The 61511-nt window shown below is 37.5% G+C and overlaps 3 protein-coding genes, 1 non-coding gene and 1 pseudogene across 7 annotated transcripts; 2 read left to right on the top strand and 3 right to left on the bottom strand.

Moving 5' to 3' along the window:
• Nucleotides 1-5962: 5962 nt before the first annotated feature.
• On the top strand, nt 5963-6066 carry LOC127745886 (small nucleolar RNA R71). The gene has a single exon (XR_008007510.1). It is a non-coding gene; the product is annotated as a small nucleolar RNA R71 (small nucleolar RNA).
• A 25144-nt stretch (nt 6067-31210) lies between these two features.
• On the bottom strand, nt 31211-31897 carry LOC107474585 (uncharacterized). Its single transcript, XM_016094212.1, has one exon. It carries the CDS (start codon nt 31895-31897, stop codon nt 31211-31213), a length of 687 nt encoding a protein of 228 aa, XP_015949698.1.
• A 3392-nt stretch (nt 31898-35289) lies between these two features.
• On the bottom strand, nt 35290-43779 carry LOC107474578 (DNA-(apurinic or apyrimidinic site) endonuclease, chloroplastic). 4 transcript variants are annotated; one of them, XM_016094203.3, is made up of 13 exons: nt 43610-43779; nt 43273-43456; nt 42761-42861; nt 42574-42656; nt 42283-42404; nt 42162-42249; nt 41704-42017; nt 39996-40106; nt 39121-39258; nt 38987-39034; nt 38317-38397; nt 37212-37371; nt 35290-35473 (listed from the first exon to the last, which is right to left on the bottom strand). In XM_016094203.3, exons 1-13 carry the CDS (start codon nt 43657-43659, stop codon nt 35352-35354), a joined length of 1602 nt encoding a protein of 533 aa, XP_015949689.1. In that variant the 5' UTR covers nt 43660-43779; the 3' UTR covers nt 35290-35351. The 4 variants fall into 4 exon arrangements, with proteins under 4 accessions (XP_015949689.1, XP_020991098.1, XP_015949690.1 ...); XM_021135439.2 differs by having other exon boundaries at nt 42162-42404; XM_016094204.3 differs by having other exon boundaries at nt 42162-42404; nt 43273-43448; nt 43610-43771.
• Nucleotides 43780-44349: 570 nt separating this feature from the next.
• LOC110277833 (luminal-binding protein 2-like) lies at nt 44350-45267 on the bottom strand (annotated as a pseudogene).
• A 7712-nt stretch (nt 45268-52979) lies between these two features.
• LOC107474577 (uncharacterized) lies at nt 52980-56840 on the top strand. Its single transcript, XM_016094202.3, has 11 exons — nt 52980-53551; nt 54286-54373; nt 54491-54582; nt 54677-54795; nt 54887-55002; nt 55068-55195; nt 55298-55384; nt 55758-55818; nt 55910-55950; nt 56038-56158; nt 56753-56840. The coding sequence occupies exons 1-11, from the start codon at nt 53148-53150 to the stop codon at nt 56810-56812; spliced, it is 1317 nt and encodes a 438-aa protein (XP_015949688.1). The 5' UTR covers nt 52980-53147; the 3' UTR covers nt 56813-56840.
• The last annotated feature ends 4671 nt before the right edge of the window (nt 56841-61511 follow it).

Raw genomic sequence — 61511 nt, 5'->3', positions numbered from 1 at the left:
AGGAGCAACAAAGGCAAGGAAGGGACATAGAAGAGCTTAAGGACATTGTTGGTCCTTCAAGAAGAAGACGCCACTAAGGTGGATTCATTCCTTGTTCTTATTTCTTTCTGCTTTTTCGGTTTTTATGTTGTGTTCATTTATGTTTTGTGTCTCTCCTTCATGATCATTAGTGTTTAGTAACTATGTCTTAAAGTTATGAATAATTCCATTAATCCTTCACCTATCTTAAATGAAAAAATGTTTTTAATTCAAAAGAACAAGAAGTACATGAATTTCGAATTTATCCTTGAATTTAGTTCAATTATATTGATGTGGTGACAATACTTTTTGTTTTCTGAATGAATGCTTAAACAATGCATATTTTTTATCTTGTTGTTTATGAATGTTAAAACTGTTGGCTCTTGAAAGAATGATGAACAAAGAGAAATGTTATTGATGATCTGAAAAAATCATAAAATTGATTCTTGAAGCAAGAAAAAGCAGTGAAAAAGCAATGGCTTGCGAAAAAAAATTGGTGAAAAAATAGAAAGAAAAAGAAAAAAGCAAGCAGAAAAAGCCAATAGCCCTTAAAACCAAAAGGCAAGGGTAAAAAGGATCCAAGGTTTTGAGCATCAATGGATAGGAGGGCCCAAGGAAATAAAATCCAGGCCTAAGCGGCTAAATCTAGCTGTCCTTAACCATGTGCTTGTGGCATGCAGGTCCAAGTGAAAAGCTTGAGACTGAGTGCTTAAAGTCGTGATCCAAAGCAAAAAAGTGTGCTTAAGAGCTCTGGACACCACTAACTGGGGACTCTAGCAAAGCTGAGTCACAATCTGAAAAGGTTCACCCAGTTATGTGTCTGTGGCATTTATGTATCCGGTGGTAATACTGGAAAACAAAGTGCTTAGGGCCACGGCCGAGACTCATAAAAGTAGCTGTGTTCAAGAACCAACATACTTAACTAGGAAAGTCAATAACACTATCCGAAATTCTAAGTTCCTAGAGAAGCCAATCATTCTGAACTTCAAAGGAAAAAGTGAGATGCCAAAACTGTTCAGAAGCAAAAAGCTACAAGTCCCGCTCATCCAATTAGAATTAATATTCATTGATATTTTTGGGATTTATAATATATTCTCTTCTTTTTTATCCTAATTAATTTTCAGTTGCTTGGGGACAAGCAACAATTTAAGTTTGGTGTTGTGATGAGCGGATAATTTACACGCTTTTTGGCATTGTTTTTAGGTAGTTTTTAGTAAGTTCAAACTAATTTTAGGGATGTTTTCATTTGTTTTTATGTTAAATTCACATTTCTGGACTTTACTATGAGTTTGGGATGTTTTCATTAGTTTTTATGTTAAATTCACATTTCTGGACTTTACTATGAGTTTGTGTGTTTTTCTATGATTTCAGGTAAAGTCTGACTGAAATTGAGGGACCTGAGCAAAACTCTGAAAGCAAGGCTGACAAAGGACTGCTGATGCTGTTGGAATCTGACCTCCCTGCACTCGAAATGGCTTTTCTGGAGCTACAGAACTCCAAATGGCGCGCTCTCAACGGCGTTGGAAAGTAGACATCTAGAGCTTTCTAGCAATATATAATAGTTCATACTTTATTCGGGAATTGACGACGTAAACTGGCGCTCAACGCCAGTTCCATGTTGCTGTCTGGAGTCAAACTCCAGAAACACGTCACAACCCGGAGTTGAACGCCCAAAACACGTTACAACTTGGCGTTCAACTCCAAGAGAAGCCTCAGCTCGTGGATAGATCAAGCTCAGCCCAAACATACACCAAGTGGGCCCCGGAAGTGGATTTATGCATCAATTACTTACTTCTGTAAACCCTAGTAGCTAGTTTATTATAAATAGGACTTTTTACTAGTGTATTAGACATCTCTGGACGCCTAGTCCTTAGACCATGGAAGCTGGCCATTCGGCCATGCCTGAACCTTTCACTTATATATTTTCAACGGTGGAGTTTCTACACACCATAGATTAAGGGTGTAGAGCTCTGCTGTACCTCAAGTTTTAATGCAATTACTATTATTTTCTATTCAATTCTCTTTATTCCTATTCTAAGATACTCGTTGCACTTCAACTTGATGAATGTGATGATCCGTGACACTCATCATCATTCTCACCTATGAACGCGCGTGACTGACAACTACTTCCGTTCTACCTTAGACCGGGCGCATATCTCTTGGATTCCTTAATCAGAATCTTCGTGGTATAAGCTAGAATTGATGGCGGCATTCATGGGAATCCGGAAAGTCTAACCTTGTCTGTGGTATTCCGAGTAGGATTCCGGGATTGAATGATTGTGACGAGCTTCAAACTCCTGAAGGCTGGGCGTTAGTGACAGACGCAAAAGAATCAAGGGATTCTATTCCAACCTGATTGAGAACCGACAGATGATTAGCCGTGCTGTGACAGAGCATTTGGACCATTTTCACTGAGAGGATGGGATGTAGCCATTGACAATGGTGATTCCCTACATACAGCTTGCCATGGAAAGGAATGATGTAAGAAAATTGTAATGAGAGCAGTAGGAAAGCAGAGATTCAGAAGGAACACAGCATCTCCATACACCTATCTGAAATTCCCACCATGGAAATACATGAGTAACTTTATCTTTATTTTATGTTTATTATTTACTATTAATTTTCGAAATTCATAATCAATTACTATCCGCCTGACTGAGATTTACAAGATGACCATAGCTTGCTTCATACCAACAATCTCTGTGGGATCGACCCTTACTCATGTAAGGTATTACTTGGATGACCCAGTACACTTGCTGGTTAAGTTGAACGGAGTTGTGTCCACACATAGCAAAGAGCCATTAAATAAATCTCATCCAAATACAAAGAGAACGAATCACAATTTCGTCCACCAGCCATCCACCCAAATTGTAGTGCATGGTAAAAGGTTCTAAATTTCTTTTCATCAAATGGAGGCTGCTCTATAGGTTCCTTCCCCTTTCGCCTTTTAGAGCTAGACGATGCCATGGGTGATGGTTGATATGTTTGTTGCTCACAAGATGTGACTATGGGGGTGTATGAAAACCCTTGGTGGAGAATGGAGTGTACAATGTATGTTTCGAAGGTGAAGAATTGAAATAGAAGGATGTTGTGTGAATGAGTTTATATAGGGGATGGTAAATGATTGAAGGGTGTGGATTGATGGTGTTGCTTAATGATGGACGGTTAGGGCTTGGCATTGGATGAGCACAAGAATCACCTCTTTTATGAGGGTCTTGGTTCGGTCTCCAAGGCTATCCAACTCCCAATATTGCATGGCAGCACTTCCCAAGACACTCCCCTTGAAGACAGGTGTGAGGTTTCCTTAGTATAGTGGTCGAACCTCCTTTCTTTAGTTGTCCTATCAAGTACCACCAATCCCCTTTTTGATTTCCTATACAAGACAAAAGAAATGCAAAAAGTCAATTAAATTTTTGGTGGGGCAAATTAAAATGTATGATAGCTACTGTTAAAATCTTTTTTCTTTTGTTTTTAGAATAACTAAATAACTAAATGCTTTTCATGGATACAAATCAATCCACCACTCATTTTCTCATGCATGCAACGTTGGTACACCAAACTTGTTTGTGATCATATGGTGCAACAAGATTCGAAAAGAATCTCATATCATGAAGTGTGTTCAAGCCCTTCTTGGTGTGCCTTGAACACCAAACTTATCATGTACTATATGTTGCATGTAAGGATTCTTATATTGTTTGTCGAAGTTGATTTAGAATCCATGAACTTTGCTTTATTACTACTATTAGAGATTAGAAAAAGAGGGTATAAAACATGGGTTGCCTCCCATGAAGCGCTTCTTTAGTGTCATTAGCTTGACGTTCGGCCTCTGTTAGGGTGGTTGGTAGTGCCTCAAATCTTCTCCTCTTGCAATGAACCTGTTTCCATTGGTTTTGTTAAGAAGCTCCACATGTTCTAAGGACAAGATTTTGTTGATGGTGTATACTGGAGGCAGCTGAGATGGAATGGTGGGGAGATGGGGTGGTATAGATGGAAAGTAGGTGGAGACCACTTCATCTCCTGGAGAGAAATCTTCTGTAGGGATCTTCTTATTTTTCCATCCCCTTGGGACTTTTTTTCTTGTGTCCCTTGATGTCACTTTGCTACTTGTGGTTTTCTCTTTGAGAAAAGTTTTGTTGCTTGTCTCATATGACTCGGGTGAATCTGGTTCCTTTTGGATTACACTTGGGTGTTGCTCCTTTTGATCACATTGGTTGTCACCAATGGGGATTTCTAGGTGTGGTACTTGTGTTCTCATGCTTGCCTCTTCCATCAGCTCTTTCTTGTGCTCTTCTATTGACTTTTTGTTATCATGATCTGCTTCTTGTGAGGGTTTGAAAACATTAAAGGTGAGCTGCTCATCATGTATTCTCAATACTAGCTCTCCTCACTCCACATCTATAAGTGCTCTGGCTGTGGCTAAGAATGGTCTTCCCAGAATGATGGGGTGATTGGGATTCTCTTCCATTTCCAGGATAACAAAGTCTGTGGGTAGGAAGTAGTTCCCAACCTTCACTAATACGTTTTCAACCACTCCTATTGCCTGTTTTTGGGTTTTGTCAGCCAGTTTGATGATTACGTCTGTGGGTGTTAGCTTATTGATTTGGAGCTTTTTCATGAGGAACAGAGGCATTAAGTTGATGCTTGCTCCTAGGTCACAGAGCATTTTATCAAACATTGTCTCTCCTATAGCACAAGGAATGTGGAAACTCCCTGGGTCCTTCTTCTTTGTAGGTGGCCCTGTTTGGATAAGAGCACTACACTCCCTGTTCATCTTTGTTGTTTGTCCACCCTTCAATAAACTCTTTTTGGCTAGTAGATCCTTTATATACTTGATGTAGGAGGGCATTTGCTAGAGGGCCTTAATGAATGGTATATTTACATCAAGAGATGCAAACATGTCGAGGAACCTTGAATACATTCTCCCTGCTGCACCACCCTTGAGCCTTTGGGGAAAGGGTGCATATGGGTTCAGGACCTCCCTTTTCTTTATCTCTTTCCTGAGTGTGGATTGGGGTGCATGGTTTCTTTTTTCATGATTTTCCTTTGGACTGTCTTGGAGGTGTTCTGTTTGTGTGTCTACTTCCTCCACACTTCTCTCATCACTTGTGGTGATCATCTTGCATTCTTCCTACCTGACCTTCCTTGTTTCTCCTCTTGGATTCTTCTTTGTGTCACTGGGAAATCCATCAGTGGGTTTGGGAAACTGTTGAGATAGATACCCTACTTGGGATTCTAGTCTCTTGATGGTTTCCCCTTGGTTTTTGATATTAGCTCACACTTCATCCTTAAATACCTTGTTGTCTTGGACTTCTTTGCATATGTCTTCAAGTAGAGTCTCAATTTTGGAAAGTCTATCCTTGGTTAATGATGTGGGTTGAGATTATGTGGTTGAGAAGGGTGGTGATAGGATTTCTGTGAGGTATGTTGGTGGGTTACATTATTGTTGGGATTGTGGTTGTAGCGTCTCTGATCTTGGCCTTGGTCTTGTTGATTTCCCCATCCAAAGTTAGGGTGATTTCTCCATCCAGAATTGTAAGTTTTTTAGTATGGATCATGGATTTATCTAGGTGAGTTCCCAACATAATTGGCTTGTTCCCAGTCACCTTCTTCTACTACATTCACTCCTTTTTGAGCTGGTGATAAAGTGATGGCTGCTGCAACTTGGTTTTCTTCCACCTTCTTGGTAAGATCTGCTAGCTGCTTGGTGATCATCTTATTTTGAGCCAGCAATGCATCCATGTGATTCAGCTCTATTACTCCTTGAGTGTTGCTTCTTTCAGAAGCATAGAAGTAGTCATTCTCAGCTACCGTTTCAATGACATCTATGGCTTCTTCAATGGTTTTTTTCTTGTTTAGAGAGCCCCTCGATGAATGGTCTACAGCTTTCTTTGACTCATAAGAAAGACCTTCATAGAAAATGTGAAGTTGAACCCATTCATTGAATATGTCTGGTGGGCATCTTCTTGTTAAGTCCTTGAACTTCTCACATGCCTCATAGAGAGTTTCACCATTTTGTTGCCTGAAAGTTTGCAACTCAGCTCTCAGCCTGTTAATTCTTTGAGGAGGGTAGAATCTTGCCAAAAATTTGTTCACCACATCTTCTCAATTTGTTAAGCTCTCCTTTGGGAAAGACTCCAGCCACTTGGATGCTTTGTCCCTGAGTGAAAAAGGGAACTAAAGCAGCCTATAGACATCCGGGTAGACTTTATTAGACTTCACAGTGTCACATATTCTCATGAAAGTGGTTAGATGTTGATTGGGGTCTTCTTGGGCACTTCCTCCAAATGAGCATTTATTCTGAACAAGGGTGATGAGCTGGGGTTTTAGTTCAAAGTTGTTGGCATGTATGGTGGGCTTTTGGATGCTACTTCCACAGTTTCCTGAGTTTGGATTGATGTACGAGCCTAAAACTCTCCTCTCTTGCCCAGCATGATTTGCAGGACCTTCTCTGGCATGGTTGTGAGCTTCTCCTTCATGATTGTTTTCCAGATTCTCCTCCATGTTTGTTTCAAAATACTCTTCCTCTTCCTTAGCACCAACTACTCCTTTACCTCTTGCTTCCCTCCTTAGTCTCCAGAGGGTCCTCTCAGGTTCTGAATCGAAGGAAGTTGAAGCTCTGCCTCTTCTCCATGTCATACAACTAACAAAGCACACAGCAAGAGATAAAATGAAGAGATTATTCTTGTTAGAGTGATTGTTAGTGTGAGTGGTACAAATTATCAAATAGTTAGTGGGTTAGTGAGCAGAATTGTAAGTAAATTCAAAGAAAAATAAGATAACGAGGGGATTGAGGGTGAGGAAGAAAATAAATAAACTGAAGGTAAATGACTAGATAAAATAAACAAACCAAAAAAAATGCTCAATCTAGTGAACTTCCAACTTAATCATTGTTGATACAAAATCAATCCCCGGCAACGGCGCCATAAACTTGATGCATGAAAACTTGTCTCTCAATAAATTTTCCTTCAGCAAGTATACCGAATTGTCGTCAAGTAAAAACTCACAATAGAGTGAGGTTGAATCCCATAGGGATTGATTGGTCAAGCAACTTTAGTTGGAAGAATATGCTAGTTGAGCTAAACAAAGTGTAATTGATGTTGCAAGAAATTAAATGGCAGGAAAGTAAATTGCAGGAAATAAATTGCAGAATCTTAAATGGGGAAATGGGGAGATGAACATGGAAATAAATGGCAGAAAGTAAAGAGAATGGGTGAGATCAGAAATGGGGAATTCATTGGGCTCAGAAGATGTTGTATTCTCCGGATCAAATTCATTTTCATCTCTTCCTCAATCAAAGCATCTATTGATCTCCTTGGCAATCTTAAGTGATTGGGTTCCAATTCCTTGGCAACCCAATCTCTCTAAGCTTGAATAATTGCCCAATTCCTTGATTTAATTGCTCATGGGAAGAGATGAAGTGTGGTCATTGATTATACCACATGTATTTCCAAATCAAAGTGTTGGGAGGATTACATGTCACTATATCCGCCCAGACCCCAATTTGGTCCAACCTGAGAAAGCATTTCTAGCATGATCTCCTCATCCCTTTTCCAAGGCTCAGAGGAGATCAATTATGGAGAGTTTCTTTTCCAAGACAACTAACCAATTGAATTAAGATCGAAAGCTTTCTAGTAAATCAAAAGAGAGGAAAGAAGAAGAAGAATGAAAACTATAATTGATCCATCAAATTACAACAGCGCTCCCTAACCCAATGAAAGGGGTTTAGTTGTTCATAGCTCTAGAAATGGAAAATGGCAGAAAGGAATACATGCTTAGCTAGAAAATGCAGAAAAGTAAATATACAGAGGGTAGTTCTCCAAAGTGCCCAGCTTCTCTATAGTTCAAAAACTACTCCTATATATACTACTCTTCTTGATCTTCTAGTGAGTTCTTCAAGTCTTGGATGTAGGCCTGAGATCTTGAGCTGAAGCAGTTACAATCTTTAGTGGGCTCAGCTTGCAGAAGTGTAAGTTAGGCATGAGCGTTAGTGATTTTAACGTTAAGTGAGGATGTGGGTTCGAGAATGTTAGTGGCAATCACCTTTTTCACTAACGTTCCAACCCCAAAATAGTCCACGTTAACTTCAATGTTAGTGGCACTAACGTGACCACAAACGTTGCCTTATGAACATTCTCAAGCGTTATTGGGAATCACCTTTTCCATTAACGTTGCCTTGTGCCCCTTGTCCCTACGTTAGATTTCACGTTAGTATAACTAACGTGACTCTTAACATGGGCATTCTTATCTTCGAGAGCGTTAGTGACACTTACCTTTGTCACTAATGCTTTAAACGCCCCTACTCTCCACGTTAGAGTTCACGTTAACTAAGTTAACGTGGCCACTAACGTGGTAGTGAATGCCATCTCCAACGTTAGTGACAAAGGTGAGTGTCACTAATGTTGGCTCATCAATCTTAGCTCCACGTTAACTTTCACGTTAGTGGTCTTAGCGTAACCACTAACGTGGGCAATGCTAGCTTAATCCAATGTTAGTGACAAAGGTGAGTGTCACTAACGTTGGCATTGTTCCTCCCTTCCACGTTAGAGTTCACGTTAACTAAGTTAACGTGACTCTTAACGTGGCTAATTGCCAACTTTTGGAGCGTTAGTGGTGTTCACGTTTACCACTAACGCTGGAGCTCTCTTTATCTCCACGTTAACTACCATGTTAACCTAGTTAACGTGGCAATTAACGTGGGCTTATGATGGCTTCGCAGGCGTTATTGGTGATCACTTTTTCATTAACGTTGCAAGCTCATTCCCATTCCACATTAGTGGTCACGTTAACTATATTAGCGTGGTTCTTCTGTGCTTCCTTTGTCCTGAAATCAAGCAAATAAAGTGCATCAATGCTCTAGCCCAAGTCATGAGATTATGCATCATCAATGTGTCATTCAACCCTTGCAAAATCCTCATGAAATCATGTAAAATTCACAATAGTTGCTTAAATCAAGGTGTAAGTGTATTTTTATCCAAAACTTGCCTTATTCACTAAGAAAATGAATAAAACTACCTTAAAACAGTAAAGAAAAGGTCAGTGAAACTGGCCTAGATGCCCTAGCATCAGGGAACCCCTCTGAACACAATGAGGACATTATGCCATCATCACTGGATCCAGATGATCCAGTGCTCAGTCAGGAGCAGAAATTGGAATTAAAACCCCTTCCACCCCACCTCAAGTATGCTTACCTGTAGGATACTCAAAAGCTCACAGTTATCATTACAAGGGAACTCACAGCCCAACAGGAGGAGCAGTTGCTTAGTGTGCTGAGAAGACACAGGAAAGCAATTGGGTGGAGCCTGGCGGATATAGTAGGCATCAGCCCTCAAGTTTGTGAGCACAGAATATTTTTAGAATAGGGAATAAGGCCTGTTCGTCAACCCCAAAGAAGATTGAACCCCACCATCTTGGAGGTTGTAAAGAAGGAAGTGACCAGACTGCTGGAAGCAGATATCATCTACCCTATCTCAGATAGAGAATGGGTCAGTCTAGTGCAAGTGGTGCCCAAGAAGTCTGGAGTCACAACAGTAAAGAATGAGCATGGAGAGCTCATAGCAACTAGAGTGCAGAACTCCTGGAGGGTATGCATTGACTACAGGCGCCTCAATCAGGCCACTCGTAAGGATCACTACCCCCTTCTATTCATTGATCAAATGCTAAATCGCCTGTCAGGTAAATCGCATTACTGCTTTCTAGATGGTTACACAGGCTATTTTCATATTCATATAGCTCTTGAAGATCAGGAAAAGACTACTTTTACATGTCCCTTTGGAACATATGCTTATAAGAGGATGCCTTTCGGCTTATGCAATGCACCAGCTACTTTCCAAAGGTGCATGATGAGTCTTTTCTCTAATCTTATTGAGAATTGTATAGAAGTTTTCATGGATGATTTTAGCGTATACGGTGATTCCTTTAGCCTTTGCTTGGATAGTTTATCTAGAGTATTAGATAGGTGCATTAGATCAAACCTTGTTTTGAATTTTGAAAAGTGTCATTTTATGGTCAAACAAGGTATTGTTCCAGGACATGTTGTCTCTAATACTGGTATTTCTGTAGATGCAGCAAAGGTAAATGTCATTTCTAGTCTGCTTTACCCCTCCTCCGTGAGGGAAGTCCGTTCGTTCCTTGGCCATGCAGGTTTTGATCGAAGATTTATCAAGGACTTCAGTAAGATAGCTTTACCTCTATCTAGACTGCTATAGAAGGATGTTGAATTTGAGTTGAGTGAGGACTGTATGGAAGCATTTGATAAGGTGAAGATCGCCTTAACGCAAGCTCCAATAGTGAGAGGACCATACTGGAGCCAGCCCTTCGAGATTATGTGTGATGCCTCCAACCATGCTATAGGAGCGGTGCTGGCCTAACGCACAGGTAAGGATCCTTTTATAATTGCATATGCTTCCAAGACCTTAGATGCTGCTCAGTCTAATTACACTACCACTGAAAAGGAGATTTTAGCTATTGTTTTTGCTGTGGATAAATTCCGAGCCTATTTACTTGGTACCAAAGTGGTAGTGTACTCAAACCATGTAGCTCTCAAATATTTGTTAGCCAAAAAGAGTCCAAACCAAGGCTGATACGTTGGATACTGCTACTGCAAGAATTTGATTTAGAAAGTAAAGATAGGAGTGGTTCTCAGAATTTAGTGGCAGATCACTTGAGTCGCCTTGAGCACATCAAGCATGACTCCACTCCTATCAATGATGCTTTTCCGTTTGATAGCTTGCATGCAGTATCTGAAGTAGTTCCTTCGTATGCACCTGTAGCTAATTATCTAGTTAGTCATACCTTCCCACCAAATTTGACTAAGCATCAGAGGGATAAGCTGAAAAGCGAGTCCAAATATTATATTTGGGATGATCCATATTTATGGAGGTATGGTGCTGACCAGATAATTAGAAGATGTGTGTCCCAGTCAAAATTCCAGTCCATTTTAGAGGCCTTCCACTCCTCTGAGAGTGACGGATATTTTGGCCCTCAAAGAACAGCTAGAAAAATTTTAAACTATGGATTCCGGTGACCTACTCTTTTTAAAGATGCTACTGCTTCCTGTAAATCTTGTTCTCCATGCCAGAGATTTGGTAATATATCTAAGAGGGATGAGATGCCCCAACAAATTATGCTGTTCTGTGAGATTTTTTATGTTTGGGGTATTGACTTCATGGGTCCATTTCCCAACTCTAGTGGTTTCTTATATATATTGTTAGCTGTAGATTATGTTTCCAAATGGGTGGAAGCGATTCCAACCCGTACTGATGATGCTAACACTGTTATCTCCTTTGTTAGAAACCATATTATCTGTCGCTTTGGATCACCACGAGGAATCGTGAGTGATCAAGGCACCTATTTTTGTAATAGGAGACTGACCGCTCTACTGAAGAAGCATGGCATTATTCACAAGGTAGCAACTGCTTATCACCCGCAGACTAACAGATAGGCAAAGGTGTCTAACAGAGAGATAAAGTGTATCCTGGAGAAAATAGTCAAACCTCATAGGAAGGACTGGAGCACCAGGCTACAAGATGCACTTTGGGCATACCGGACAGCGTACAAGACACCTATAGGGATGAGCCCTATCCGCTTAGTTTATGGAAAGGCCTGTCACCTCCCAGTCGAGATAGAGCACAAGACATTTTGGGTAGTAAGAGAAATCAACATGGGATTAGAGAGGACCGGAGCTGAAAGGAAGATGCAGCTACAAGAATTAGAGAACCTTCTCCTAGAAGCGTATGATAACTCCAGGCTATACAAAGAGAAGATGAAGGCTGTGCATGACAAGCACATTAAAAGGAGAGAGTTCAGACCTGGAGAATTAGTTCTCCTCTACAACTCCAGACTAAGGCTCATGCCAGGCAAGCTGAGATCAAGATGGGAAGGTCCCTATAGAGTAGAAAAGGCAGAGCCATACGGAGTCTTTCACCTAAGTCATCCTTCATGCTCTAAATTCATAAAGGTCAATGGACATCGCTTAAAGCTGTATCATGGCGAGAAGATGAAGAAAAGCAAGGAGCTGGAGATCTTCCTCTTGGAGGACCCACCCACAGCAGACGATGGAGCTAGTGGACCGTCCAACTTAAGGACGTTAAAGAAAAGTCCTAGGTGGGAGACAACCCACCATGGTATAATCGTTCCCTTCTCTCTTTTTAGCTTTATTTAGTGACTCTTCTCATTATTCTGCATATAGTCTGCATTTATATCTGCATATTTGCATTAAAAAAATGGCAGAAAGTTGCGTGGGAACAGTGCAAAAAGTGTGCCAATTGCACAAGCTTTACCACGCGTACGCGTAGCCCATGCGTAGGCGTCATCTGAAAATTTGGCACCTCACGCGTACGCGTCAATGATGTGCACGCCTGACCTTGCGAAGTCAACGTAAAAGGTGTATTGGCTGAAAGTTGGGATAGTTTGGTGCTGGCACTGTTCCCAAGGCATAAATTGCATCACGCGTATGCGTCCCTGACGCGTGCGCGTTGTTTTCAGACTATATGCTTCCACACGTGCGCATGCCTGACGCGTACGCGTCACATGGCATTTTGGCACACATCCCAATTCAAACAGAGGATTGTGCGAGAGCCACGTTGCCCTTGCGCTAGTAGCACAACATGGTCACGCGTACGCGTGACCAACGCCTACGTGTCGACCCCCTCAGTGTGCGACCCACGCGTACGTGTGGAGTACGCATACGCGTCATTCGCAATTCCACACCTGAACCCTACGCAGCCCTGTTTTTTCTTTTCTCATCTTTTCCAATCCTAATTTCTTTCTTCTTCTTTCTTTTTCTTTCTTTTCTTCCTCTTTTTTTCTTCTTCTTCCTTTACTATTTTCTTCTTCTTTTCTCTTCCCTCATATTATTTTACTCTCACATTCTCAATCATCTCTCTTTATCACCGCCTTCTCAAGGTTCTTTCTTTCTATTTCCCCTCTCTTCTTCTTCTTAACTATTTATTTCTTTTTACATCCTTTTAATTGGTGTTAGAATCTTATTTGGGTGATTATTTTCTATATTTTGCTTGTGGATTATTAAGGAGTTATTAACAATTATCACTAATTATTTTTGGGTTGCTTGTAGGTTCAAATTTAATACTTTCAATAACATATTTACCATGCATGCTAAGTGTTTGTGAAAAAGCCCGTATGGCATTGTCCAATTTTAAATTATTCTATTCCTCTACTCTAATGTCTATTTTTTACAAAACCCCTTTCAATTTTTTATTGATTGAATATAATTCCCAATACAAACAGATTGTTAGCTTGAAACATTTGATAATCAAATTGGGCATTTAATGCTTGATCTATGCTACTCATGCCTTTGCCGGCGTGCTAATAAACATCTTGCATTTACTTGCCATACCAGGCACTTGCTATATTTCCATTGATGAACTGATCACATGTAGTCGTGACCATGTGTTCACGACATCTTCATTACCTTGGCATTGATTATCACTTGTACTATGTTCTTCCTTGCTTTAATCCTTAGCTTTAAATGTAACTTTTCTTTTCCCTTTTCAGGATGGCCACCAAGAAGGGTAAAGAAAATGCTATTCCCAAACCACCGGCAAAAAAAAGGGGACAAAAAGAGCGCTAACTGCAGAACCATCCTCAACAGCAGTCAAACCAACAACAAAGAGGGCCAAGAGGATCATTAAGGTCAATGAAATAGAAAAAGCCTTTCCAGCAAGGGACACTGCGCGGTTTACTAACCGCTACTGTGAGCAAATGTTTCCCATCCTAGCTGAGTGAAACTATAACAATGAGCACCTACTCATCCTCCCGACACACATTGTTGACTTTGTAGAGCTTCGGATTGAGCGTAGACAATAGGGATTCTTACGGAGACAGCCACGGCAGGTTAATCTCTCATGGATAGTTGAATTCTACTCCAATTTTCACATGCCAACCCTGCAGTCTGTCTATGTCCGTCAGAAGCAAGTCTCCATAACTGAAGAGGCCATTCAGCGAGCTTTAGATCTCCCCCTTACTTCAGAAAGATTGGACGCATTCCAAGAAGCCTCATCCAAACGCCAGACATACCAATTTGACTGGGACGCCGTTCTCAGAGTTATAGCACAACCTGGCAGCAGATGGATCTATGGATACCATCGATCCCGACCTAAGGGAATATTGGCTTCAGCACTTACCTTGGAGGCTCGAGTGTGGGCACAAATCATGTCCCACTATGTCTTTCTGAGCACTCACGAGTCTTTCTTCACTGCAGACATGGCCGTTCTCCTCTGGTGTATCCTTACAGACCAGTCTCTCAACTTACCAAGACACATCTGGCATGCCATGGGACACGTACAAATTGTAGACAACTTACCTTTTCCCGCCTTGGTTTCAGATCTAGTTTCAGCAGCCGGAGTCTCTTACAGAGCTGGAGACACCAGAGTAATACTTCCACGGGATGATCAGTATGTCCCCAATAGAAAGTACATCAGACTCTCAACAGCCACTACCAACCAGACTACAGACCCGGCTAGAGATATTCCTTCTCCTTCCACACCACAACCACCTTCCATAAATCAACTGCTCCATCAGATACTTGAGAGGTTGGACCGGCAAGACCGGAAGGCAAAGCTAAGGGAGCGCCGTAACCAGCGCCGATTCACATACCTCAAGAAGCTGCTTGTTGGTAACCACCCACCTAAAAAAGACCCAGACACCCCGGACTCCACTTCATTTACTAGCACAGGGAACCATGACGGTCCCAATTGTGGAGACACTGCTACCAGCCCCCTTTGTTCCTGACCGATGGCACCGAGGACAGTGTCAAGCCTTAAGTGTGGGGAGGTCGGTCAGCACCAGACTTTCGGAGGTAATTTTTTTTCTTAACACCAATAAGTTATTTTTTCTTTTGTTAGGATAGGATAGATTGCATAGTAATAAGTATTTTCATGCATGTTCTATTTGGTTGAAAAAAAAACAATAAGTTTCTTTTTAAGACCATATTTTTTAAAAATTTCACTAATTTAAATCAAAACCTTTGTGTTAAAACTTGTTTGAAGATTGTAAATTAGAACATGGTTTTAAGCTAGAACACACAACATGTGAGACTTGAGCTTAATTATATGATTACATTATTTAACCATAACATTTTATTCTTGTGTGTTTTCTTCTCTATGATTGTAATCTATATTTTGTTCCAGTCTATATGTCCAATGTTTAATAGTATTTAAATGCATGTATATGATTGAGGTCATTATTTGATTATTAGCTCACTTATCCCAAATAACATACCCTTCCATTTACCTTTGTTAGCCACTTTGAGCCTTTTAATCCCCATTTGTTCTATATTTTACCACATCACTAGCCTTAAGCGGAAAAATAATTAAATACCCCCAATTGAATCTTTGGTTAGCTTAAGATAGAGATTGTGTATCAACTAAGTGTGGGGAAAAAGTGGGAACATGTGTTAATAAAGGAATGTGTTATGTTTTTACTTTGATAAAATAATGGGAATTTGGGTACCTACTTATATATATATAATGGTTTATCAGTGGCTAAGAGAGTGGGGTTGAATCTTAGCCCCTTTTTCACTTAATAACACTTACTGGTCTTTGAAACAACTTCTGGAGACTTTTTGATTTTTGTCTCGTACCCAGCCACAAGACTTTTTCTTTTTATCTTGTGAACTGACACGAGATTTTTTTCAGTTTTATCTCCTATGCAGTAGAAACAGAAACGGAATAGAAGAGAGAGAAAATTATACCCAGATATATCCTGGTTCAGCTGCTAAGTGCAGTGCAGCCTACATCTAGTCTCCATCACAACAATGATGGAATTTCACTATAATCTTCTTGATTACAGACACCAATTCTCCCTAGGAACTATCCTTCCTATCCAGGACAAGTCCAGAATCTAAATCCAAAACTGAACTTGACTTTGTCACTGCCAAGCTTCAACTGTAAAGTGCTAACCCAACTTACAAGAGGATTCCCACAGAATCATGAAACACAACACAGATGTACAAAAGAACTCTAAGGACATCTATGGCTTTTTCTTTTAATTTTGCACTCTCTACCTTTTTTCGCTCTATGGATTTTTCATACAAACCTCACTGTTTGCCTTTTTCCATGAGACTCAAGACATGACAAAATTAAACAAAAAATAGAAAACAGAATACATTAAAGGAGAAGAACATATGTTAGCTTAGTTAGCTCTGAGAACTCTGTGCCTTGCACTCTCACTCCTTGCTCCTTGCTTCAAGCCCTGGTTGTTCACCCTATTTATAGAGGGAGAAGCCTCCACAGTTGAAACCAAAAGAACCAAGCTAAACTTCTTTTTCTTCATGCAAAACCGGTTCGGCTACAGAGAGAGGAGACGTAACCGAATGTAATAACCAACATGCAATTACCTCTGGTTCTTCCTTGGTCATCAATCATCACCAATTAGAGCCATCCATCTTGCCTTGCACTCCAAGATAAACTCCTAGCCCTTGATTCTTCATGATGCATGATAACTCCTCCTGGTCTACTTTTGATTCCTCCTTCACGTAGCCACCCTAGCTACCTTCTGTGATGGGTGAACTCAAAAGCAGAGATGAGCCATCCCTGAGATCTTCCTCTAACCAAAATCTTCATCATCCATTTTTGGTATGGAGAAGCCAAGATCTCTTCACCAAATCTTACCATTCATGGTTGAAGATCTTAGCCACTACATACTTTATGTTTTCTTTTTCTTGCCATCATTGTGATGGTCTTGTAGCATGCTTCTTCTTCTCTTCAGTTGCTAGCTTTAGCTTCCATGGTTGCTGCTGTGATATGACCGAAAGTGAGAAGCAAATAGAGAGAGAAGAGAGAGTAGGAAGAAAAGCAATTAAAGGTGTTTGAATAAACTAATTAAAATGAGTTGCTTTTATTTCCCTTTGCTGAGTAGCGTGTAGCATTGATGATTCTCATCAAATCAATTTCTCTCTCATTGTTCCAAGGTATGCATTAACTTCACTTTAATGAAATTTGAATTCCACCATATGGTAAAAGATGAGATCCGTTGGAGGCAATGAAATTTTGCTTTCTTTGCTTAATGGTTTCGGATCATGCAAGCTTGCCTCCAGCAAGCAATTCAATTTTGGGCTTAGTTTAACATGGTTCTGGCCCAATTAAACACAAATTGTTTCAACCACTTAATATAGCACATTTTGAACAAGGCTGAGTGATTATAAGCATATTAGGCTTGCAATAATTCAGACTGGCCCAAATCAATTCAGCCACAATGATTAAAACCATTTGTATGAATGCTGAATATTTTTAATCAAACTGGGCTTATTGTAGATTTCCTTTATTTTCGGCCTAATTAAAATCCTGCATAGCAAAATTATTTAAATCAACATTTGTAAATTAAAAACAACTAATAATTTTGCAATTAATCACATTAATAATGTTTGATCATCACTAATTTAAATTAGAGTTTTCCAAACTCATTAATCTCCTCCTTGATGACAAACATTATTAAAAATTAAAATGGAAAGAGATTAAAGATTAGAGTATTGAGTACTCCCTTTGAAGATTAGTATTTCTCCCCCTTTCTAATTGTCACATGGCTCCCCCTAAAGGTATGCTACTTTACCAAGGGAAGTTTTATACCTGTAACAATTTTTATCAAGCCTAAGGCAACAATGTTATTCAACATATATAATTTTGTAATGTTGAATGGCTTGATTTATGAGCAAAATTGAATGATAATCAAAACTCATTTATTATCAATAATTTGATTTTCTGCTCAAACTCATGCAAAGCAATTGAGTTCATATCAACCAAACATATTTTTTATGTTTCAAGAGATTGTTGTTCAAGCTATTTTGAGAATATTTTTCAATTAACAAATCAGAGCGAATTAATCATAGCAAGGAAAATATTTCTGATCAAGCTTGATCATTTCAAACTATAGCAACTATCAAGCTTTATTTTTATATTATAGCTTAAAGGAACTAGCAAAAATAAGTCCAAAACAGCAAACATTTTTATCAAGGTAAATCAAATGAATCAAGTGCATCACAAACACAGTAATATTTTACCAAGATAAATCAAACAGGTCACAAACATCAAGCAGCAGCAATCAAGATAGAACTGATGCATTATCAACATCAACTATATCATCACAACAAGATAATGAAACAAGGGTGATCATGAATCCATAAAAGGATTTAATCCCCTGTTTTGTTAATTTCAATTTTCCAGCATTTTATCCCCCTTTTGGCACCAAGGGACACCTGCAAAAGATGACATAGCAAATAGAATATCCAAAATATACCCAAAGTATCCAGAGTGTATCACAGAGTTATAGGTTTAAAGTACCAAAATAACTACTACAGTATCAGATTGAGCCGAAACAAGCCAAATATCAACGAAAAATAAAAGAAACAGAGATTAATCATCGGATAAGTGGAACTCGGATTCATCAGCCTCTTCTTCACTAGCAGCACCCAACTCCTCCTCAAAGCTCTCCAACATCAGACTCACCCTATCCTTGCACCTCGCCTAAGCCCTCTCATGTTCAAAGGCTAGCTTGCGGGCTGCCTTATAGGATTGTACCATTAGCTCCGACATGTTGGTGAATTTAATGAGAATTTCTTTGATTGATTCTGTGGTTTTGAAAGACTCAGGCCGACTCTCAAAGTCACTATCCGAGGCTCCTGATTTCTTCCCCTTGGTTCCCTTCATAGTTCCTCCTCCTTTGATCATAGATACCTTATTTTCTATAGCTTCATTTAGGAGATCAACTTTAAAATATTCAAAAATACTCGTTAAAAGCATGCCATAAGGCGAATTCGCCTTTTTGGTGCTTTTAACTGATTCCCACATGTGTCTGATCATAAGGTAACCAAATGATATAGGAATAGATGTAACAAGAGCAAAAAGTATGAGAGAGTCAGAGAAGGTTACTCTGTTATGGGAACCACTTTGAGGGGTCAGAATGTGAGTGATGATCCTGTGGAGCAGAGAGTTTGTAGGGCCGAGGGCTTTGTGGGTCGGAGTTGTGCCATCCAAGCCGGATAGGTTTTCACAAATGTGTTGCAGAACAATCTTGTAGGTGACTCCAACCTGGCCCCTCCTCTTTATAGCCTAGGGTCGTCCCAATAGTCTCAGTGTTCAGAGTTATGTGAACCCTCTTGACATAGAAGTGGATGGTGCCATCGATCAACCGCATATTTGCATAGAATTCATGTACCAAACCGGGGTAGACTGGTTTCTGAATGTGGAGTAGTGGTGTCCATTGAAGAAGTTCAAACAGAGAAGCAATGTTGATCCCTTTGTCTGTGAGTGAGTCGAGATTGACTAAATAGGTGGCACAAAGGTGGCGTTTTTCCAAGACCTCCTTATGGAACTCATAGGAGGCGCATGAGTTGAACCTAGCCGGATCAAAGTGGGAGTGTAATTTGTGGAACTTGTTTTTGAAATCCAATGACTCCAAGTTTGTTGGCTCCTTGGTGTTATTTAAGGAAAACCCTTTAGTCTTCTGAGTACTGCGTCCGGGTATGGTTTTCTTTGGTGGTGATGGCGGTGGTGATGGGATAGGTAAAGTGTGTGATTCTTCTTCTTCAGGCACGGGAACCTTCTCCTTCTTCTTCCTTGAAGATGTCTTCGTTGCAATTACTTTCGTCCTTATTGTGTCAGTGTGTTTGGATGGTGGTGATGGAGAGGATGAAGAGGTGGAATGGATATGTATGTGGGTGTGAGTTTGAGGTGCGGAAGGTTTTTAAGAGAGGATGACTCTTTCACTTTTTCTATGGGCGATTTTCTTTTTCATGATAAAGAAAATGAAGAAGTGGAAGATGGAGAGTTGAAGATAACCGAATTGAGTGAGGGAGGAGGGAGGTTAGGGACGCAATAAATGTGGAGTGGAGAGAGAATTGGGGGGAGTTTAATGACCATTAATAAGTGGTTATTAACCAACGAAGTTTCCTTTTATTTGAAATAAAACTGAAAAGTGGTTTCCTAGAATCAAGGGATTAGAGGAAGGAAAAGATTTAATTTGACAATATCCTCTTCCAACAAGATTTGATGACACAATAAGAAGAGATTGTGACTCACACAGAAAGGAACTAACAAAATGGTCAGAGTAGGGTCAAAGAACTTTGGTGGGGCCCAAAAGAATTAATTTCTGCCCAATCTCCCCCTTGTATCATGGCCCTCTCAACACAGATTGAAATTTGTCTCCTGCTTTCCTACAAGACAAAACCAGACAGAATCAAAAAATTCACAAATTATCAATAGAGCTTAAATCTATCATTCCCAAGCTTTTTCTCAAAGAACAGAATCTATCTTCACATAGGGGTTTTGTAAAAATGTCAGCAAGTTGGCCTTCAAATTTTACAAATTAAATATCAATAGTACCCTTTTGCACATATTCTCTAATAAAATGATATTTGATTTCAATGTGCTTGGTTCTTGAGTGCAGAACATGATTTTTAGAAATGTTTATAGCACTCATATTATCACAAAATAAGGGTATACTATTGATCTTTAATTTGTAATCTTCCAACTGCATTTTTTAACCAAATTAGTTGTGAACAACATGCAGATACAGAAATATATTCAGCTTCAACTGTGGATAGAGCCACTGTGGATTGCTTTTTGCTTGACCACATATTGAGTGAGCTTCCAAGGAAGCAACACATGCCGGATGTACTCCTTCTATCCACTCTATCTCCCGCATAATCTGCATCACAAAACCTTACTGCACAAAAATCATCAGATTTTGGATACCATAAGCCATAATCACTAGTTCCTTTAATGTATATAATGATGCACTTAATGGCTGAAAGATGGGATTCTTTCGGGTGAGATTGAAATCTTGAGCATACACCCACACTTTGAATAATATCCGGTCTAGAGGAGGTAAGGTACATGAGTGATTCTATCATTCCTCTATACCTTGTTTCATCCACATCTTTTCCATTATCATCTTTTTCAAGTTTAGTGTTTGGATGCATTGGAGTTCCCATTGGTTTGGAATTTTTTAGGCCAAATTTCTTTATTAACTCTTTAGCATACTTTCCTTGGTGAATAAAAGTACCACTAGGAGTTTGTTTAATTTGGAGGCCAAGAAAGAAAGTTAGCTCTCCCATTAAACTCATATCAAACTCACTAGTCATGAGTTTTCCAAACTCTTCACACAAGGACTCATTGGCCGATCCAAAACACAATGTCATCCACATAAACTTGAACTAAGAGAATATCATCATTAGATGCTTTAATAAATAGAGTAGTATCCGTGGTACCCTTTTGAAATTGATTTTCCAACAAGAAGGCACTAAACCTTTCATACCAAGCTCTTGGAGCTTGTTTAAGGCCATAAAGAGCCTTAGAGAGTTTGAAAACATGGTTTGGAAATTCTTTATCTTCAAAACCGGGGGTTGAGCCACAAACACTTCTCTATCAATAAGGCCATTAAGGAAAGCACATTTAACATCCATTTGAAATATTTTGAAACCCTTATGGGCAGCATAGGCAAGAAGCAATCTAATTGCTTCTATTTTCGCTACCGGAGCAAAAGACTCATCAAAATCTATACCCTCTTCTTGATCGTAACCTTGAATCACTAATCTAGCCTTGTTACGAACAACTTTTCCATCCTCACCTAATTTATTTTTGAAAACCCACTTAGTACCCGTTACCTTCTTACCATCCGGATGAGGTACTAGTTTTCAAACCTCATTCTTGTCAAATTGAGCAAGCTCTTCTTGCATGGTTTTGACCCATGATGGATCTTCAAGAGCTTGTTTTACATTGTTGGGCTCTATTTGTGACAAGAGAGCAAAATTGTTTGGTTCGGATTGCTTTTTGGTTGAGGATCTTGTTGTTACACTTTGAGAGGGATCACCAATGATAAAGTCATGAGGATAACCCTTCATAGACTTCTATTCTCTTGGCTTCCGGAGTGATGTTGAGCTTTGATAAGCTTCAGTGGGTCTTACTGTTTCAGATTCTCTTGCTGGCTCAAGAGATAAAATAGAAATGTCTCCTCCAATCTGACGAGACAAAACTGGACTGGCAGATTCTTCATTTTGATCAGTCTTGGGATTTTCTTCACTGGTTTTCTTGTTGACAACATCTTCACAATTTGTATCATCTTCTATCACAGCACTGGGAATTAAATTAGAATCACAAAAAACGACATGTATGGATTCTTCTATGGTCATATGTTCCTTGAGGTAAATTCTATAGGCCTTGCTAGTGGTGGAGTATCCAACAAACATCCCTTCATAGGATTTTGGATCAAATTTACCAAGGTTTTCTTTATTGTTAAGTACAAAGCATTTGCATGCAAAAACATGAAAATACTTAAGATTTGGAGGGGTTCCTTTCCAAAGCTCATAAGGAGTTTTCTTCAACCCTTTTCTAATAATGGTCCTATTCAAAATATAACAAGCTGTATTTACAGCTTCTGCCCATAGAAATTTTGGAATCTCATTCTCACACAACATGGCCTTAGTCATCTCTTGAAGGCTTCTATTCCTTCTCTCAACCATCCCATTTTGTTGAGGGGTTCTAGGGCATGAAAAATTATGAGCAATTCCAAAATCATCACAGAATTTTTCAAAGTCTTGGTTTTCAAATTCTTTTCCGTGATCACTTCTCAAATGGGCAACCTTTAAATCTTTTTCATTTTGAATTCTTTTGCATAGGGTTGAGAAAGCATGAAAAGCATCATTTTTATGAGCAAGAAAAAGTACCCAACCAAATCTAGAGTAATCATCTACCACCACTAGACCATAGTGTTTACCTCCTAAACTTTGAGTTCTTGTTGGACCAAAAAGATCAATGTGTAACATCTCTAATGGCCTCTTGGTTGAAATTCCATATTTTGTTTTAAAAGAGGATTTTACTTGTTTGCCTAATTGACAAGCATCATGGTGGATGAAACTGTGATCATCAACAATGGCTCCAAAGACTTGGTGCTCTCAAACATAAATCACACTTTGTCACAACTCCGCACAACTAACCAGCAAGTGTACTGGGTCATCCAAGTAATACCTTACGTGAGTAATGGTCGATCCCACAGAGATTGTTGGTATGAAGCAAGCTATGGTCATCTTGTAAATCCCAATCAGGCGGACTTAACTATATTAAGAGATTATTGGATTTTCGAATAATAATAATAAATTAAACAGAAAATAAAGATAAAGTTACTCATGTAGTTCAATGGTGGGAATTTCAGATAGGTGTATGGAGGTGCTGTGTTCCTTCTGAATCTCTGCGTTCTTACTGCTTTTATCCAATTTTTGTCACTCCTTTCTATGGCAAGCTGTATATAGGGTATCACCGTTGTCAATGGCTACATCCCATCCTCTCAGTGAAAATGGTCCAAATGCTCTGCCACAGGACGGCTAATCATCTGTCGGTTCTCGATCATGTTGGAATAGAATCCCTTGATTCTTTTGCGTTTGTCATCACGCCCAGCAATCACGAGTTTGAAGCTCGTCACAGTCATTCAATTCCGGAATCCTACTCGAAATACCACAGACAAGGTTAGACTTTCCGGATTCCCATGAATGCCGCCATCAATTCTAGCTTATACCACGAAGATTCTGATTAAGGAATCCAAGAGATATGCGCCCGGTCTAAGGTAGAACGAAAGTGGTTGTCAGTCACGCACGTTCATAGGTGAGAATGATGATGAGAAACTTGAGGTACAGCAGAGCTCCACACCCTTAATCTATGGTGTGTAGAAACTCCACCGTTGAAAATACATAAGTGATGAAGGTCCAGGCATGGCCAAATGGCCAGCCTCCATGAAAGACCGAATGGTCAAAAGAACTAGATAGTCCAATACATCTAATAAACTAGTAAAAAGTTCTATTTATACTAAACTAGCTACTAGGGTTTACAGAAGTAAATAATTGATGTATAAATTCACTTCCGGGGCCCACTTGGTGTGTGCTTGGGCTGAGCTTGATCTATCCACGAGCTGAGACTTCTCTTGGAGTTGAACGCCAAGTTGTAACATGTTTTGGGCGTTCAACTCTGGTTCGTGACGTGTTTCTGGCGTTTGACTCCAGAATGCAGCATGGAACTGTCGTTGAGCGCCAGTTTACGTCGTCTAATTACGAATAAAGTATGAACTATTATATATTGTTGGAAAGCTCTGGATGTCTACTTTCCAACGCCGTTGAGAGAGCGCCATTTGATGTTCTGTAGCTCCAGAAAATCCATTTTGAGTGCAGGGAGGTCAGATTCCAACAGCATCAGCAGTCCTTTGTCAGCCTCCTATCAGAGTTTTGCTCAGATCCCTCAATTTCAGCCAGAAAATACCTGAAATCATAGAAAAATACACAAACTCATAGTAAAGTCCAGAAATGTGAATTTAGCATAAAAACTAATGAAAACATCCCTAAAAGTAACTAGATCATACTAAAAACTACCTAAAAATAATGTCAAAAAACGTATAAATTATTCGCTCATCATATCACAAGTAAGATCCTTATCAAATTTAATATTTGGAATTCCTCTTACCAAGTTTTTCTTAACTAGCTTAAAAATTTGGTACATGCTAGCATGACCCAATTTCTTATGCCATAGCCATTTTTCAGATTCAAGAGAGGTAAAACATGTTACTTTTTTATCCTTCAAGTCCTCAAGAGTTAATCCATACACGTTATTACACCTTTTAGCCTCAAACAAAATATCCCCATATTTTTCACATACAACCAAACACACAAACTTTCTAAAAACAACTTCAAAGCCAAGATCACACAATTGGCTAACACTAAGTAAATTATGTTTCAAACTATCAACAAGAAGAACATCATTTATACAAGAAGAGAAACTTTTACCAACTTTTCTAATGGCCACTATTTTTCCTTTACCATCATCACCAAAAGTGACAAACCCTCCATCATATTCATCAAGCTTTATGAAGAAAGTTGCCTTTCTGGTCATATGCCTAGAACATCCGTTGTCCATATACCACATATTGTCTTTCCGTTTGGATGCTAGGCAAACCTACAAAATGAGCTCAAGTGACCTTAGGTATCCAAATCTTCTTGGATCCTTTCACGTTAAACCATCTCCTATGTCCCAAGCCATTGTAGTGAAAAACAACTTTGTAAATTTTGTCACCAATCATTCTTTCACCAAAAAAGCATTGAATGGGAAAGTGGCCATTTCGGTTGCATAGTCTACAAAACCTTGGAGTTGCTGTTTTGTTAAAGCTTGTTGGGTTTTGAAACCTTGTATCATTTGAAGATGAAGCTATGTTTTCTAAATAAGGTTTTTCAACAGATTTGAAATTCTTGTGAAACCCCAAGCCAGCTTTATCATACAATGGTTTTTGACTAGCCAAGATTTGATTTAAATTTTTAGAACTTTGAGTAAACTTGGCTAAGTCATTTTCAAGATTTTTAATCTTTTTCAGCAACTCTTCATTTTCTTTAAAGCAGTTTACATATGCAACAACAGAATGATCACTTTCGCAGCTTCTAAGTTGGGCTTTTAACTGCTTATTTTCTTCAACAAGATCACAAGCAGTTTTGGCCTCCCTTAGCTTGTCTTTGAGAAAACCATTTTCTGCCTTAAGAATGGTGATTTGTTGTTCAAGATCTTGGTTGTCAAGTAAGAAACATCTAATTTTTTCAAAAAGGTGGTCTATCATAAGATGGAGATTTCAGTGTTAGGGTTGTGAAAGACTACCTTTTCAATGTGATCTGCCATGAGACATGGTTGAGACTTGGTTTCAGATTCTTCATCATCTTCCGAGTCATTTTCTAAGTCCTCCCAAGAAGCCATCAGTCCCTTTTTATTTCCTTTCTTTGGCTTCTCTTTCTTCTTCAACTTGGGACAATCAGACTTGAAATGTCCAGTCTCTTTACAGTTGTAACATGTCACCTTACTGAAATCTTTCTTTTGTTTTCTTGAGCTGCTTCCCTTGCCTCTTTCCTTGAACTTCACCATTTTCCTGAATTTTTTGGCAAACAACACAAATTCATTTTCAGAGGAGTTATCACTGGATTCATCATCCATGGGGTTAGTAATAGATGTAAAACCAATTCCTTTCTTTTTTGAATCTTTTTTCAAATAAATGTTTTCAAAAGTAAGAAGGTTTCCTCTCAAGTCATCATATGTCATGGAATCTAAACTACTGCTCTCAGAAATGATTAATGCTTAAGTTTTCCACTCTTTAGTAAGACATCTCAATACTCTTCTCACAAGCACAGAATCAGGATACGTAATTCCCATAGCATCCAAGCCAACAATGATGATGTTGAATCTTTCGAGCAGCTCATCAATAGATTCTCCTTCCTTCATTGCAAACATTTCATACTCTCTGTTTAACATATCTATCCGGGTCTTCTTTACTATGGTGGTTCCTTCATGGGTGATTTTGAAGTTTGTCCCAGATTTCCTTTGCCATTGTGCATCGTGATACCCGCCGATATTCCTCAAAGCTGATAGCATAGTTGAGCAGATTGATAGCCTTGGCATTGAGCTCCACCTTCTTTCTGTCTTCTTCGGTCGAGGTTGCTTCAGGTTTGAGAGATTACTCCTTCTGCACTTGTGGTGGTTAGGAATTGGGGACCCTCCAGGATGATCTTCCAAAGTCTGTAGTCTACTGCTTGCACAAAAATCTTCATTCTCTCCTTCCAATAGGTGTAGTTTTTCCCATTGAAAAGAGGAAGTCTGTTGCTTGACTGTCCCTCTGTTAGGTTGTAGGAAACCAGATTTGAGCCACTATTTTCTGCCATCTGGATCTTTTCTCCAAGCTGCAAAGCTTGATCTCTTTGAGACCAAGCTCTGATACCAATTGATGGTTTATCAGTGGCTAAGAGAAGGTGGGTTGAATCTTAGCCCCTTTTTCACTTAATAACACTTGCTGGTCTTTGAAACAACTTCTGGAGACTTTTTTATTTTTGTCTCGTACTCAGCCACGAGACTTTTTCTTTTTATCTCGTGACCCGGCATGAGATATTTTTCAGTTTTATCTCCTATGCAGTAGAAACAGAAATGGAGTAGAATAGAGAGAAAATTACACCCAGATATATCCTGGTTCAGCTGCTAAGTACAGTGTAGCCTACATCCAGTCTCCATAACAACAATGATGGAATTTCACTATAATCTTCTTGATAATAGACACCAATTCTCCCTAGGAACTACCCTTCCTATCTGGGACAAGTCCAGAATCTAAATCCAAAACTGAACTTGACTTGGTCACTGCCAAGCTTCAACTGTAAAGTGCTAACCCAACTTATAAGGAGATTCCCACAGAATCATGAAACACAACATAGATGTACAAAGGAACTCTAAGGACATCTATGGCTTTTTCTTTTAATTTTGTACTCTCTTCCTTTTTCCGCTCTATGGCTTTTTCATACAAACCTCACTGTTTGCCTTTTTTCCATGAGACTCAAGACATGAGAAAATTAAACAGAAAAATACAAAACAGAATACATTGAAGGAGAAGCACATATGTTAGCTTAGGTAGCTCTGAGAACTCTGTGCCTTGCACTCTCACTCCTTGCTCCTTGCTTTAAGCCTTGGCTGTTCACCCTATTTATAGAGGGAGAAGCCTCCACGGTTGAAACCAAAAGAACTAAGCTAAACTTCTTCTTCTTCATGCAAAACTAGTTCGACCAGAGAGAGAGGAGAGGTAACCGAATGCAATAACCAACATGCAATTACCTCTGGTTCTTCCTTGGTCATCAATCATCACCAATCTGAGCCATCCATCTTGCCTTGCACTCCAAGATGAACTCCTAGCCCTTGATGCTTCATGATGCATGATAACTCTTCCTAGTCTACTTTTGATTCCTCCTTCATGTAGCCACCCTAACTACCTTCTGTGATGAGTGAACTCAAAAGCAGAGACGAGCCATCCCTGAGATCTTCCTCTGACCAAAATCTTCATCATCCATTTTAGGTATGGAGAAGCCAAAATCTCGTCACCAAATCTTACCATTCATGGTTGAAGATTTTAGCGACTACATACTTTATGTTTTCTTTTTCTTGCTATCATTGTGATGGTCTTGCAGCGTGCTTCTTCTTCTCTTCGGTAAATTAAAAACAACTAATTATTTTGCAATTAATCATATTAATAATATTTGATCATCACTAATTTAAATTAGAGTTTTTCAAACACATCAATATATATATTCAATTAAATAAATAAGTAAATGCATAAGGAGACAAAATTACCCCAATGTTAAAGTTAATGAAAAGATCAATGCACAGCTGATACAAGTTAAAAGAAGGGCTGATGCATGAGTATGTAATGCAAAAGTGGGAAATTATGGGTAGCTAGGCAGAGTTTTAGAATAAGCTCACTTAGCCATATGTGTATCCTCACCTTTACCTTAGCCCCATTACAACCTTGGAAAGACCTCATGATGTTTGCATTGGTGTATTAGATATTGTTGATTGGTTAGGTGCAGAACAAAGTTTAGAAAGCATGACTAGAGAAGACTAGAGTGAATTACCCTATACACTTGAGTGATTAGAGTGCATATACACCATCAGTGAGGGTCCAACGCTTGACTCTATGTTCCCTGCTTTTATAAGCTATCTTCTTACAAGTTTGCTTGTCTTTTATTATATGATTTGAATAGTAAAATTTGAATTATTTTTGTCTTGGAGAACTTATTTGCTTTTAACCAAGTAGATAGAAACATCTTAGCATATAGTTGCATTGACATTCATAGGTTGCATTGCATGAGTCTTACTTTTTCCTACTCATTTATTTTATCTTCTTGAGCTAAGCATGAGGACATGCTAATGTTTAAGTGTGGGGAGTTTGATAAACCACCATTTTATGGTTTATCTTGTATTTAATTGAGTGGTTTTTATCAGGTCCTTGCACATTTATTCATATGATTTGCATGGTTTTACAATTCCTTCCTAGTCTTGATCTATGGTTGAAAACTTGCTTCCTAGAATCATTAATTTGTGTATTTTAATTCTCCTTTATACCATTCGATGCCGTGATCCGTGTGTTAAGTGTTTCAGGCTTTATAGGGCAAGAATGGCTTAGAGAATGGAGAGGAAGCTTGCAAAAATGGAAGGAACACAAGAAATTAAGGAGATAACCAGCGAGCATCGACCCGCACGCATGGCTCACGCGTGCGCGCGAGATGGAGAAATTTACAGCGACGCGTGCGCATGCCTGACGCGTACGCGTGACATGCGTGATCTGCATAATTAACAGAAAATGCTGGGAGCAATTTCGGGCCGAGTTTTGACTCAGTTTTCGGCCCAGAAATACAGACTAGAGCCAGGAAATATGCAAAGACTCAACACACATTCTCATTAGCAAAGTTTTTAGTTTTTAATTAGAGAATCTAGAGAGAATTCTACTTCTTCCTCTAGGTTTTCTTCACATTCATAGTTCTAGAGTTTTATTGCTTTGCTTTGGATATTGAGAAGATTCATTACCTCCGTTGGAGCTTCCTCATTCTAGTTTGTATCTCTATTCATTTACTCCTTTATTGCCCATTGACTCTGTTTAGATAAGTATGTTCATGATTTTGGGATTTATTAATGCAAAGAACCATTTTTACTTTTAATTGATTTTTAGTTATTAATTATCATGCCTCCCTTTTATTCCTCTCTTAATTCTGTGAAATTTATATTCATGATAATGGAGTAGTTTCCTAACTTGATTGGAAGTTGATTAAAAGGAAAACCTTGAGTTGGAATACTCAAGTGTTAATATTAATTAGAAGTTGTTGGCTAATTCTCCTATCTTCGACTCTAATCCTTTCTTAGGAAAGGATTAGGACGCAAGCGATAGGATTAGTTTGAGAGTTACTTGACTTTCTCTTATTATATAAGGGATAACTAAGTAAGATAACAACCCTTTTTATTATTACACTTGGAAAAGTTCAACAGGGATAGAACTTCCATTTAATTTTCTCCCGGTCAAGGCTTTTATCTGAATTTACTATTATTTATTTCTCTATTTCTCAAACTCAAAAATTTCTTGGAAAACCTCTGATTAATAAAATAGCACTCTTTCTGCAACTCGTTGTGAGACGACCTGGGATTCATACTCCCAGTATTTTATTTCTAAATTTTGTGACAACCCCTTCTAATTTGATAAGCAGATTTTAGTCGGTTGAGAACTGTACTTGCAACGCTGTTTTCTCTATAAATTCTTAATAGGCCAATTTCCGCTACGTCAGGGAACTATTTATTAGGATTGCCATGGATGCTGTAACGACACACTCCCTAACCCATTCTCTCCATGTCCAACCAAAGCCCATCTTCTGCAACACAATATCTACAAAGTTCCACTTTACCCAATCATAAGCCTTCTGGAAGTCTAATTTAATAATTGCCGCCTTCTTCTTCCTCATCTTCAACCATTGCACTGTTTCGCACGCAATAAGCGCCCCGTCGTGAATTTTCCGACCCTTCACAAATGCGCTTTGAGTCTCCCCTACTAGACCTGGCATCACTGATCTCATCCTTCTAACCATCACCTTGGATATTACTTTGTATATACAGCCTACCATGCTGATCGGTCGGAGGTTTTTGATCTCCTTGCCTCCAGTGTACTTCGATGCAAGGGACACCCAACTAATATTGGATTCAGAAGGCAACCTTGATGACCGAAAGAAGTCCAGAACAGCTGTCGAGAACTCTGTACCAACCTCATCCCAGCACTTCTTAATGAAGTTCATATTATACTCATCGCTACCTGGAGACTTAGAGGATTCACAGTCCCAACCATCCTCTCTAATCTCCTCCAATGATGGTATTCTCTCAAAAGCACTTGACTCTTCTTCGTCAATCCGGTTAACCAGTCCGCCCCTAAAACCCACCTCCGATGATCTCTCCTGATGATACAAATCTCTTTAAAACTCTCTAATGGCTATCTTAATCCGAGCTTGATTTCTTATCAACCTTCCATTAATCACCAAAGCATCAATTCTATTATTCCTTCTTCTTGCTGACGTCAAGTTATGAAAGTACCTCGTATTTTTATCCATGTCCTTCGCATGTCTAGAGCGCGACATCTATTTCCAGTGTATCTCTTTCCTCATATACCACTGCTTGCAACAGCTTACTAGAGCCTTCCTTCTAGCCTCCACTGTACTATCATAGACTCTATTCCCAACCATGTCATCTACCTTCTTGATCTCCTCCTCAAAGCGCTGAATTTTCTTATCCATGTCACCAAATTTTTCTTTATGCCATTTTCCCAAAGGCATCGTTAGAGCCTTCAACCTATCTGTGAACTACCCCTCTCCAATATTCCTTCATTCCTCTTTGACCATTCTTAGGAATCTTTCATGTGTAAACCAGGAGTGTAGAGTTCGAAACGGATACGGGCCACCTCTGTACTTGGTATCTTCAACTATTATTGGGCAGTGATTTGACAGGCCTCTCGGACCACCTTTTAAGCGAATTTCTGGGAACTCCTCAGTCCATTCTACACTCACTAGTACTCTGTCAATACGACTATAGGAGCCATCTCTATACCATGTAAATTTACGATCATTCAGCGGTAAGTCCACTAATTGCATATCTTGGATCCAACTCTTGAATTCCTCTGCAGACGTTGTTAACTTGTCCTGATTTTTCCTCTCATCAACCTGTAACACCTCATTAAAATCACCCATGTAGCATATCGGGACTTGACATAAGCCAGCTATAAAGCTCAGTTCCTCCCATACAGCAAGTTTTTCCACTCTCGTATGAGGACCATAAACCAAACAGAAAGCACAATGGAACTCATTTTTCATTAAAACTCCCTCAACACATAACCACCCCTCTCCTTTGTAGCAGTTACTCATTCTAAACAGCATCTCATCCCACATTAACAACAGGCCCCCAGACGTGCCTTCCAATTCTACAAAATCCCAACCCACTGCATCACTTTCCCAAATACGTACTACATCAAATTTAGTCACAACTTGCAATTTTGTTTCAACCAAACCTAACATATTCAATTTTTGTTTCTTTATGAGCTCTTTTATCATACTCAATTTTCCAACCCCCCTCAGCACCCTAACATTCTAAGAGCTAAAAATCATTTTAAAACAATGTTACACACCTTTTTGAGTTTTTCCGGTTTGCTTCTTCGCGCATTCTCTTTTTGTTTTGCTAGCCTCCTCTTCTCAGCTAACGCTTCATTCTGTTCTTGTAAAATCATCATTAAGTTATCTTCTTCATTGTACTGCACTGCTCCGGATTCAACAACCAATTCCCAGGCCTTCCTATTTTCAATCATCTGTTCTTCCCTTTTCACAACGTTATGAATACTGATCACCTGTTGTCCGTCGTCAGTTTTCATGCCCGCTCCAGTTTCACTACTGCCCTCATCAATTGTCGCAGGACCCAGGATCCTCCCATCATCCGCTGCATCGGCACCATCTTCGAGGCCCACTAAGTTCTTCTCGGGAGTCGAGCCAGTCTCCTCGGCGTCTCTGCCAAGCTCGTCTTCGCTAGAGGGATCGTCTCCTATTGTCGCCAGCAATGGATTCCCCGCACATGTTGAATCATGTCTTGTTGGCCCATGGAAGCCTCCGTCGTTCCCTGTCACAAGACCTGCGTCCCCCTCATCTCTCCAGTTGGGTCCATGGTTGGCTTTACGGTGGTCTCGGCCTCTTCGTGCTCTGGCCACTCTGTTCTGGTCCAGGTTCAACTTCTCCACTTCCATTTGTTCCTCGGCAGCGGCGCTCATCTTCGCAAGTGGAGGATCGCGACCCAGATGGATCCCCACCCGACCCGACTGCGTTAGCGTCCCATCTGTTCGCTTCTCCAAGTGAGTTGGGCTACCTGCATTCTGCTCAGCATGGACTGGGCCTTTGTTGACAAATGAGCAACCCGTATTCCTTCCTTTCGTACAGGTGTATCCCTCCTTGTTTTTTGCTCAACCATTAAACCGTGTTTAGACAGCCTTTTTTCTATAACAGCATCCTTCATTCAGCCCAGCTTCGTATCTCCAACTGACTGTTTCTTCTAATTTCGTATCGTTGACCAAATCACAATATCCCTTCAATTTAGCGATTCCTACTACATCACTTCCTTCCGTTACCCTTGGAATTTGAATTTGAACTAATTTGCCATTACTCCATTCATTCAATATGTTTTTAGGAATTACCAAATTATCCTTTCCACCATCTTCCTCCCTTGGCATCGCCATCACCAACTCAGCCGCCGGATCTCTATTTACCAATGACACTATCGAACCGCTCGCACCTGAGATCTCGCATATTTCTGGAAAATAAGGTTTACCTATCTCCTCAAGCTTACACTCCAATCCAGAACTCTTGTGGCCAACCTTTTTAACTAGGACGTCAAATCCACTAGTACCAATTGTGATGTGAATCCACTCGTTGATTCTGTCCATAATACAAGTGTCAATTTGCACCCATACCACACTGAAAGAGAGGCATGATTCCGTGGCTTTGTCACATCCAACAACTTCTCCCCATTGGCTTTCTATCATCTTGAAGGTCTCTATTGACCACGTATGCAAGGGAATACCAAAACACTCTAACCATACCCTTCGAGTTTCACTACGCTCCTCCTCATCCCATCTCCATACACTATGAAAAAACTTCAGGAGGCTGTTCAATTTAAACGTGTAGGCTTCTTCAGCACTGAGTATACTTTCAAACGTCAAGAGTGTTTTGTACGCTCCTAGTTCTCTGACTTCCACCACATGGGGTAAATTCTTACTGATCATGGCCTTCAAGGACTTATAGTCAATTGCCTTTGTCTTTCCGCCTATTAAACTCTTCTGTAACCAATCCAGATTTGCTTTGGCCACCGGCACTTACAACTTCTTCGTCCACCTATTGCCGTGCGGGTCGCTTGGTGTTTCCTTCTTCTTCAGCTCCTTCACATTGGTCCTTGCAACCTTTTGGCACACTTCATGTTGAGGTTGAATCTTGACCGAATTATGTGCGTCATTTTCCTTCTGAGGTCCCTTCGTAATCTTCACTTCATTCGTGCATCGATACCTAGCTTCTACTATGACAATCTTGCCTCGTAATCTCATCCTATTCATTTTCGCAATAGCCTTTATAGCTCCCCCCTTCGTTGTATATCGGATGAACGCAAAAATGTACAGTGTTCCATTTTTTTTCGTGACAAATAGATATCATTTATCTGTCCAGTCCAATTGAACAAATGCTGCAGCTCCTTCTTGAAAATATCTTCTGGAAGATGATCTACGAAAATAGAGAACAATTCGTTTTTCAATTGGTAGTACTCTTCTCTATTCCAAACCCTAAGATCTTTACAGAAAAACCTACTTCTACCCCTTTCAGTGTTTCCCACCCCTCTTTAATCATTTGATCATTACATTTAAATGAGTTGTTGTATCATGTTTTTTATGCCTTGTAGTACCACAAACTTTCGCATGTATATATTCTACCTTACTTTGTCGAAAATACATGAACAACTACCAAAATTAAAATTAGTGTTATAATTTTGGGTCATTATTTACACATATTTACAATTTATGTGAAGTAAAAGCCAATAAGAATGAATTGAAATTTGTGTATGCAATACAAACTTTAAATTTCAACAATAATAACAATAGAATCAATAGAATGTACCGTCTTATAAAATAACTTAAGTATAATAAGTCAAGTTTATAGAAGTTTGATGCTGAAATATTATGAGTTATGACCATGATTACATTTTCTAGGACGAAAGTGAAGGTGAGTATGAATGAGAATATATTGTGTAGTTAATGATTGAAATTATAATTAATTAAGACCGAATGCAATTGTAATAATTTATCGAATCGCTATGAATTGAAAAAAGTTTGTCTGGCAAAGTGGCAATGTAAAGAGAAAAAAAATAGAATTATACGATGTCAATTACTCATTGTGTAACAATATTAATATTAACTTTTACATAATATAAATAAATAAATTAATTAATTGATAATAGATTTTTATAAAATAAAATTTGTTCAACAAATAAGATATATAAATACAATACTAAATACAGAATTTTTATATGAACTAATGTTCTTTATAATATTTTTTTATATAACGTTAATTTGATGCGAAAAATTATAAAATTGATACCAAAACTATTATTATGTAAATGTACTCTATATGATAGTATAAATATAATTATGCAGATAGATTTTTTCTTTGTTATAAACTAAATTTAGCATTAATATGGTAAATTAGTAGAAACTTAAAAGCTTTCGCTTAATACTATGTTGATCTAATGTAGTTATATAAGTATATTTTTGTCTACGTAGTTACAAACTACTTTTGGTATTGATGTCATTTATTAAAAAAAAAATTCATGTCGTTTACTTACTATAACACTATTTTAATCTCTTTTATATATTTTTTGCCATTGATAATATAAAATAATAATTTAAACAAAAAAAGGTTTTCCCAAGGTCAGACCCAGTGTTCCGCTTTAAAGCTTAAGAATGAGGCCAATAGGACAATGATCACTCCCAGTAACATCAGGGATAATGTACGAGTCATGAACTTTGTCAGCTATGGATTCTGATATAAGGAAATAGTCTAGACGCCACCCTGTTTAACAGTTTGGAAATAAATAAATAAATGAACGAAAATCATTGAGAAACAGAGAAGAATTTATTTGAAATGTAAGATAACAACAGCTAGAATATTTAAAGGCAAAGAATTAAAAAAATATATGATTGTATGAAGAAATGCACTTTAAAGACAATCACATACAGGATGTGTTACTTACACACTAAGTAATTCTGATAAAGCATTTCACAAAATGCATTACACAACATTACACTTATACTCAGGTAAAATTGGGTAGATTATGTTATCCATATGGAAAAAGACTCTATTATTATTGTTGTCTGATATCGTATGAACAACAGAGATGTAGAGAAACAACAGAGACGTAGAGAAACGGGAAAGGATGGAAGAACATTAGAGAACATAATCCCTGAAAAGAAATTGACGGATTGGTACTTGGCCAAAGCAGTTTTATTTATTTATTCAAGACCTTCCCTTGAACTGTATACACACACCCTTAATGGCCTTGCTATCCCTTGCAACTCAGCTTTTAGTGCATGATCTAAGTTTGCAGAAAGAAAGTGGAAGGAAGGATTATGTGGGATTCTGTTAGAGCGGGAAGTATTTGTAGGGAGTAGATGTTTGGCTTCTATTTGGTGTATATCTGATGATCTTTATAGAAGACTTTCATTTTCAGACATGGTGAGAGATTGGAATGCTATACTTTATAGATTGCTCTTGTGATTGTTTTCTGCTGTCGTATAGAGGACTTCTTATCCTCTATCTTGTATCATTCTTCTCTCCATCTTAATGAAACTCTCCTTTTATAAAATAAATATATAGTGGTGTTTCTTCCATTACTGGTGCTTACTGCTTAGATACCAAGTCCCTGATGGGATGTTGTGAGCCAACATGGAGTGCAGCTGGGAAGGTTGGAGAGGAAGACTGAATGGAATCTTATCGGCAGCCAGATTGTTAAAGATCATGAGGGGGCTAATGAACATCGACAAAGGAGTAAAGCTGCAGCCAGACATAAAAATGGTAAACAAAAAGCTCTTCAAGGAAGATGAAACTCGATAAAGGAGGACATCCACCACGAAAGATTTGGCCCCTCAATCTACTCGTCTTGAAACCAAGAGTGAGAAGGGAACAGTGACAACAATGAGAAGGGTGAACATTCAAGTTATCTGGGTAACATGGAAGAATGGAAGATCGCATACGAAAACTCTCACTTAACAAATTGTGACTCGAGCACCAAAGTTGAATGACCTGCTGAGGCATGATGAAGGAAAACAGAAAGAGACAAAAGGGAAGGAGTGTGCAATTCCATGGAGACCTCAAGGGAGCAAAAGTGAAAGGAAAATTAAAAGGAAGGGAACAAGATGAAGCCGCCAAAATGAGAAGAGTAGGCTGATGATAGATCTCATGCAAACCCTATCCTCTCTCTGCTATTTTCTTTACATTAAATGGATTCTTTTTTCTGCAAAACGTTTTTTTACCTATATCATAATGAATAGTTTAGTCAGATTTGATGCCAATAATCCAACTAGAGCCAAAAGCACGCCCAACAACTTAGTTCTTACTGGGGTTCTTAAATAATATCCAACAATGGAGATCTCACAGGAGAAATTGAACAATATGGACCAACTCCATGACCAGCTGTGCCACACTCCATTGGCAAAGAAACGTTATTTATTTTCAACCATAGCACAAAAAAATTATATGAAAACCATTTTAAGTATATAATGAATCAATTTTAGGCGTACTCATGAAATACCTTTGTTAGTCTTGCGCCCACCATGCCGATAACCCCAGTAAGTATATCCAACAACTCCAGGGTGCTGCCTTCTAAAAGTATCTACAAATCCCTTGGACAAGAAGTTTGTTGCAAATGATTGCCTCTCTTCATCTGTAAACCCAGCACTTCGTTTGTTACCCTGTATATTATGTTATCAGAAGAGATTTTTTAAGAAAAAAGCTGATTTTCCATGCTCAGCAACCTAGCAGTTCATTATTTACCATTAATGAAACTGAAACGAACAAATTGTCAGTTTATTAAAAAATTAAACCAAATAGACAAATTTAATAAGCCCAACCAGGTTAGCCAAAAAAGGTTTTTTCCATGGAACTTCAGCTATTGAATATGCCTCTTATATGCATTATATTCTCATCAATTGTATGCCATCTAAACATACTCTCAGCTGATAGTTTCCCAAGAATGTTGTCAACAATTCAACCCCGCATGGTTCTACCCATCTCATGAAATCTACAATGTTGACATGGTTACAAGTTCGTTGTCACACTGAATTTGAGACATTGATAGAAAATATGCCTACTTATGGTAGCTACTAGCACATAACTCCTACAGTTAAAACCAATTCAGCCTTGGTCATTAATAACAGGATCATTTATTCAAGTTTATGTCCTGCACTCATCACACTGATCTGAGACTTTATAATTTATCACATACACACACTCAGTTAAGGGATATCCAGTTCATTATCAAATAAATTCTAAATGACCAAGAATTCAAACAACGGTAACCTTTTGTAACTTGAACAAAACAATGCAAATATAATCATTTTTAAAAATGAAAATCAATTTAGAAAAGACGATCCAAAAAGTTGATTCAGGCAATCGAATAAATACAAGTAGTCAAGTACAATTCTTTTATAGTGATGTTGAAATATTCAGAAATTAAATTTTTCTTTCAAATTATAGAAAAATATATTTCAAATTTTCCTAGGTATACTAAACTTCTTGACTTCCTTCTCCACCCTTCCAGCCTTTCCAGATCCAGTAATTTCTACTTGAAACAATTGCCTCACTTCATTGGTGTTCTTCACTGTTAACAATGAAACTGTTAAATTTGAATTACTTACAGCAGGGTTATATATGTCAATCTCTTCATGAGCGCAGTTCAGATCACCAGTCAAAACTACAGGCTTTGACTTTTCAAGCTCCTGTAGAAAGCAGAAAATGAATCACGAATCCTGATAATGGAAGCAAAAATATAAATTTATGATTCTGTTAATATTTCTTCTGAGAAAATAATGCCTACCCTAAATCAATAGCAAAGAGAGAGGAGGGAGTCTAAGAATGTAGAACATATAAAGCATCTTGCTAATCCAAAATTGTAACATTATAATAAAGCAATAGATTCCATAGTCAGTTGAACATGATGAGCATAAAGAACCATGTTAATTGGCATCTTAAATGAAGAACTAACAAGTAGAAATTTTTGTTACTCAGATTGCTCAACAGATCAACACCATTCACAAATTTGAAACCTATGCTCAGAATGCCCAACATCATAAACCATTTTTCAATTTGCAAGGAGTTTATTAATACCAACACTCAGTATTATAGGAATTTGATAGCACAAGTTATATATATATATAAAGCAAATTTGACATAAAAGTCAAAAGGAAGCATTTGGATGGGTGTTCTGACAAAAAGGGAAAATAACAAGGGGTAAAAGGAGAAATATACACAGACAAACAACAACAATTAACCTTATCTAACAAGGAGGAGGAAAGAAGCTCTACATACTTTCAAATAATTGCTGAGAGATGCATCCCATTCAGTCACCCTATATGTCTAGATTCAAATACAGAAACATAGTCAGATAAGGATACTGTTCCCAGAGTCAAATGAAAAGATATAAAAGGAAAGCAATGTAATACCAGTCTTCTCAAGCCATCTCCAGAATTAGGGACGTATCCACATATCAAGTAAAATGTATCAAACTCTGCAGTCACAAGTCTCCCCTCACCATCATGATCAGATACACCAAGGCCATATCTAACAGAAAGTGGCTTTATCTGCCAGAATTCCATTTACAAGGAAATTAATATTTGAAAGAATTACTAATGTCAACACTAGTCGTGAAATTTATAATGAGGATGCAGATGGTTAGACTATCAGATAGAATCAACATCATATCACCTTTAGCTTCAACCTAAATTCTAGAAGTTAATGATTAAGCAATGGCCAATGATACTCTCATAATTTAGTAAAAAAATTAGCTATGTTGGGAAGGAATATTATTAAAGTAGGTAGCAGTAAGCTACATTGAAAGTAGGTAGAAATATTTTTTTTCCCACTACGATTAAACTCATTACAAAAAAGTTTTTACCTAGAGAAAATTTTTGGGTCAAAATATTTCTTATAATCACAAGCAGCATTAAATACGAGGCTTTTTTTTTCATATTTCCATTTCAATTAGTATGCTTTCATTGATAATTACAAAAACACCCCGTTCTGTTTGTTTTGTTTTCTATGTCATAAGTTTGTTGAAGAAAAGGATGAAAACAACTTTTCTTGTTTTCAGCATTTCCTTCACAAAACTTTTATGACAAGAAACAAAACAAAGAAGGTTTTAATTTTACAATTACTAATGCAAACAGATAATCCAAACACCGACTTATGTCCCCATAATAAATTTAGCATGAATCAGTTCTGCAAGGAATAGTCTTTACAAAAAACAGTCTTTACTGTAAAAACTATGAGTAGAAGTTCCATTATGTATGAAGAGACGGAATGAACGAGGTCAACATACCCTTGAGATTATGGATGTTCCAGAATAACCAAGCTTAGAAACACTACATGTCCAAAAGCTGTTATCATAGCCATCCACTAGATGCTGTTTGATTTGCTCAATATCTTTCTCCTGTTAGGATAATCAGAGCAATCACAAACATAATAAGAGAAAATAAGGGGTGATGAGTATGAATTTTAATATAAATATCCATGCCACAGTTCATCACCACTCAAATTTTTAGGATTTTCAAATGAACTATTAGGACTGGTATCAGTTAACCACGGAAAGGGTAGAAAAGCATGTATTAAATTCGAAATCCTTGACAATGTGTCAAGAATCTAAGGTAAAAAGCTAGGAAATTCTCTCCTCCAAGGAATGTGAAACCACAGCTCTCAGTTCAGTTACATAAAAGTTAGGACATCCCAAACTAGCTAGCATTCACCTTTTATATATTCAGCCCAGCCCCCAACTTTGTCTAACTGTTATCCCTCAAAAAGTCCTACCAGAAACTTCCTAACAAAATCAGTTGCTTGCCACTACTTGGCCTGCCATGTCACTCCTCTGACTCTTCTTCCTTTTTCCAGCTATATACTAATATACTAATTTAAAATAAATTCCTAACATAAACATTAGTTGCTTTTACTATGCAGCGATTTCAGTCTAGCTCTATCTGTTAAATGGCACAATTTCAAAATTTACCCGTTATACCATAAAGTTTTTTCTGCTATACAACAACTAGTACAAGGATTCCCTTGGACCAAGAATGTTTTAAAGTAAGCCCGTTTCTCAGTCGATACCATACTGATTTTGTTGAAGAAACAGGGTTTTAACAGTTGATATCCATTTACTATTTCATAAGTTGTCAATTAATTTGAGGGATTATATTGTTGACAGAGAGCCTTGGAGTAATGGTTGAGTTGTTTCTTTTTTACCTTAAAGTCAGGGGTTTAAACCATGGAATCAGCCACTATGTATCATCATGTTAGGCTGCCAACATTACACACTTTGGGTGTGGACCTTTCTAGGACCTTTTGCAATGCGGGATGCTTTGCACCCTGCAGTTTGGCCCCCTAACAAACAAGATTTATCTTCTAACATTTTTTTTCTCATTTCCCAAAAGTTAGAAATTCTTCAGAAAACTCTTGCGCTTCAAATATATGCAAGACTGGCACCTTTACCAGATGTCTATAGTGATCAGCGTAGCTGAAGAAGTAGAAGGTATTGGCCAGAAAGATTAAGTGAAAATGGAACAAGTATGGTATATTAAATCACAATAACTTTAGGGACATTATCTTACAAAACATCATTAACTTTGTTTTATTGATGTCAAGAACATTCCAAAAGCCAATATAAGGTCATACAACAAGTAAACCCTGTTCACTTGGTGAGGTCAACTACATGGTCAGACAACACAACAGTGTTTAAAACATTACCGTATCAATCTCTTTTAAGAGACAAAAGCAATTTATGTCGATAGTGACTCACAAAATGTTCAGTCATGTTTTCCTCCACCCTTCTTTGTTTATTTTTGTCATACTTACCTACTTTTGTTACTCACTTGGAAACAGCTAACTGATGTAAGAAGCATCCACAAACCAGTCAAAAAGAAAAAGGGCAAATAATAAGTTATCAATGCTATTTTTATATACAAGCCACTCCTAGCTGAAACTGAGGACAGTTGCAAAATAAGACTCTTCAAGGCATAAAATGAGCACTAATATTCTACCTGCAGTTTAGTCTCTTGCAAGCACAATACATCGAAGTCTTCCCTTCGAGCAAGTGCAGAAAATCCTTCTAGTTTTAGCAATGCTCTCAATCCATTGACATTCCATGACAAAAGCTTGACAAATTTTGTATCCTGAGTAAGAGGCGGGGGCCTCATAGTTCTAGGATTATATGCAATCCAACCTTTTTGTGGTTTCTTGTGTGCAAAAACTGTCCATGGTTCAGTTTGAATAGCTGTAGTGATCTCCTCTGATTGTGCAACAACACTAACGATATCTGAAGATACTTTTCTCTTTTCTCTAGAAGGCTTACAACCTGGCAATAAACACACGTATAAGATTGATTGGAAGTTGAATTACTCACACCTGAACCAAAACTGAAAAGTTAGAAAATAAAAGGCATTAAGAACTCAAAAAAAAAACACTAAGTTATGTTCAAAGTTATATTCTACCAGACAACCTGAAACATCATCTGATTTCACTGACAACTTCTTCTTGTTTGCCACCTTGACAGTTTTCTTTGCAGATCTGGATTGCTTTAATCTTCTTTTACCCTCGTTATGTTTACTTATCTCAGAAATATCATTGACATCATCAACAGGGTCTTCATCAAATACCTTCTTAGTTGTCACTTCCATAGATGTATTTTCTGAAGCAGCTAAGAGTCTTTTCTCATGTTCTTCTCGTGCTTGAGGATCTAGCTCTGCTCATGAAGAAACGTGTTAACCATTGGAATTATACAAGTTTTTCAAGAGAGACATCAAGCTTAATGAGCATAATAATTGATAACTTTGATAGAAAGAAACTCTTAATTTCCTTATGTTCTCAGATACAATAAAAGTTCACATTACTAAGAGAACAGTATACAGTACCGCAAGAGTCATTATTGTCCATGAAACTCTTCAAGGCAGACAAAAGATCATCTTTACGACCTTTAGCGGGGACCTTTATACTCCTGATAAATATAAAAACCATTCCTGAGATGTGAGATATAATCCAAACAATATTGTTTTAGAACTAAAAAGCAACTGCTGCCAGAAAAAGGACCTATAATCTTACCTCAATGTTTTCCGTAGTTCCTCAACAGTCAACGTGTCCATTTTGGCCGGGTCATTCCTTAACCTCTCAATCTCAATGGAATGGCTGTTAACATCACTTTCCTACATTACCAATATCGACTTAAACCAAATAACCGATAACAAAAAAGGGCTAATGTAAGAGAGAATACAAAAACACAAAGTACTATTAAGATAATGATAAATATTTACATTCTCCCGGGATGCATTTAATGTGTGTCTATAAACATTTACTATCACTCTTGATATCTATAGGACAACTGCATTAACAAAGATCTGGAAAAAGGCCGCTCTCAAAGAGCGTAACATAGGCAGCCTAAGCTAATAACCATGGCTTGAACACCTTGAGATCAAATGGAAATAACTCAACTATTGTTCCAAGCTTATATATATATATATATATACTGGTAAATATTTCAGGGCACAAGTTAAATGTGCTAAAGGAGAATGCAAGTATCTCTACTAAGCACAGAACCCTATAAGAATCAATTAAACCTTTGCAATATACTTTTTGGAAACTGGACTTGCTTCCAACCCCTTAAGCTTCTTATCTTTCTTGTTCTCAACAACTGGTAAAACAGGTTCTGATGAATTCGAAAAACGTCTTTTAGACCTCATTGCTTTCACAGTAGGAGAAACCAATGTCTTCGTATTCAAATGCTTCTGAATCACTGCAAAACTACAATATTCAGTTCAGAAAACCTAGATAGTTTACGATTAGGGTAAAATGCTGGAAACTAGGGACATTCAAAATAATATATTTCCGATTGAAAAGTTAAATGCAAAGATATAGGATATGGAAAATGAAGCGACGCAGAAACAGAAAACAAACCTGTTGAGATTGGTAGAGGTTGTAGACAGGAATTGCAAGAATTGTTTCATATCAGGTCTTTGTATCGAATCGAGAAAGATAGAAGGGGAACCACCAAAAAAGCTGAGAAATGAGAACGCAAAGGCCTGAAGTACGAAAAGTCGAAAACAGTGGCAAAGCTTATGTATGATTAACGAGAAGATAACCCTTTATTTTAATTATTTTTTTAGTAAAGGACAAATCCGTCCCTAACATTTTTTTTCGCGGACATTTTCGTCCCGAGGATTGGAAAATACTTTAATGTCTCTGACCTCCCGAAAAAGTGGACATTTTTACCCCTCCATTAGAGTCTCTCCATTTGCCCTGACGGAAAATGGTGACGTGGCTCCCGTGGCGCTGACCTAGTCGTTACTCGCTGCCACGTCGGATGGACTTTTGAAAAGAGAACATTTTAGTCTCAAGAAACTAAAACATTGCCGTTTTTCTCCCACCTTTCGAAACACACTTTAACTCACATATGCAATACCCATAACACCCGAATGATCAAAATTCCTCCCCCTGTTTCTCCCTCCAAAAATTGCATTACGTGAAAGAGCAATTGGCGTGCGGTAAAGTAGCTGTCGGCGGCAAAAAAAAAAAGTAGCTGTCAGGGCAGATTTGAGTTGCTGAGGAGAGGGAGGTGAAGTGGATCAAGAATGATAGGGAGAGAGTTAGAGTGGGTTGTAAGGATGAGGAGTGCAATTTCTTGGTGCTGTTAGTCTCTATAGATCATCAGCTGATTCTTCATCATTGAAGCCAGAGGAGCTACTACCACCACTCTTCTCATACACCTCCTTGATAACAGGATTACACACTGCCTCAACCTCCTTTAGCTTCTCTTCAAAGTATTATTTTTCTGCGTTTTGGTTATCATCCAACCATTCAAGAACATACTTCAACGTGCCCTCTATCTTCTCCTTATCATCCGAATCAATCTTATCAGAGAGCTTGTCTTTATCATTCCCTAACCTTCTTGTCCTCTTCAGCCAGTTCTTCAACCTCCTTAACCATCCTTTCAATCTCTTTTTGGCTTAAACGTCCTTTGTCATTGGTGATGGTGATCGATTCCGATTTCTTCCCTGCCTTGTCCTCTGCTTTCACATGCAGGATTCCATTAGCGTCAACCTCAAAAATAACCTCAATTTGTGACACACCCCTGCAACTCCAATAACAGTGAGTGAGAATGCCAGCAAATTTTATTCATAAACCTGAAAAAATCATGGGCACTAGCTATTATATATGGCACCAAAATATGCAACATTATAAGAATATGATCAGTAATGTAATGTATGTGTTTACCTTAATGGACACAGTAGTTTGTTGATCTTGGTAAGTAGTGAAAAGCTGAGACTTCTTAGTTGGAATAACGGTGATCCTAGGTATTATTTTTGTCATGACACCACCAACTGTCTCTAATCCCAAACTTAAAGGAGCAACATCAAGAAGGAGAAGGTCTTTGGTTTCTTCGCCGCCTTCACCACTAAGAATTCCACCTTGGATTGCAGCACCATAAGCAACAGCCTCATCAGGATTGATACCTTTGTTGAGTTCCTCGAACCTGGCCCTTGTCAACGGCTCAGAGAAGTCATTGCCATCGAAAAGAGACTCAATCTCAACCTGGACTTGGTGCTGGCTACTCAAAGCTCACTTGGCTCTCTCACACTCCCTTCTGAGCTTCCCAATTGCCCTGTTATCATTGCTGATGTCTTTGTTGTATTTCTTCTTTATCAATTTGATGATATAATTCATGAGGCGGTGGTCAAAATCCTCTCCTCCTGCTGCTGATGCTGATGGTGAACGAACAAAGAAGCTTGCTGCTGCTGAGACACCAACACCGCCACCGACTGCACAACCATCTCCGGCGGAGGAGCAGCCACTGCGAAACTCCAAATTTGACCGAAATCAGGCCTGGCCGGGAGGGCCCAGAGCCCCGCGGTAGCTCTGAGACCCACTAAGGACCTCACTCGATTGAGGGCTCGGCCTGGCGAGGAGCCACTCGATGGTCTGGCCGTCGGACTTGTGGCCGAGTTCCGTCGGATGCCATGGGTCGGAATGTTCCCTTTCTTCCTTCACCCGCTTCACCCTCACACTGCATTCGAAAGATTAGGGCTCAAGGATTTCATAGATTGGGGATGGAGGAGAAACGATAGCATTTTGGACTCTGGGATAAATTTGTCCTCTTTTCAAAAGCCCATCCGACGTGGCAGCCCGTAACGGCCAGGTCAGTACCATAGGAGCTACGTCACCGTTTTCCGTCAGGACAAACGAAAAGACTCTAATGGAGGGGTAAAAATATCCACTTTTCTAGGGGATCAGGGACATTAAAGTATTTTCCAATCCTCGAAGACGAAAATGTCTGCGAGAAAAAAGGTTAGGGACGAATTTGTCCTTTACTCTTTTTTTTTATTAAATAGCCATTTTGGATTAAAGGATTCTGATGGATTTTTAAAAAAATTAATAGTAATAAGTTATTAAGTATAATTTAATTTTTTTCAAAATTTGCTTAATATTTAGTCTTATATAAATAAAAGTCTAGTCCAACTTAAATATTAATGATTTTTAATATCTAAAAAGTAAGTAATAATATTAAAAAAATCTAAAAAATATATTATTACAAATTTTTTTAATTAAATAAAAATTTTTCAAATCCAATAAAGTGGATTCTTTTTCTTCTTATGATCATTTTTCTTGATTCATTTGGTATTAATTTTCTCTGTTTCAACTGCTACAATCGAAAGATCTTTTTTAACTATGAATATTCAGAAATAAAATAAAAGATAAATTTCTTGTTACTTGTCTTTTAATTATCCGGAAAAGAAAATTGCTAGAAAATTTGACATATATTCTATTATCGATGATTTTTATGATACGAAAAATCGACCACTTCATTAGTAAAAAGTACACACATATTTTTTGTACTTTAAAATATATATTCTCTATCAGTATATATTTGTAATACATCTTACATTATATAATTTTTTGCATAATTTTTTCATATTATATATGTTATTGGCCTCATAATAATATTTCTGAATCGATCCTGCATGTATAGAGAGGGATATTTTATGCTAGTGTTGTGTATATTGTCTCAAACCATGTTATTCTATTTATATGCGTATAAAAGTTACCATTTTCAAACTTCATTAAATTCAATCTATCTTAATAATATGATCCTTCCACTATGAAAAATTGAACCGTTCATATTGTGAAAGAAACCATACATTATTAAATGGACATCTATATCACAACATTCCCCCTTTGAATGTCAATTTAGAATTATGTCTCATTAAAATCTTACTAAAGAAAATCCAATAAAAAATTTTAGTGAAAGAAAAGAGTACGATATCTTTTGTGATAAAGATTGTCTTATTAAAAACATTGTCAAAAAAAATTCAATAGGGACAAAAATTTGACCAAAGAAAAAAATATAGCCTCCCCTCTTATTGACATTATTTAATATCTCAAAATCGGTGCACTCCAATTTAATGTACCAATCTTTCGAAGAAAAATTTTGGAAGTGACTTTGTAAATAATAATAAAACTTAAAGAGTACGCAAGAAGTACGCAAAAATAAAGAAGGTTGTGTTATATGTATTTCTTGATTGAATAAATTACAAAGGTAAAGCTAAATATATAGGCTGAAATTGTAACCAAATTAATTCTATTCGGCTGAATTTATGGGCCGGTGTGAGACTTTTTTGTTGTTGTTATGAGCTAAGGTGGAAGAGTATTTTAAACGTGTCACAAGATGGAGAATAAAAGATGTCTCGAACCAAATGACAATCAACCTCTAACTATTTTGTCCGTTTATGAAAAATTGGATTAGCAGTAATATGAAGAGCACTCTGATTATCACAATATAAAACTGGTGAGCAGATAAGAGAGGTGCGTAAAAATTGTAACATATTTAGTATCCATTGAGGTTAACAAGTTATGTTGCCAACTGCATGATATTCTGCTTCAGCGGAGAGATTAAAGAACTACCTAAGAAGAAACAATAACCTGTTAAAGATTGTCGAGTGTCAGGACATCCGACCCAATCAAAGTCACTAAAGTCGAAAAGCTAAATTTCTGATTCTCTTGAAAAAAAGTCCTTTATCAGGGCTAGTTTTCAAATATCGTAACACACGCTTGGATGAGAGTCAGTAGGAGATACTATAAATTAACTTAATTGTTGAGTAAAATACATGATATCTGGTTGGAGAGTGATGAAATAGATAAGACACCCAACTAAACGGCGATAAACAAAAAGGTTAAATAGCAGGAGACTATTGTCTTAATATAGTCTTGTGACACTATCCATTGGAACAAAGGCAGGTTTAGCACCTAATAAACTAGAATCCTCCAAAAGATCAAGACAGTATTTTTTCTGAAATAAGCAAATTTTCTTTGCTGATTGAGCAACTTCAATACCTAACAAATATTTTAACGAGCCCAAGTGTTTAATTCGAAAGTATTGGTGCAAAATAGACTTAATGGCCGTAAGTTCAGAAATTGAATTATCAGTTAGATTAATGTCGTCAAACCATAGACTAGAAGAATAAAAATTTGAGTACTAGTAAATTTAACAAATAGACTATAATCAGATAAGGTCTGCTAATATTCATGAGATAGAAAAATATGAGAAAATTTGTCATACCACATACGTCCAAATTTTTGTAAATCATACAATGACTTCTGTAATACTCTACCACACAAAACTTTACGCTTAAGTTGTAAATTAGGGGTGGTGAGGTATTACGACTTCTAAAAGACAAAATATGTACTTATGTATATATATGAAGAATAGTTTTTAACTAGGAGCCTTAAATAAAGGATAACAAAACAAAAATAGAAAAATCGCTTCACACTCGAATAGTTAAGAATAGAATGCATAGGTAATAGTGAAATAGAAAAAACATAATATATATGGGATAAGATTTTCCAAAGAAATACATATTAACAAGCTCCAGACTCGACCTGCGAAGTAAAGGCCAGCCAGAGTATATATATACATATATACAACCCAAAGTTTATCAAAAGACAAAATATAAATACTGTTCTCCAAGTCAATCTCTAAGAGGGACAAAGTACAAATTTATATAAAGGTGGAGAGTACTACACATATATATACAAAATACAAAACATAAAAATTCCTAAAAGTATATCTTCGCTTCAGTAGAGCCTTCAACACACTCAGCAAAGTGCCTCACATCTTGTATCTGAAAAAAATAGAATGTGTATAAAATGAGAACCGTAGTTACCATAATCTTAATAATTAAGCTAATTAAAATAATAATTATTTAAGATTTATGTTAAAATGTAATTAATTATTTTATTATGTGTGTAGAATAAACCTATTTATTAATTACATTCGTTTATACATGTCGTTAGAAATAAAATCTATATGATTTTGTCTGAATATTGTTGATAATAAAATTAGTTATTATGATAATTAAGTTAAAATTAATTTACTGGATAATTTTATTACATATACTAGTTAGTTTAGTATAGAGGTTAATTTTTTTTTGTTAGTATTCTTGTTAGTTTAATGTTAATTATAAGTCTTTTAAATTTTTATTAATTAATTAATTCAGACAACTTAAGTTACTATTTGTCCATAATTCGAAAGATATACAAAATTTGAGATGTTTTCACATAAATTTACGAGATGCATATAATTCAATTGTCGAACCTCTTATACAGGCCACTAGGTTTTATCATATATCTCAAATTAGTGTGATCTAAGATCAACCGGCCTTGATAATAGCTTTGGTAAAGAGATGGTATCCAGACACTCATACCTTTCATCTTTTAACTAGTGAGTGTGCCTTATACGTTAGAAGATATAGCTCTAATTCTAAGCATTTTGATAAATGATTTTCCTATGATATGAATGACCATGACTAGTCACGAGGTTAGAAGTTGGAAGCTGAATTCATGCATCAGTTTAGGATGCACCTAGGATCAGTAATTGTAAAGGAAATTATATCAAGTTGACCTGGATTAGAAATGTGAAAGATGGATTACACTTAAATCATTGAGTTGCCATTGAGAGGTACATGAAGTGTCATATCTTGTTGTTATTTGGGTCAATTTTGTTTGCTGAAAAGTCTAGGTCAACGGTTCACTAGAAATTTATGCCGCTGCTTCGCGACTTTTCTCAAATTCACGAAATTAGTTGGGGATTGGCATCCCTAACACACTTGTACAGAGCGTTGTGTAAGATATCTTGCTTTGACTGTAAGGAGATTGATAGTCCACTAACATTATTACATCTTTGAGCTTGAATTCGTATGTCATTTCTTAGCCCGATTTCTAATTCCTCGCGACATTTTCCACTTGCTAACTTGTAACATTAATTGTTAATAACTTTACACTATATTTTATTTTGTATTTTAATGTCTAGTCACATAGTTTATGAAAGAAAAAAAAATTATGTTAGATGGCATAATTGGAAGTATGCTAATCGGCCGTATATATTTCATATTGTTGCTTACTTTAGGGGTTTATTAGATGAGGTGGAAAAAGGAAGTATATTCTCATAAAATAATATAAAATTATTTCGATATCCATATATGTTGAATCTTTGTATTATTTGGTAAATAATCCTCTATTTTTTATATAAAATTGACCCACTAATTTGTTAATGGATGAAAATTAAAAAAAATTCTTCACAAATCAGAGCCTTTTATTTATGTTCCCTACTTATCGAACTCACATAGCTAGAAATCTAATCCTCAAATTTTTATTCAAATATTACCTTTTGCAAATCTGAGGCTAAAATTTGGTAATTAAATTAAAAAATATACTTTTAATATGAATTAAATCACACTATTTTTTCATAACGAAGGATAACACAACAACTTAATCCATTATTAAAAAAATGAGCCAACATGCGAAACTCTTTATTTTAATCTATTTCATATTTACAGTAAGTGAATTGTGTTGACGACAAAAATAAGAGATTATTATATGTAAAATGGTAATTAATTATATCTTTGTCTAATATAGTAACGATAAATCACTAAAAATACATCCGAATAATTTTATCACCGATAAAAATACATTCAAATTTTATTTTCGATAAAAATACCCTCAAATGATTTAAAAATGCGACCAAAATGTCCAATATTAAATATATATTCTCAAAAAATACTTTAAAAATTAAATTTTGATGCGCTTTTTTTGTAAGCATGGTTTAAAAGATGGGATATTTTTATCCTTAAAATTTTGTGATTTTTCACTAAGAATATATCTTTTGTTTTTTTTTTGTCAACAACTAATAATACTTTTAAAAAATATAGAGATCAAATTTTCATCTCATTTTTTATGTGTATTTTTTAAACAATTATCTAAACATTCTTATAAAATTTTGGATCAAATTCATAAGTGATTTGTTAAATACAAAAGTTATTTGTCACTTACAAAAAAATAATATTTTTTTGAATATTTTTGTCACGATTTTAAATTATTTAAAGGTATTTTTGTGGATAATAAAATTTGAGCGTATTTTTGTTAGCGATAGAATTATTCGAGTATATTTTTAGTAGTTTATCCAAATGGTAATTGATAAATATGTAATTTTTTGTTTTCAAAAAAAAGAATATTTACCAATTTTAGTTTCCAAAGAATTTCGAACCAGATACTTTGGCTGCGTTTGTTTACAGGGACAGGACACTACGACAGCGACACAGAGACACAAAAATGCGTTTGACAAAAGAGATATAGACAAAGACAATGTGTCAAGGGACACTGGATTATTGTATTTTGTGTCCATCATGACAGGAAGGACACATAGATACTAACAAGGGACAACTTATTTTTTATTTTTTCTTTCATTATTTTTGTTAATTTTTTACAATTATATTTTTTAGTATTATATTTTTTGTCTCAAATTTTTTGAATAAAAAATAAGAATAAATTAGATTTTCTAATTTGTTCTAGTTTATCACCAAACAAGATATAAGAATACAAAATTTTGTGTCTCTGCCTTTTATGTCTTGTTCTCAGTGTCTTGTCTTATCCTGTTCTCAGAAACAAACGCAGCCTTTAGTGCCCAACCAGAAGTAATTACTCGATTGGTTCTTAACAATTAACTCTGTCCGTCACTTAGGTCCTTTGCTCCGTCAACTCTAACGGATAACTAAATGGTCCCTGACAACTCTAACAAGGAAAAATGGTCCATGATCCCCTCTGTTCGAAAATGACACCGTTCTCCCTCAATTTTCATCATATCTCGCACAACCCTAACATTCACACTCCCCTTCTTCACCTTAAGAGTCTTCTTTTCCATCTTCTCCTTCCTCCTCTTCAACTCCAAGATCAAACCATGGTGTAACTGCCACACGTGTCGCACTTGTGTCAACATGTCATGGACCACACACTTTCCAAATCTCTGTGACTAATACATTGCCCACCTCCTTTGCACTTTACCCACCAGAACCATTCACCTCCACGTCCTCAAAAACAGCATCACCTTCAACCCCAACAACGTCCACCACATCTTCAAAACCAAGTTTCACAACTACTTCAAGGACACGCCTTTCTCTAATCTCCGGCAAGCAACATAGATTGTTGGATATTATGACATCATTTGCAAATTCTCATTTGAAATGGACCTCGAATACTTTATTCCTTTTCTCTTTGAGTCCAAGCTGGCAGACAGTTTCGACCTTGCATCCAAGCTAATAATACAGAAAGCAATGTCGCTGTCACCGTTCATATGAAAACTGAAGTGATTATTGAACATCGGTTCCGAGAAGAAGTTAAAGGAAGCGATCAGAATGGTAGACAATGTGGCCATAAAGATGATAGGGCAGAGGAGGAAGGAGATGATGATGGCGACAACGACGACGTGTCTTAACAAATCGGATTTGCTATCTAAATTCATGGGATCTATCGAAGACGACAAGTACTTGAGAGACATAGTTTTTTGAGTATAAATTGGTTGAGAACAAGTTAAGGATTTTTCTTCTTGTGAACATTGAAATTGCAAAGTGTGCATTGTGTAGTTTGAAGTTGCAGTGTTAGACTGTTAGAATTATACGAAATATGATAGAAATTGGAAGAGAACAATATCGTTTCTGAATAGAGGATATAAAGACTATTTTGTCCCTCTGTTAGAATTGTCAGGGACTATTTTATCTTTCATTAGAATTAACAGAACAAATAACTTAAATGAATGACAGAATTAATTATTAAGAACTAATCATTTAATTAATTTTAATTAAAAATTAAAATATCTAACCGAAAATTTTTGGAGACCAAATAGATAAATACTCTTGAAAAAACAACAAACGGAAGAGAACACGCTTATTTCTAAACACAATTTTTTCTCCTTTGATTCTTATTCCACCCAAAAAATAGTAAAGGTTATACGAAGACTGCACCATTGCTCACTCTGGATGACTTGGCACCTTCTCATTGGTGCTAGTGACCACTAATGAAATGAAACATTGAAAACCGAACACTTTCTTGCAAATCTCCAATGTCCCTCGCATCCTGAAAGGGAAGAAAAACAACACGACCAACGGCATCAATGGCTCCGCGAAAGAGAATCTCCAAAACAGAACCTTCGTCACCCGAACACCCTTCTTCTTCATCAAAGGGAAACAACAACGTCACCACCACCGTTGCCGCCGCCCCAATCCCCACACACCGCAAGCCACCACTGCAAACCAATGACCCTCCAATTGCGCCTCCAAAATGGGGTCTCATTCTGAAACTCTCTCTGTTTTCTATCCCTTACGCGTATCTTCTCTTCTACCATTACAAAATCGAGGCCGAGCTTCAAAGATCCGTGATCATCAACGCTGGGATGAGCGTCGCGGGGTTCCTTGTGACCGTTAAATTGATCCCTGTCGCTTCCAAATACGTTTTGAAGAGGAATCTATTTGGTTTTGATATTAATAAGAAGGGTACCCCTCAGGGCAATGTCAAAGTGTGAGTCTTCCGTTTTTAATTGCGTTTTGTTTAATGTTTAAATTTCCAATATATGAAATTGGTAGGTTGCCGATTTTGGTTTTTGAGATCTGGAATTTTCCAATTTGGTATGGCTTAGCTGCATTTTGATTTTCTTTCGTTTTGATTCTTGATTGAGCATTTTGGTTGGATTTTGGTTCAAATTATGTCACTTGTGTATATATTTGTGAAACATAGCTGCTGTTTCATTTTGCAGTTCACATTTATGCACTAAAATTTGAGATTAGTGCAATTCCATGTAGGCTGTTATCTCCCTTTTTGGGAAGTAATTGGTTTCTATTATTTATATGTTGATGTTGACTTTTGCACGAGGTTCTCTTTGGTTTCAACTAGTATGCATTTTGATTCATAATTTGTAAAACTTCTATGATATCACCGTCTATTAAATGAATCAAGTATATGTTAATTATCAAATTGTATTTTTTCCTGATTCCTTTGTCCTTGGTGTCCTTGAATTGACATTTGCAATTTATGTTTTGTAATTGGAAACATATGAACCATAATGTCCGCAATATGAGTTACCCTTCCTATGCATCATGTTTTGTTAAATTTCCGAAATAGCACTATGGTGCCAATATAGCATATATTTGTCAACCTTGGTTGAAGAAGTGGTCATTTCCAAAATGAGGGAGAAGGACTATTTCACATGTCATAAATTTAGTGCTTTGCTGACTTTGCTACATTTTTCTGTGCAGGCCTGAGTCATTGGGTATAGTTGTTGCTATTGTCTACTTAGTTGTGGCAATCTTATTTCAGTATTTTAACTTCACAGCAGATTCAATCGTAAGTATATATTGTTTTACAAGTACAGTAATCTGGCAGTGCTCGTACTTTCTGAATTCTGACTGATATCAATAAAAGAGCTGAGCATTTAATTTATGTACTATTTTGATTTTTCAGTGGCTTGTTGAGTACAATGCAGCATTGGCTTGCATTTGTTTCATGACATTGCTTGGATTTGTTGACGATGTCCTTGATGTCCCATGGAGAGTGTGAGTATGTAAATTCATTGTTTGGTTACAGGATTTGTGTCTGTAAACTAATGTTAGAATGGTTATTTTTAATTAATGGCAATTCGAAGAGCAGAAAATTAGTACTCCCGTCTATTGCTGCGCTGCCTTTGTTAATGGCATACGCTGGACACACAACAATAGTTATACCAAAGCCACTTGTCCCACATGTTGAGATGGAGGTTTTGGATCTTGGTATGCTTCCCGTATCTTCAAGCCACTGACACTTTTGTAGCTACTAGTTAATACAAAGATTCACTAGTTTGACTATTGTTTGATGAGGCAGGATGGATATATAAACTGTATATGGGATTGTTGGCTGTTTTCTGCACAAATTCCATCAATATTCATGCCGGATTAAATGGCCTTGAAGTTGGGCAGACAGTGGTTATTGCAACAGCTGTAAGCGTCAAAGCTTTTCAAAGTAATTTTGATCATAAAAAGTTATACTTACCTTTGATTTGCAGATTGTGGTACACAATATAATGCAAATTGGAGCATCATCAGATCCTGAATATAAGCAAGCACATGCATTCTCTATATACCTTGCTCAGCCCCTGCTAGCTACATCTCTGGGTTTACTCTCTTATAATTGGTAATTACTCCTTAATCGATATCAAGATCATGTCTTTTGAAATCTTCAATATTGCATGATCAAGAGTAGTTTACCAAAAGTCTGTTGTGCTTGTCTTTCTAGGTATCCTTCTTCAGTTTTTGTTGGTGACACATTCACTTACTTCGCTGGAATGACAATGGCTGTGGTCGGTATTTTAGGCCATTTTAGGTATTTACTTACTTTTTCTGACTGAAGTATTAATCTGGCTATTGTTGTGTGTGTTTTTGTTTGACACTTCTACTTGACCATAATACCAAAAAGCAACATCGGGGACAACATCAATTGAATATTTCTTTCCTTGTCTTAGTTTTCACTTTGGCATGATGTATGTAATAGAAACTGGACCAGAATCTGAGAAAGAAATGTGAATAGTAGTCCTGTGGTTTCTTCCTAAATTTTCCTTAACCTTCTCAATTGATTTCTCATTCTACTACCCTGTTCAATTAACACCTCATTGTACGTGCATGCAATTACTCTTCTCAAATTCAGTTTGTGTGATATTTGAGCAATCTTTTGATTTTATTTTTATTTTTTTTCTCAGTGAAACGCTTTTGATTTTCTTCCTGCCTCAAGTTTTGAACTTTCTCATGTCACTTCCCCAGGTTTGACACTAACCAGTTCTCTGCATTTTTTTTTTTAATTTGTGATACTATATTCTTCTCAATATGCCTTAACATATACATTTTCCTCCAGCTTTTCGGGTTTATTCCATGTCCACGCCATAGACTGCCAAGGTAGGCTTTAAATTTAACCTGTTGATTGTTTCAGGCATCTTGGTGTTTTTGGGTTTTGATGAAACCTTATATTGTCTGTTTATTCAGGTTTGACCCTCAAACTGGACTATTGACTGGGACAAAGGATGGGACACTCGTTAACTTCTTCCTAAGAAATCTTGGCAGGAAGTCCGAAAAGGCACTTTGCATTTATCTTCTTGGGTTCCAGGTGATTTTTTCTTTCCTTTTTTTCTTTCTGTTTTTTCACTCTGTAGCTGCACTTATGGTCTCCTTTTTCATTGTTTACTTTTTGGTTTTCTCATTATAAACAAAAATTTAAGTCCATGGTCGTGACCTAAGTCCTAACCCATTTACCCAGATACCATTGAACTTTATTTTGTTTAGAGCTACTATGAAGAATTCCCTAACTGGCTAAAACTCTTCAAAATTTCATCAACATTTTATCCATTCATGTGCTTGTAATTTGTTTTATGTTTTCATGCAGCTTGCATTTTACAATCGACTGTGAAATATATTGAATAAGGCACTCTACACGTTAATTTTGCATATTAACTTATTTCTTCAATTGAAGTAGTACTGACTACTGATAATTTGCACATATATAATTATTAGAACTCACATTTATTTTGTTTTTTTGACATTTATTTGATTGTTATGATAATAGTAACCTGTTCAAATAGCAATATAAAAAGTTTGCAACAAGATCGAGATAGACAGAGTTAACCTGTTAACCTGTTGTTGGATTTAGCAATTTCTATTGCAGTTTTTAACCTGTTTTTTATGCAAACACATTATTGGACAGGCTATTGCATGCTGCTTCTGTTTCTTGCTGAGGTACTTCCTTGCTGGTTGGTACAAATGAAAAAAAGCAACTGGCATATAGAAGGCAGACNNNTGTGTTATATAATCATTTTTGTAGATTAACATTTATTCTTTTAGTGTCACTGATAAGGATATAGGATTTGATTCCGTTTTTGTTATTTGAATGTTATGTACTAAATATTAACTTAAGTGCACCATGCCGCTTTTGATCCGGAAGGTGCTTAATACCACAATTTTGTTTGTCTATGATGCACGGACACTGACACAGAATACAATACAGGACACCCGAATTTAAAATTTTTATAAGAAACGGAGACACGTCATATATATATAAAATATAAAGTATTTTTTTAGATAAATTGTAATGATATTTTGGTATTTTATTGATATTTAAATATAAATAATTTTTATTTATTTTTAATATATTTTTTTAATTATATAAAATATTTAAAATATTTTTTTAATCATTAATAATATATATTATATCTAAATTCATTTCAAGAATACATGTTAAGAATAAGGTTGGACATGCTGACATGTAATGGTATTTAGGTGTGCCCAAGTGTGTCTGGAGAAGAGTGTCGTGCTCGAAATGCGTCCGACATGCGAACACAACAAATAAAAAAATGTCTGTGCTTCATAAGGCATCACTTTGACGAGAGAATTGAGGATGTTGTTTGAATATTGTTCATACCCTGCCCCAATGAATAAAGTTAGGTCCAATGAGGAGAAAAGGTCTGACCCACAGAGGGGCCTCCGACCTATACCTGACCTTTTTAAAGAGGTCGAATACCATGAAAGAAGCCCAGCTCTGCTTGCCCAAGCAGGTAACTGCCTTTGTAAATCTTTTCGCTATCTCTATCTTCCCTAAAAGATAGGTCTCAACTCCCAAGATGAAGGGAACGATCATCCATCCATAAAGGTGGAACTACTCTAACAAAAGTGGTAAACATTCTACTATAAATACACCAACACCCCTCAGGTATAAGGTACGTTCTAATCTACTAAAATAACCTGCCTAAAGCCCTTGCTAATTTAAGCATCGGAGTTTCTTGCATGTACCACTCCCCACCTCCTCACGAAAACAAGTTGGACGCTGCCCCACAAGGAGTTTGGACCTCACGTCCAGGCTTAAATCAACGTTTTCAGTAACTTTCGGAACATTGGCGCCGTTGACGGAGACTTGGGATTCAACCACCGATAATGGCGGACCACCAGTACGAAGACGGGTATACAGCATCCGAATCTGAACTTGAGCCCCAACAGGAGGACCACGCCCTTGTCGTACTTCCACCACAACAAATAAATGTCCCCTATGGAGAGGGAACATCGAGGAACCCCTCCGAGAGGCGGATTCAATCAGAGATCCACCACCCTGAAAATGAGGAATCTTCGCAAACAACGGAAATACTGGGTATAGTCCATGGTCAACGAGAGCGACTAGAGCAACTTGAACAAGAAGCTAAGCGATAGCGAAAATCAGAACGGGAGCTACGAAGAGAGGTAAGGCAACGAAGGGAGCTGGAGGAAAAGCTTTTAAAACTAAAAGCCGAAATAACCGAGCTAATTGGGAGGAAAGCTCCTTAGGAGGAGAAGATCCGTTCGTGGAAGAGATCATGCGGGCCAAAGTTCCTAGGAATTTCAAAACTCCAGACATGGACCTTTACGACGGAACGACCGACCCGAGACACCATCTCAGCAACTTTAAAAGCCGGATGTACTTGGCTAACGCTTCTGACGCCACTAGCTACAAAGCCTTCCCAACAACCTTAACCAAAGCAGCAATGAAGTGGTTTGACAGCTTATCCCCTAAATCGGTAATATGCTTTGACGACCTGGCCAGGAAGTTCCTTACCAGATTTTCTATACAGAAGGATAAAGGTAAAACATACCCCAAGCCTGTTAGGAGTTAAACAGGAAACGAGGAAAACACTTTGAGACTATATGGAGCGATTTAATAAAGTATGCTTAGAGATACAAAATCTACCTACTAAAGCTGTGATCATGGGGTTAGTTAATGTCCTCAAAGAAGGGTCATTCTCTCAGTCCATATTCAATCGACACTCGACTTCCCTAAACGAAGTACAATAGTGGGAAGAGAAATACATTAACATAGAGAAAACTCCCGACTAAGAGAACCACTCTTGAGGATCAACCCACCTTATTTACCTTGGAAAAAAGAGGAAGAAGCCAAGAATAAGGAAGAATATAACTCAGAGAAGCCTCGAAGATACCACAATTATACTCCCCTCCGGGTCTCACTAGTGGATATTTATAGAGAGATATGTCATACTGAAAAGTTTCTACTCATCGTCTGATTAAACACAAGAAGGCAGGAAGTCCAACAGAATATTGTGAATATCATAAACTTTATGGGCATTCCACTAACGATTGCTACGATTTAAAGAATGTCATAAAAAAATTAGCAAGAGAAGGCTGACTAGATAAATACTTGGCTGACAGGTCGGACGAACCAAGTAAAAGAAAAGAGATGAAGAAAGGGGACGACAAGAACATCCACCTCACACTCTTGAGGAATAAATACATATGATTAAAAGAGGATTTGCGGAGGAGGAATATCAAAATCATCATGAAAAAGGCATCTAAAAGAGTGTACCAAGTTAGGGAAGACAATAGACTCCCCGACTTGCCCACCATCTTGTCCACTAAAGAGGACGCTCAAGGGATAACACCTAGACATGACAATTCCGTGGTGATAACAATGATCCTCGCCAATGCGAACCTTCATAGAACCTTAATAGACTAACGTTGCTCGGCAGATATTATGTTCAAACCTGCTTTCGACAAACCCAGGTTGGAAGAAAATGACCTAAAGACATACCCAGATAACCTCTTCGACTGGGGGATACACCGATATGACCTCTTGGATATATCTCCCTATACACCACTTTTGGAAAGGGTGCAAAGTCGAAGACACCGAGCATTGATTACATTATGGTCGACGTAACCTCAGCATACAATGCCTTAATAGGTCGGCCCACTTTGAACCAACTTGCGGCCATTGTCTCCGCACCCCATGTGTGCATGAAATTTCCCACAACAAAAGGAATTGCCACCATCAAAAGAGATCAGAAACTAGCACGTAAGTGCTATAATGAAAGTCTTAATTTAAAAGGCAATCCGGGGAGAAAAGAGGTCAACACTATCGAACTAGGTAGTCTTTGAACCCAGAAAGAACTGTGTCCCCAACCTGAAGGCAAAGTAGAGAAAGTACAAATCGGAGATCACCCTGAAAAACCAACAAGTATAGGGGCTCACTTGGAAGAAGATCCGAAAGAATAGCTCATTAATCTACTAAGAAAAAATTCTGACCTCTTCGCATGGAAAGCCTCGACATGCCTGACATAGATCCCGACCTGATGTCCCATAAGCTCTCCGTATATCCGGGTTCCCGACCTGTCCAACAAAAGCATCGAAAGCTTGGGCCAAAAAGGACATAGGTCGTGGAAGAGCAACTACAAGCATTGTTGGAAGCAGGGTTCATAAGGAGATGAAGTATCCATTGTAGCTAGCTAATGTTGTTCTGGTGAAAAAATAAAACGGAAAATGGAGGATGTGTGTTGATTACATTGACCTCAATAAAGATTATCCCAAGGATCCATATCCTCTCCATAGCATCAATGCTTTGGTCGACTTGGCCTCAAACTATCGAAATCTGTCTTTTATGGACGCCTACTCGAGATACAACTAAATCCCGATGTACAAGATGGACCATGAGAAAACTTCGCTCATAACTCCAAAAGCTAACTATTGTTACATAGTGATGCCTTTTAGGTTGAAGAACATTGGAGCCATGTACCAGAGGCTGATGAATAAAGTGTTTTCTTCCCACCTGGGAGAACTTATGGAAGTATATGTAGATGACATGCTCGTCAAAATCAAAGAGAACTCAACACTGCTATCCTATATCTCAAAGGTGTTCTCTACAATAAGGAAGTATGTGATGAGGCTAAATCCCTTAAAATGAACCTTCACAGTACAAGCAGAAAAGTTCTTGGGCTTCATGCTAACTCAAAGAGGTATAGAAGCAAACCCGGATAAATGTCAAGCCATATTCAACATGAAAAGCCCGACCTGTTGATGCGTGAGCATCTTATACCCTTTTTTCTAGCATTTTCTGGTTGTTTTTAGTTAGATTTTATTTAGCTTTACTTGATTTTAGTGCAAAAATCCTCTTTGGACGCTACTTTGAGTTGTTTTGGTGTTTTTATGATTTCAAGTAAAATTCGGAGTAATTTGGCAAAGTCTGGAGCTAAAAAGAAGAAATGCTGGCAACACCTTCCTGGGCACTGATGAGCGGATAATTTGTACGCTTTTTGGCATTGTTTTTAGTATGTTTTTAGTATGATCTAGTTAGTTTTTAGTATATTTTTATTAGTTTTTAGTTAAAATTTACTTTTCTGGACTTTACTATGAGTTTGTGTGTTTTTCTGTGATTTCAGGTATTTTCTGGTTGAAATTGAGGGACCTGAGCAAAAATCTGATTCAGAGACTAAAAAGGACTGCAGATGCTGTTGGATTCTGACCTCCCTGCACTCGAAGTGGATTTTCTGGAGCTACAGAAGCCCAATTGGCGCACTCTCAACGGCGTTGGAAAGTAGACATCCTGGGCTTTCCAGCAATATATGATAGTCCATACTTTGCCCAAGATTTGATGGCCCAAACCGGCATTCAAAGTCACCCTCAGAATTCCCAGCGTTAAACGCCGGAACTGGCAC

Source organism: Arachis duranensis, chromosome 3 (assembly GCF_000817695.3).
Source record: "Arachis duranensis cultivar V14167 chromosome 3, aradu.V14167.gnm2.J7QH, whole genome shotgun sequence".
NCBI lineage: Eukaryota > Viridiplantae > Streptophyta > Magnoliopsida > Fabales > Fabaceae > Arachis > Arachis duranensis.
This window is presented reverse-complemented; position numbering and strand designations above follow the sequence as displayed.

Excerpts from the sequence above, each read along its gene's own strand:
- LOC107474585 (XM_016094212.1), bottom strand. The coding sequence starts at position 31,897 with ATGTTAGGTTTGGTTGAAACAAAATTGCAAGTTGTGACTAAATTTGAT.
- LOC107474578 (XM_021135439.2), bottom strand. The coding sequence starts at position 43,659 with ATGAAACAATTCTTGCAATTCCTGTCTACAACCTCTACCAATCTCAAC. Across the intron at positions 42,862-43,272 it reads CCAAAAAGTATATTGCAAAG|GAAAGTGATGTTAACAGCCA; the intron begins GTTTAATTGATT and ends TTGGTAATGTAG. Across the intron at positions 38,398-38,986 it reads CTCTCAGCAATTATTTGAAA|GAGCTTGAAAAGTCAAAGCC; the intron begins GTATGTAGAGCT and ends TGCTTTCTACAG.
- LOC107474577 (XM_016094202.3), top strand. The coding sequence starts at position 53,148 with ATGGCTCCGCGAAAGAGAATCTCCAAAACAGAACCTTCGTCACCCGAA. Across the intron at positions 55,003-55,067 it reads CAGTGGTTATTGCAACAGCT|ATTGTGGTACACAATATAAT; the intron begins GTAAGCGTCAAA and ends TTTGATTTGCAG. Across the intron at positions 55,385-55,757 it reads GGTATTTTAGGCCATTTTAG|TGAAACGCTTTTGATTTTCT; the intron begins GTATTTACTTAC and ends TTTTTTTCTCAG.